A 72089-nucleotide genomic window follows, 5' to 3' on the forward strand; every position below is an offset into this window, starting at 1 on the left:
GTGAGGATTAATTACACACCATCATTTCTTCTATTCATTTTGACAGTGCCAACTGTTAACTGTCATGTGTCTATACCCCACTCCCACGCACAAGGCAGTGGGGTACTACTCAGTTTATGTTCTAGGATTTTTTCCCAAGTGTTTAGGCTCTTTGGTGTCTAATAACCTTTCCTCATAATGAATACCTTTGAGGATTTATTACACATCAAAGAGTCTAAACACCTCAAAAATTCCTAAAATATAAACTGAGTACCTAGTGGCTTGTGGGTTGCAGGGTCGTTAGAACATAGGATGCCACTATTTCCCCACCCCCACCTGCAAAGCAATGAGGTCAAAATGAACAGAAGAAATGAAGGTGTGTAATGAAGACACCAAAGAATCTAAATACTTCAAAAATACCTAAAAAATAAACTGAGTATCCCAGTGTGTGTGTGTGGGTGTAGTTGACACATGGCAGTTGACACTATCCAATGATATTCAAAATGAACAGAATAAACAAAGGCATATATTGAATCCTCATAGGGATTCATTATGAGGAAAGGTTATTAGACACCAAAGAATCTAAACATTTCAATATTCCTAAAAATTAAAATGAGTACCCCACTGCCTTGCAGGTGTGTGGGGGTGGGTGGGTGGGTGAGTGTAATTGGCACATGGCAGTTGACAGTTGGCACTGTCCAGTAACAGTTAAAAATGAACAGAAGAAATGAAGGTGTGCAATGAATCCTCATAGGATAATCCTCATAGGATAATCCTCATTGGATTCATTGCATAAGAATCCAAAGACTTCAAAAATAATGGCTGCACATTTTGCTCCATAACTCCACTTCTACAAGGGCTAGAGTTTAGCTTTAAAAAAATGAAATCTGGGGATCTGTGTTAGGGTTAGGATATGGCAACCCAAATCCTCATTGTTTCCTATGGCAGAAATGTTCAAAATCAGTAAAAACACAATAAAATCATTAAAAGTCAACCAAGGGTCGTACTGCCTTGAAATTTGGGTGGTAGGTGTCACCCATGGAAATGTACCCAGCATCCAAATTTAGTGCCCCTAGGACCTTGTTAAGTGTTCTGAATTGATCTGAATCTGAATCAAATCAAAGCAAATACAAATTAAATATGGGGTGATTTGGAGGGGGTAGTTTTTGATACAAAACAAATCAGGGGTGATTTGTTTTGGTAACAAATCAAATAAAAATAAATAAATTTGTGCACATCTCTAATATGTGCTTTATTGATTACAGAAAAGCCTTCGATTGCATCGACCATGTCTAGTTGTGGAATATCTTTAGGAAAACCTATACACAGGGTAGGAAGCTACAGTCCAGACAGAACATCGTGAAACAGACTGGTTCCAGATTGGCCAAGACAAGGCTGTATACATTCTCCTTCTTTATTCAATTGATATGCTGAGCATATATTGCAAGAAGCTGGATTGGAAGAAGATGAACATTGGTTTAAAGTTGGAGGAAGAGACATCAGTAACCTGCGCTCCGCTGATGACACCACTCTGATAGCTGAGAATGCAGATGATGAATAATGAAGGTAATGAAGGTCAAGGAGCACAGTGAAAAAATGGGACTACAATTAGACTAAACTAATGACAGTGGGTACAGCAACCAGCCTCAGAATTGGCAATGAAGACATTGAAGTGGTGGATAGCTTCTGCTTCTTAGGATCGACCATCAACAGTAAAGGATCCAGCAGTCAAGATATATGCTGCAGACTAGCACTTGGTAGGGTTGCAATGAAGGCCTTGGAAAGGATTTTTAGATGCAGTGGCATTTCTATACCTACAAAGATTAGAATTGTTCAGACAATGGTTTTTCCCAAGACACTCTATGGATGCGAAAGCTGGACTTTGAAGCCGCAGGTTATAAGAAACATTGATGCTTTTGAACTTTGGTGCTGGAGAAGACTTTTGAAGATACCATGGACAGCCAGAAAAACAAACAAATGGATCCTAGAACAAATCAATCCAGAATTTTCACTCAAAGCACAAATGACCAGGCTCAAACTATCATACTTCAGACATATTCTGTGAAGACCCAGCTCCCTTGAGAAGTCTATAATGCTGTGGAAAATTGAAGGGAAGAGAAGAAGAGGATGACCGGCAACAAGGTGGATGGATTCAATTACAACAGCAGTGAATGCACCACTGAGAGACCTAGAAGGCCAAGTTGGAGACAGATCATCCTGAAGAGAATCTATTTATGTGGTTGCTAAGAGTCGACACCAGCTTGATGGCACTTAATCAATCAATCAGTCAATGACCTGCCTAGCACCATGTCAAACATGGAGAGTTGAAAACATAATTGTTAGGTTTAATTGACCTAAAACCTCATGTCAATAGCCCTTGAAGGATGCGAAGTTCCAAGGGGCATTGCCTTTTTCTACTGGCATGCCATGGAGCGCTGTGTCAGGACAACTAAGGAAAAGGTCTTCCACCTTTTGCATGCATTGTAATTCTTTTTCTTGGAGAAATGTTCCACAGCACACTTGGGCTAAATTCACCCCCGAAGCAACAAAAGCTTTGCTCCTGATTACTGTGTAAGCAAATGGGAACTTTTTTCCATGGCAAACAGCAGATGTGTGGAAGAGAGGCAGAAGATGGAGATTGGAGGCAATATGGGGAAGGTGATTATACCATCCCTCTCCTATGCCATAGTCTCAATCAGTGGGGACCCAATTGGGCTGCTATTAAGTGGGGGGAAGAACACGCTTGCTCCCATCACATACTTAGAGAAACATAGAGTTTGGCCATCAGAATATCTCCAAATTCTAATTGATTTTGAAGACAATGAAGGTCTTAATTATAAATTATGATAAATCAGTGGCCTGTATGCAGGGGCATAGTGTGCACGAGTACAAAAAAACCCATGCTAAGCTGCCTCCAGGGCCGCCTCCCTGCCCCCTTCTCCTCCCTGCCCCCTTCTCCTCCCTGCCCCCCACTCACCTCATTGCAGTGGGAACTGGCAGCCTCTCCTCTATGGCTGTCATGCTGAGCACTCAAATGTCTACCACACATGCACAGAGACCAGCAGAGCAGCATCTTCCTCTTTTATGTATCCTAAATGAATTATTGTAGGATCATCAGCTAAACCACATCCTGGCTTTTTTATGATTATGACTACTACTATTACTATGATGACAACTACGACAATGACTATTTCTACAATGATGAGTAATTATATACCAATTTCCAATCAAAGTTCTCAAAGAAGTTTACATAGAAAGATACTGCATATAATATAGATGGTTCCCTTTCCCCAAAGGGCTCACAATAAAAAAAGAAACACAAAGTAGAGACACCAGCAAAAGCCACTGTACTGGTCCTGGATAGGGCCAGTTTCTTCCCCCTTGCTAAATATAAGAGAATAACCACTTTAAAAGGTGCCTCTTTGCTTGGTTAGCAGGGAAACTGATTAGCAATACATTTCCCCAATAATTGCTAATCCATGTGCATAACCAAAAGATATGTAATATATCTGCTGCTGTAGGCCATCCTCTCCAATTATAATCCAGGCGATGGTAAATACATTCCTTATGGGTAGGTGTCAAGTACCTCATTAAAAGGCTTTCTAAAGGGAATACTAATAATTCATTTAATGTTGTTTCCCCATTCCCATAACCATTCCTCCTCTGCTCTTGGTTTTGGCAATACCCTTTCCCATTTAGAGATATAATTAGATCTAATTGAATGCAAATTTGAAAATGGATGTTACCAGCATGCTACCATCCCTTTACTTGAATTGGCAGTAAGCAAATATTCTGAATGTGTTCTTCCTCAAAACATACCATGCTTATACTATATGTCAGAATAATATGATACTCCTCATCTGAACACATTTTTCAAACATTGGTCTTTCCCCCTGCATAGCACTTACAGTTTACAGGTAAAACAAAATTGCGCTATCTATCAAAAAATGAGGGGGGGGAATACAAATTCCTGTAATAAACAAGATTATATGTTTATATGACATATAATCCTTCTGCCAGAAGCACTGCAAGAGAGGGAGAGACCACCTACTTCCCGGACAGACCCCAGGGTAAGAGGCTGGTGTTGGCCGTCTATTGCTGCTGCTATTGAGTGCCTGCCTGCAGGAGAAGGAGAGGATGAGACCACCTGCCAGGTCCTGCTTGACCTGTGGGACTGTGGCCTCTGGCTGTGGCTGCTTTGCGGCGAGTCTGTGCAGGATTGGGGCCAGAAGTGACTCAGCAGTCCCTGCCTTACCATCTGACCAGAGTGGCTATCTCTGGCCCTATAAATGGATGTTGCTGGTGGTGGCAGGCCCACCACCAGTCGGGCGACACCAAAGGGGAAGTGGTGGTTGAGTAGGTAGATATATAACACTTTAGCTTCTGTTTTAAGTATTCATTGGGTGCAACATGTTTAATGTGTCTAGGGCTGTCTGGAGATGGGGAGACAGGGGGTGTATCCACTAAGTATGGGGCAGCAATTCCGGTGGTGGTGGGGAACAGCAGAAGTTACATTGGCAGGTCAGTGAACCATTACAGGAGAAGGGAAATTGGAAATAAAACAGCTGTTTCCCCTTCCAGCTGTCCTGCAAGCTCTTTGACCTTGGGGGGCAGTGCCAAGCATCCTTGGAACCTTGCCTTGCTCCTTTGTAATGCCAGGTCGGTCCAGAACAAATCAGAAACCACCCATGATCTGATTATGGATGAAGGCGCCAACCTGGTATGTATTACAGAGACCTGGCTGGCGGGGGGCTGGTCTGGTCTCAGTTTCTTCCTCCAGGGTACCCTGTTGAGGAGTGGGTGAGGGACCATGAGTGGGGAGGGAGAGTGGCTGTGTCTATAAGAATAACATCTCCCTTACCAGTGTCCCTGTTGAAGTGTTTAACCATATCGAATGTGTGTACTTAGATTTGGGGACCAGGGATAGATTGGGACTTCTGTTGGTGTACTGATTGCCCTGCTGCCCAACAAAATCCCTTACTGAGCTCACAGACTTGGTTGTGGAACTTGCATTGGAGTCTCCCATACTTTTGGTGCTGGGGGACTTCAATGTTCATTTTGGGACCAATTTGTCCAGGGCCACTCAGGAGTTCATACTGGCCATGACAACTATGGGCCTATCCCAACTGGTCTCTGGACCAATGCACATTGCAGGTCACACACTTGATTTGGTCTTTTACTCTGATCAGGGTGGTGTTCCATGGGTAGGAATTCCTGTGACACCTCCACAGGGGTGAGGGATCCATTAGAATGGTCCACTCAAAGAGGTTATTGGATCCAGTAGGATTCCAAGAAGCCTTGGAGGGATTTAATGTTGGCTCTACCAGTGATCCTGTTGATGTCATGGTGGAGAACTGGAACAACAAGTTCATCAGGGCAGTAGACATGCTTGCTCCTATGCATCCCCTCTGACCCACTTCATAATTGTCCTCCTGGAATACAGAAGATCTACAGGGGCAGAAGCAGGGACTGGAGCACAAGTGGAGAATGACTTGACTGAAATCCAACAGTTTATAACATAGAGCACATTTAAAGATCTATGCTCAGGCAATATGTGCAGCAAAGAAGTGGTTCTTTTCTGCCCATATTGCATCTGCGAGCTCATATCCAGTGGACCAGTTTGGTCTTAGGCTTGGTGTTGGAGTCCCCCAGGATTGTGGTGGTGCTGGACTTCAATGTTCATTTTGGGACCAATCTGTCTGGTGTGGCTCAAGAGTTCATAATGGCCATGACAACTATGGGCCTATCCCAAGTGGTCTCAGGACAGACACACATTGCTGGTCACACCTTGATTTGGTCTTTCACTCTGATCAGGTTGGTGTTCCATGGGTGGGGACTCCTCTGATTTCCCCATTGTCATGGACAGACCACCATCTGATGGACTCACAATCACTTCCCACCTTCACAGGGGTGAGGGGTGTATTAGGATGTTCTTTCCAAGAAGGTTATTGGATCCAATAGGATTTCAAGAAGCCTTGGAAGGATTTAGTGTTGGCTCTGCAAGCAGTTCTGTTGATGCCCTGGTGGGGAACTGGAACAGCAAACTCACCAGGGCAATAGACATGATCACTCCTAAGCGTCCTCTCCAACCCGCTTCAGTCTGGTACCATCAATTGCAGGAAGGCTTGTTGTAGAAGGCCTGGTAGAGATTATAAGTGCTTCTCTGAAGGAAGGCAGGATGCCTTCTTGTCTTAAGGAGGCAATTATTAGACCACTTCTGAAGAAGCCTACCTTGGATCCCTCAGAGTTGAGCAACTACAGGCCTATTTCCAACCTTCTGTGGTTGGGCAAGGTAATTGAGAGGGTGGTGGCCTCCCAGCTCCAGACAGTCTTGAAGGAAATCGATTATCGAGACCCATTTCAAACTAGCTTTCGGGTGGGCTATGGGATGGAGACTGCCTTGGTGAGTTTGCCTTGGAGATCATCGATTCAGCCTAATGGATGATCTCCAACTGGGAACTGACAGAGGAAGTGTGACTCTGTTGGTTTTTTGGATATCTCAGCAGCTTTTGATACTATCAACCATAGTATCCTTCTGAAATGTCTGAATCGAGTGAGATTGGCACTGCTTTGCAGTGGTTCTGCTCCTACCTCTTGGGCGGGTTCCAGTTGGTGTCTTTTGGAGACTGTTGTTCTTCAAAATCTGAACTTTTTAATGGTGTCACTGAGGGCTCCATATTGACTCTGATGTTGTTTAACATCTACATGAAACCGCTGGGAGAGATCATCAGGAGATTTGGTGCAGGCTGCTATCAGTACGCTGATGACACCCAAATCTATTTCTCCATGTCAACATCATTGGGAGAGGGCAAAGCCTCCCTAAATGCCTGCCTGGAGGCGGTGATATGCTGGATGAGGGATAACAAACTGAGACTGAATCCAGATAAGATTGAGGTACTCTCTGTGTGGGGTAAAAACTCAGGAGATGATTTTGATCTGCCTGTTCTGGATGGGGTCACACTTCCCCTGAAGGAACAGGTACACAGTCTGGGGGTGCTTCTGGATTCACACCTCTCCCTGGTGTCCCAGGTTGAGGCAGTGGCCAGAGGTGTCTTTTATCGGTTTTGGCTGATACACCAGCTGCATCAATTTCTTGAGATAAATGACCTCAGAACAGTGGTACCTGTGCTGGTAACCGCCAGACTGGATTAGTGTAATGCGCTCAATGTTGGGCTGTGTTTGTATGTAGTCTGGAAACTACAGCTGGTCCAGAATGCAGCAGAGACCATGTTTCTCCCATATTGAAAGAGCTGCACTGGCTGCCAATAAGTTTCCGGGCGAAATACAAGCTGCTGGTTATAACCCATAAATCACTAAATAGCTTCTGTCTTGAGTATTTAAAAGAACATTTTCTTCGTCATGAACCCCATTGCCCATTGACATAATCAGGAGAGGAACATCAGCAGTTGCCACCGGCTCATCTGGTGTCTACTTGGGGATGGGTCTTCTCCACTGCTGCCCCAAAGCTCTTTGCTAAAATAAGAGCCTCCTCATCTCTGACAACTTTTTAAAAGTCTTTAAAGATGCATCTGTTCACCCAGGCTTTTAATTAAATGTTGTTTTAATAGTTTTAACACGGTTTCAAAATATTGTTTTAAAATTTAAAATTGTTGTAATGTTTTAACTTTTTCTATTATTTAATTTGTTTTAACAAACGTTTTAACTTTTCTGTTGTCATTTATTTTGTTTTGTTTTAAACTGCCCAGAGATGTACGTTTGGGGCAGTATAAAAATATGATTGATAAATGAATGAATGAATCATGGGGACCAATTCTTCTCATTTGTAAATAATTACAAATACAAGACATATGTCATTTTAATTGGATATTATATGTTAGTCTTATAAGAGTTTTAAATGAATGTGTATATTGTATAGATTCTTTTACTTGAGATTATGATGATCTTGTCCACCTTGTTAAAAGTCATAACTAGGAATGTGCACTGTTTGGTTTAAGTTCGAACCAGATTCAAACCTGGTAGGTTCAGTTTTGGTTTTGCGCACACACACACACCAGTTTGGTTCAAATTCGAACAGATTCTAAAAGGTTCTACATAGTATATAATGGGGACACAAGGTAAATGTAAAGTGTGCCTCAAGTCTATTTCTACTCCTGGCACCCACAGAGCCCTGTAGTTTTCTTTGGTAGAATACAAGAGGGGTTTACCATTGCCTCCTCCTGTGAAGTATGAGATGATGCCTTTCAGCATCTTCCTATATTGCTGCTGCCTGATATAGTACCAGCAGGGATTTGAACTGGCAACCTTCTGCTTGTTAGTCAAGCATTTCCCCACTGTACCACTTAAAGTGACAATGGAGACACAAACTGGCCCATTATCCCCTATGCACAGCACCCAGGGGCACAAAACTGGGGTGGGTGATAGCCACTCAGAGGTGCCAATGACCACCTGAACCCCAAAGCAATCAGACACTCCCATGATGTTTTTTTAATGATTTGTGGTGGAGGTTTTTTTGAGGATTTCCCCAATTTTAGCATTTCTCCCACAGGGAATAATGGGGATTTGAGGCAGCCCCATTCCCCCCATCTAGGGGGAGCCTGGGCACCCCCAAGAGGGCTTGGGGTTACAGCAAGTCCGACACATGGTTTGAATTCAAAACTGTTTGCGCATCCCTAGTCACAACCTTAGTCACACAGTTGGATGATTAATCCACCAGTCAGCATGGCATCAATGATATGCTCATTGTTGATAGAGAACATGTAGATCTCTCGATTCTGTTCCTCATAGATCTTCTCATGCTCATTGCGAAGGAGGATGCCATTGTACTCAATTATCATTGTGTGCTTCTCAATCCTTGGCAGTGTAGAGTCTGAGTCCTTGGATGCAGGAACATGTTCTCTACACATTGTTCTTCCATTTTGTCTTGAGGCAGCAACATTGCAAGGGAGGTCATCCAAAATTGCCCCCTCCCCCCACACACACAACCATTACTACTCTGCAGGGCAGAAGTACCAACAATCCTCATGGGACACTCATGCTAGGATGTTAGCTGGTATACAATAAGGTTGTTCACACAGTCGGCTGGGAAGGGCGGGGGGGAGCATACTTGCCTTCCCATCACATGATCCTCACTGTTCCTGGTCCTGACGCACTGCTCACCCACACGGCCGACACATGAGCACTCCCAGAGCAGTGAGAAGAATGGGGAAAACCCATCTGCATCCTTTGGGAACCCACAATGCACCCTGCAAGGAGCACAGTGCATTGGAGGATTCCTCACGGCTGGGCCCTGAGGAATCCCCCTTCTGCTGGCAGCCCAAGCTTTCATGTGACCAGTTGGGAGGTAAGAGGGCCTGCACACATCCTTATACCTTTTCACCCAAGTACAACACTTGGGCTACCTGACGGAGGAGCATCATGATCAGTCCCGATTCCAGTGGTTCTCACAACCAGCCCTACCTGGGCTAGCTGGTTGTGAGACCTACCCGGATAGGGCTGGTTGTGAGAACAACCTCATAATATATCTATCACCTTGAGTAGTTGGGTTTTTCCAGAAACTAACTCATGATTTCTGGCATTCACCTCCTGAAACTAAAAAAGGCACTTATTCTATCATGCAGCATAACCTGTTCTATATAGGAGGAGGTTAATAATAATTACACACAAAACAAATAATGAAGCTGGGCATTCAAACTAGCTACCCATTCAGATTATGTAATATGCCAAGATATATATCTGGCAAAGGTAAATGCTTTCAGTACTGGTGTTGTCTAGGAAAGCATCAATCAAAATCCTGCTCTCTTCTGCATGCGGCAAGAGGACGCTGGATGGTAATATATTCATTTTCTCTACATATGGGTTCCTTTTAATTACATCAGTTTCTCTGGAGGCATAATAAATCAGCAGTCTATGAGTCTTCCCTCCACCCTTTATAGCTTTGTTTAAAATATGCTTATTTCCAATACTACTAGTGAAGGAATTCTATATTTATAATAAATATAAATATGTAATATTTATAATATAATCAATAAATAATATTTATTTATTATTTCTCTGTGTAAACTGCCCTGAACCATTTTTGGAAGGGCAGTATAGAATTCGAATGAATGAATAAATAAATATTTTAAATTTGTACTTTCCTGATGTGTATTTTTCTTGAAGGAAACAATGTTGAATAGATGGGAAGGGAAGGGAAGAGAAGCAGCAGAAGGAGGCAAAGGAGAGAAGAAAATATGATATCTCCAGAAGTTCAGAAATTGTTTGTGAAGCAGGGCTTGAAGGAAGAGGGATTGGGGGCCAAGAGTTCACAAGTAAAAGTTAGCCTAAAACGTCCATGTAACCAACCTACTCTTCCTCTGTTTAGTGTTCCTGTGTACATGGGAACCCTCCATATATTTTCTTGCTTCTTCTGAGCAATTATGAGAGTGAGAACCTTCTCAGCTGAGAAAACTCAGCTCTCAGATGCTATTCAGCTGCTGTATTGTAAAGTTCAAAATGGTTTGCAGATTCTAGGCTTAATCAGTGTGGCCCAAGGTACTGGGAAAAGTTAAAATGGCACCCCAGTTTTCCTCTACGGAGATCTTTCAGCTATGCCATAATGTTTAAAAATGCATGATGCTGTCATTCAGAATCCACCCAAATCCAGATGCTGATTGTGCATGTTTGAAGGCAGCAATGTGTAGATAGCACTGTCAGGTATGAAAACCCTCTATACACACAACTCCATTGTTTTCCATGACATTTTTCCAGATGAGGAGCTTGTGTTTCTGGAAAGGAACACATTGGGACTTTGTGGTTTGTGAGGGTGAAGTTCACTAGCTAAATTATTCAGTGGAAGTCCCACTGAAATAGATAGAAAAGAGTCAGTAATGAAAATGACTATTTTGCCCTGTTAATTATTAGTGACTTACTTGTCCAATTAAGTTCTATAGAAGAGCACATTTGGACCTTGTGGTTCATGAGGGTTCAGTTCACTAGCTACCTGCTGACTTAAATAATCAGTGGAAGTCTCATTGAAATTAATAGAAGAAATTGCTAATGACTAACTTGCCCTATGAACCTGCAAGCTAATCTATATAACAATGCTCACCTTTTTCAGGCTGTGAAAGGAGTTCTTTAGGGCTAAATATAATGTGTTCCCTTCTGCACTCGTGCAATGTAGGTACTCTAAAGTGCCATTAGTGGAGAGAACTTGCCAATGTGGGTCAGAAGAGATAGAAACAATCCAATATGTAATAAATTAATTTGAAGGTAATAAATCTGAAGGTCTTAAATGAGTACTTGGGAGTCGCCTTAAGTATGTGTATTGCATCTCCAGCTCAATTTATACCAATATGTTAAACTGGTATCAATTTATACCAATATGTTTTGTTATATTGCACCTCTTATGGCTCCTGTATGAGGTATTTCTCCCCTCTTTTGCAGAGGCATCAAACCGAAGCGGTTTTATACCAAGCTATTGCTTATATAAATCAATCCGCAACTTGTATGGTAGCTAAGTTTTGTGTAGCAGTCGTGAAAACATGACAATAATTAAACAATGGAGCACATTTGAAGATCTATGCTCTGGCAATACAAGCAATTTTTTTCAGCCCCTATTCTTTAAGAGAATGTCTTCTTTGCTATGAACCACACCACCCATTGAGATCATCAGGAGAGGTTCATCTGCAGTTGCCACTGGCTCATCTGGTAGCTACTCGGGGGCGAGCCTTCTCCTTTGCTACCCCAAGGCTTTGGGACATGCTCCCTGCTAAAATAAGAGACTCCCCATCTCTGACCACTTTTTAAAAGGCAGTCAAGATGCATTTGTTTACCATGGCTTTTACTGTTTTAATAGTTTGGTGATTTTTAATAGCGTTAACATTGTTTTAAACTTTAAATTGTTGCATTGCTTTAAACTTTTTACTTGTTGTTTCTATTGTTTTATTGTAAACTGCCCAAAAAGTTGCATTTTGGGTGGTATACAAATATGTTAAATAAATAAATAAATAAATAAATTGATACAGTGATAATTAGGGATGTGCACACCAGTTTGAAGGTGGCAGGGTCTGTCTTTAAGAACGGTGGAGGGTGCACTTACTCCCCCCCTGCCTTCGAGCCTCCCCACCCTGGTTCCATGCACATCCCTAGTGATGATCCAGCTGGTTGTAATATTTTTCTTTTATTGTTGTTAAATATTGTATTTGATCTTTGGACGAAATAAAATTTGATTGATAAATTGTCCTATTAATTTCAATGGGACTCCTTTGAGTAATTTAATCAGGGCATTAGTCACTGTATATACATTCCCTTTTTTCCCCCATTTAACAGAAATAAAATGTGGAGGATCATTGCAATAGCATGCCTGATACAAGCAACTGCAACCTCAGAAGTATTCACCAGGAGAAAAAGAGATGTGAATCCAGAATGTCATATGAACGTTGTAAGCTACCTAGTCTACAATGTTTGGAAATAATTGAAAAGGGCTGTGATGCCAATTTGAGATGCTATTAACTGGGATTCAAATTGAGATGTTCATCAGTTTGGGCACTGACGAGGAGCAGCAACAGGGGTAGGAGGAGGTACAAATCAGGGGAGATGGTGAACATGCAGTGGAGGAAGTGCAAAACTTCAGTTTCATGTGATAACAAAAAACATGGAGGACAAGAAGTGAGGGGCAGTGCTTGATCATCATGTCCTCCCCTCAGTCCCTAATATCATGGATCTCCAACATCAGTGGTGGTTCTGGTGATCAATTCTGGAAGGACCAGCGCTTCTCTTTTCTCTCCTCCAGTTGGACTGTTGAGAGAAGCTTCCTTTAAAAAGCAAGAACAAAACCTAGACAAGAACTTTTTGTATTTGCTTCATAGAGGTACTGATTCTTTCAGGGTTTTAAAAACCCTTTTGCTTTGTACACCAATTTGAGTGCATTTTTGTTGAACAAAGGTAGATATACACTTTTAGTAATGTAGTAATAAAATTCTTCTTTCTTCCAGCTAGTATAAAAAAATTCTCACATTCCTGAACATTATTTTCTTTCAGAGTCAGCTGATTAGCTACTGCGGATATCCCAATGAAAAGTATGAAGTTTTGACAGCTGATGGTTATTATCTGACAATCAACAGAATTCCTAGTGGGGCGGGAAATCATGTTGTCAAAGGTATTTGATTATTTGCAGGGTTTTTTTTTAAAAAAAGGAATCTAACTTCCAGCCCAAATGGAAAGTGAAACATAACAACAACAAAAACAAACAAAGGCATGACAAGGTAGCAGGGATGATACACTGGAACATCTGCAAAAAATAAAAGCTAACTGTAGCCAAAAATTGGTGGGACCATAAAATTGAAAAAGTTGTAGAAAATGGGGATGCAAACATATTATGGGACTTTTGACTACAAACAGACAAACATCTGCCACACAATACACCAGATATAACTGTAGTTGAGAAGAAAGAAAAACAAGTTAAAATAATCGACATAGCAATACCAGGTGATAGCAGAATAGAAGAAAAAGAAACAGAAAAAATAACAAAATACAAAGATTTACAAATTGAAATTGAAAGGCTGTGGCAGAAGAAGACAATCCCAGTAGTAATTGGCACCCTGGGTGCAATTCCAAAACACCTTGAAGAGCACCTCAACACCATAGGGGCCACAGAAATCACCATCAGCCAATTACAAAAAGCAACTTTACTGGGAACAGCCTATATTTTGCAATGATACCTATAATAATAACAACAACATTGATTAAAAAATTCAACCATCCCAGGTCCTTGGGAAGGACTCAATGTCTGGATAAAACAAAACAGTCAATAACACCTGTCTGACTGTGTAATCAAGAAATAATAATAATAATAATAAACAAAAATAACATAAAAGTGAAACTTCAACACCTACACCAGTACAGGCATCAGAAATCCTAAGTCCTTAATCAGCACCTTGAAATAAGCCCTGAAGCCAATAGGTCAAAAGTATAATATGATCACCTGAACAATTGACTGGTTCACCATCCAGTCTCTCTACATTCCAGCCTACCTGCTGTCCATTCTCAATCCTTTCAATAAGAAATTATATTACATACATACATACATAAGCCTTTATTACGGTCAGAGACGAGCATAAAAATTAGATTAGATTAAGGAATCTAGACTAGGTTCCTAAACCCCTAATGGCATCATTGGATATCATTCTAGTTGAGATATAGTATAATGGTTTTTCATCATGAAGAATGATTGGTTTTAAATTGTTTTTATGGTGATTTGTCTTTGTCCTCTTTGGTCTATTTCTTAATAAAAATTCTTATTTGTTTAAAAAAGAGATACAGTATAATATTTTCCTATTTGATATTGCAATCTATTCCTATTTTATTGCAATATTTGAAGTACATGCAGATATGGGGGTATCAAGAGATATGTGTTTGCTGCTGTAGTCTGATGAGATGATCACCTTATAGAGGTATGTATTGTTTTGATATCATTTCTGGCATTTTGTACTGGGAATTTGCTCTTTTATGACTTTGTGCTAGCAGACACTTGGTTTTAATCAAATAAATATCTGGTTGGTTGCAGTACAATATGTAGAAAGTATTGAGGTGAACACCACAAGGGATTAATTAAGAATGGCTTTTTTTCCTAGCATGCAACAGAAGCTCTAGTTTTGGTTTGTTTTGTTTTTTTAAAAAACACAGGTGGAAAGCCAGCTGTGCTTCTCATTCATGGGCTACTTGCAGAAGCTAGAAGCTGGATTATAAATATGCCCCGAAACAGCCTTGGCTTCGTATTAGCGGATGCTGGTTATGACGTTTGGCTAGGAAACTGTAGAGGAACAACATGGTCCAAGAAACACCAGACTTTGTTGGACAACCAAGACGAATTTTGGGATTTCAGGTACTTTAAGTGGAATTCTAACTCCATGAGACGGAGTGAGAGTTGAAAATGTCATCCTGCACTTAAATTGCAGAGATTTGTTTGATTGTTTAACATATTTTTATACCTCCCAAAACGTACATCTCTGGGTGTGTTACAACACAAAACCCAGAAAAGTTAAAACATTAATTAAAACAGATAAATGACAACAGAGAAATTAAAACATTACAACAATTTAAAATCTTAACACAATATTTTAAAACAAAGTTAAAACTATTAAAATGGTATTTAATTAAAAGCCTGGGTGAACAAATGTGTCTTTAAAGATTTTTTAAAAATGGTCAGAGATGGGGAGGCTCTTATTTCAGCAGGAGGCACATTCCGAAGTGTCAGGGCAGCAGCTGAGAAGGCCCGTCCCCGAGTAGTCACCAGACAAGCCGGTGGCAACTGCAGATGGACCTCTCCTGATGATCTCAATAGGCAGTGGGGTTCATGACAAAAAAGATGTTCTCTTAAATACCCAGGGCCCAAGCCATCAGGGCTTTATAGGTTATAACCAGCACCTTGTATTTTGCACAGAAACTTACTGGCAGCCAGTGTAGCACTTTCAATACAGCAGTAATATGGTCTCTCTGAGATGAGTCAGAGACCAACCTGGCTGCTGCATTCTGAACTAGCTGTAGTTTCCGGACTACATACAAATGCAGCCCAACATAGAGCACATTACAGTAATCCAGTCTAGAGGTTGCCAGCATATGTACCACTGTTCTGAGTTCTTTTATCTCAAGAAACGGATGCTAGTGGCATATCAGCCAAAGCTGATAGAAGGCACTTTTGGCCACTGCCTCAACCTGGGACACCATGGAGAGGCTCGGATCCAGCAGCACCCCCAAACTGTTCACCTGTTCCTTCAAGGAAAGTAAGACCCCATCCAGAACAGGCAGATCAAACTCATCTCCTGAGTTTCGACCCTGCACAATAAATATCTCCATCTTATCTGGATTCAGTCTCACCTTGTTATCTCTCACCCAGCCTATCACCACCTCCAGGCAGGCGTAGTTCTGTATAGATATGGAATGGTGATTACACTAGAAAGGCAGATGTCTCTATGCATTCATCTGCTTGTGGTGTAGTATTTAATGGTGAATGCAGATTATTGATCCTCCTAATGATATTGAAGAAAAAAATGCATGAATGGTGGGGGTGCTGTTTCCAATGGAAATAGTGCAAAACAGGGGCCCGTGCACTGTTGTAAGGTTTTTTTTCCAACAGCCCATCTCCACAACAGTCCCATAGCTGCCTTTTACACAGCCCTGACAACTTGCTGACATTGACGTTGTGCTGCACAGAATATTGGCTGATTTGGAGGGGGGAATGTTGAGGAAATGTGGAGTAGTGAATTTAGAGGAGGAAAAAGGCATATGTGATGTGTGCCTTCTACTGTTCTAAGGAAAAATACCCTTCCTCTCTTCAGTGAACACACGCAGTACTGTGCACACTAGGGGTGTGTGAGCAGGCCCGGTTTGAGCCCAGGTCAACTCGACGGGTCCAGGGTCAATGCAGACCGGCCTCAGCCAGTCCGGGTTTGAACTGAACTGGGCCTGGTTCAAACTGAGCCAGCTCAGAGCTCTACTGATAAAGAGGAGAAAAGGGACAGGGGGCTTGCTTAAGGGTAGAGTGGGTAGGAGGGGAGTAAGTAATTATTTACTTACCAGTAGCGCCAGTAGCAATGGTTTCCCCACAACATCGCTGACCTCCCCCAGAGTGGGCGGTGCTGGTGGCAGCCCAATTTGGGCCTTCTTCAGCCTGGTTAAGACCTCAGCACATGTGTGGAGGACATTTGTGTAACCTCCGTGCATGTGCAGAGGACATTAAAAAGGCCTCTGTGTGTGCGCACAGACCCAAAGCAGGCCACAGCCAGACCAGGCTGTCATTTGGGAGGCTGGCTGGAGTGGTTGGAGGAGCCACTGCCACCGCTGATGTCTCCACAGCTGCCTACACCGTTTCTGCTGTCCCTGCTGCCTCGAAGATAAAGTCAGAAATTCCCCTTTCTCTCATCTCCCCATCTTAGATTAGGGAATCCTCTTTTACTTGTAAAGGGGAATTCCTGCCAGATTCCCCTTTAAAAGTATGCTGCAGAACTGGTTCTTAGAAATAAGCCCGGTCCATTTTGGACTTGGACCATACAAATCAGGATGGTTCAATATTGAGCCTGGCTTAAATCAAGCCAGCTTGCACATCCCTACCTGTGACTTGTAAATGTTTGAAACAGTATGAAAGAAGAGATGAACAAAACTGGTAGATGATAGGGGTGATGATGGAGGAGGAGGTCTAACAAAGGGGAATCAGAGGAGAGAAAGTATGGTCAGAGAGGGAATACCTTTACTGGCTGTCTCTACCCCAATGCCCCTGGTGGTCAATAGGGTTGCTGGTGCTAAAAGTCAATGTCATGCAGGAGTTACATCTTCAACAATGCAGACACATTATGATTCCACATTTTGATATATGTATCAAAACAGGTTTGTGCATACTAGGGATGTGCACGCAACCGGCTGGCCTGGTTCAGTTTGAGTCCAGAGTGGACTTGAACCTGCCTGGACCAGTTCGGTCCAGCATCCCTTTGAACCCGCCCCCCCCCCCGCCGGTTCGGTCCAGTCTGGGGGAAATTTGCAAATTTTAATTTTATTTTTATTTTTACCTTTAGCCCCCTTTGAGGGCTTCCTCTAGGCCACATGGGGGCAGCATCTACAAAGGTTTCCCCTCCCCCCACCGGCCTCGGTCATCACCACCGCGGCCTGTTCGGGCCTCCGTATGTTGGCGTGGCAGCCATTTTGTCCACCATCACGCATGCGCATATGACCTCTGCAAGGCCCGCCTTGCAGAGGCCATTTGCACATGCACGGCAGTGGACAAAATGGCTACCACGCCAACATACAGAGGTACAAATGGGCCAAAAAAAGCATTTGAATGGGCCACGGTGGTGATGGCTGAGGCCGGTGGGGGGAGGGGAAACCTTTGTGGAATGCCCCATCATAGCCTAGAGGAAGCTGCCCAAAGGGCCTAAAAGGGGGGGGGAAGAAAAAATAATAATTCGTGAATGCCCCTGAACCATCAGGTGGGTTCGGTCCGGGGTCTGACTGAACAGGGTGGGGTTCGGTTTGACCCCAGAACAGTTGAACTGAACCTTTTCGACATAGAACCAAACCTCCTTCAAACTGTTCACACATCCCTAGTGCATACAGATTATCCTCCCAGATTATTGCACAGTGGAGGCAAAACAACATGTTCCTCAACACCAACCCTACATAAAGGTAAAGTTACAGTTATAAATATCTACCTGTATAATACAAGAAGGTGTGACCTGTAGTTGACCAGGCAAAGTCACTTTGCATAGATTACACTTGTAGCAAAGTTCAAGTCATTAAATATATGTAACAGAATTTTTTGTTAATGTACTTGCTAAAGGGAAGCAGCCAGGTTAATCTCTGGGATAACACAAAGGGGCCATATAACACCCATTCTGAAAGAATTTTATTCACTGCCAATATGTTTCAGAGTGGAATACAAAGTGCTGGTCATTAACTATAAAGCCCTGAGCAGCTTAGGTCCAGGGACTGCCTTCTTTGAACTCTACCCCCTATTAAGATCATCTGGGGAGGTCCAGTTACAGTTGCCACTGGCTCAACTGGGGGCGACTAGGGGCTAGGCCTTCTCTGTGGCTGCCCCATGGCTTTGGAATGCACTCCTGTCAAAATAAGAGCTTCTCCATCTCTGATTGCTATTAAAAAGTCCCTTAAGACACATCGGTTTTCTCAGGCTTTTGATTAAAATTAATTTTAAACTGTTTAATTGTTTTTATCCTGTGAAATTATTTTGTCTCACTCTGTGAATTGTTTTTAATTGTTTTATTCTGTGAAAGTCTTTTAATTTTTTGTTTTCATTTTTACATTGTAATTTGAATTGTGTACACTGCCTAAAGATGTATCAATCAATCATCTTTATTATGGTCCAAGACCAGCATAAGATAGTACAGTATGATTCAAAATAACAAAATCAAATTATGGAACCATAAAACTATAAAATCACTACTCTAATAGTATAAAGCTATTTTATAATACTATAAAGCTTCTATCCTTATAAAAAAGGGTAGCTATGATATTATTAAGCAACTGTATTAAAAATTGACATATAAAATGTGAAATATATAAAATGCAAAAAGCGGTAGCTAAAATGTGGTATATAAAATAAGGCATCCAAATGGGAACACTAAAAATGATAAATTAGCCAGTGTTTAAAAACTATGTAGAGCTCGTACAAGGGAATGGCCTGGCAGTCACAACCCGGCAGATCCTACAAGCTGCTGTGCAGAACTTTGCAATATGCGTGAAGGCCAGGTCTTCATCCAAAAGCAGCAACTGGGTATAGACATGGTTTGGACGGCCAGGGTACTTGCAAAGTAGCAGAAATATAAGGTTGTCCTTAATGTCTCTGTACAAGGTACAAAAGAGGAGTACATGTTATATGGTTTCTACCTCCCCAGCATAACAGGGACAAAGTCTCTCTGCAATTGGGATCTTTCTCTATTTGCCTTCCAATGCAACTGAGGGAAGGGCATGACAATGGGTGAGGGTATAAGCCCTTCTTTGGCTTGGGATTTCAGGCTGTGACAGGTACCCAGCAGAGTATCTGAGCTTTTCCAAGGACAGGAAAGATGGAACCCTGTGTAGGTCAGCCTGGTGCTCAGTGTCCATTATCCTCTGTTTGATGACTGTTTTTGCCTGGTCACGGTCCATAGCAAGTGGGGGGGGGGCGTAAAGCTCAGAAGTGACAATTTAGTCCACACATCCCTTTTCCAGGAAGATTGAAAATAATCCTGTAGGGTCAGAGGGGCCAAGCCCTGAGAGTTGAGGGATAATTTAAGCTAGAGGTTAAGAGCCACACTCTGGCCTCAACCTTTATCATACCAGTTTCCAAGCATAGTGCAGCAAATGAGACATAGCAAGGCACTCGGAGGGCTGCTCTTAGAAATTTGGGCTGCACCAGCTCCAAGGGGGCAAGATTGGAGAGGCCCCCTGATTGGGCACCATAGAGGAGTTGTGGCAACATCTTGGCCTCAAATAATTTGAGCGCCTAGAATTGTATATAAAAGGAGAGGGGTGTGTGTGTGTGTGTGTGTGTGTGTGTGTGTGTGTGTGTGTGAACAGTTTGAAATTTGTAGGATTTCAATGTCAAACATTCATTTTATTGTATAATAACCATATATGGTAAATTTAAATTATGGTAAATTTAAATTATAATAAATTTGAATCTGAGGAAGATCATCTGTTTTTCTTAGGCATGATCTTGTTTTTGCATTATTGATCTGAGTTCTGAGAGTTAAAAAAATCTTTTGGGAACAATAACAGTTAAAAATAATGATCATATTCAGAATTTCTTTTTAGAATATATTTTAAAAATCTTTCCCTTAGCATATTCTCATGTAAAAAGTAACACATTCAGCTAATTTAAGTGGCAGGATTGTTCATGTAAAACGTGGCATCTGTAAGTAATCAGGATGTATGATATTCAGCATTTCTTCCAAACAGTACAATAATTATTTAATTTTCCCCCAAGCATATGCTGGTGTAACAAATAGTACATTCAGCCAATGGCAGGATTGTGTATGCAAAATTTGATATCTAGAGGTCATCAGGAAGTTTGACTTTATTTCTTCACAATTTGTTAATAGAAAACATTTAGAATGCAATGCAGAAAGAGCTAAGCACACTTATATCCCATTAATTTCAGAGAGAGAGAGAGAGACAGACATACTTAACTCTCTCATTTAATTGAAAGGAATTTTCAAAATGTCTTTTAAAAATTGGATTGTTTCTAATTTATTTATTTTTCCTAGATACATTTCCACTTGTGCCTCTTTCTGATAAAACATACTCTGCAACAACAAAAATTCCCCAACAATCTGCAACAATAAATCCTAGTATGATGTTATATCATGTGATAGCATTGTTTCTAGCTATAAGCTACCTACATTTCATAAGGGCAGACATTTACAGAATGAACCACTCAATTTGCCTCTGTTTGTTGCTTATTGTATTAATCTTCTCACAGAGAACTGGAATAATCAAAATGCCCAATATTTAGTAAGCCCTCTCCTTTAGTAAATGACTTTCCTATCTTTCAGCAAACTGTCATTTATTGACTGTTTAGTGGAAATTTCAGACAAAACCAGTCAGTAGGAGCTCTGAGCAAATAGTCTGGAAAACAATAGGCATGAGTTTCACTAATAGCGCAATAATCTTTTAATGACACATTTCCACATTTCCCTAGTTTCCATGAAATAGCCATGTATGACCTTCCAGCAATGATAAACTTTATCCTGAAGAAAACTGGACAGAAACAATTGTATTACGTTGGCCATTCTCAAGGCACTACTGTTGGTAAGCTACGTGGAATATCATCCTTCTTCCAATGTTTTTCCAACAACTGGTTCACTCCCATGGTGGCTCACCAGGTCAGGCCCCCAGCTCCACCACAAGCCACTCATCTCCTTGCTGTGCTGTTCAGACCAAACATTGCCCTGCCTATAGCATAGGTTTAGGCATCAGCATTGCCATGCACACAATCCCTTTGTGTCTCCCTGTATGACTAGCTAAGCTGCATATGGTGCTTTTTCAGGAAAAGGAAATTGAAGATGGGCAGTACATGGGTGGGGAGAGAGGGAGAGGGGATGCTAGTTGCCCCATGTGCTGGATCCCAAGATTGGTCACAGCAGTTCTGGACCCACTGCTCAGACCCAGCACTGCACCCAGGAAGTCCAATGTTAAAGGTCATTTTATGGTTCTTCAGTAGCAAGAGGGACAGAGTTCTTCTTTTTTTTAACTTTATTTTTATTAGCTTTCTGTATACCAATGTGACTTCCAGTTCATCTTTCAACATAGTTATACTAAAACATCCATATTTGCTCTCATGTAAATATTTTCTTCATATTTATATATCTAGTTATTATGTCCTGTGTTTTTCTTCCGAGGAGCTCAGAGGAGTACATGCTTATTTTTATCCTCACAACAACTCTGTGAGGTAGGTAAGGCTGAGACACACATGACTGGCCCAGAGTCACCCAGTGAGTTTCATGGTTGAATGGGAATTGAAACTCGGGTCTTGTCAGTTGTAGTCCAACACTCTAACCACTACACTAGCTGGCTCTCCCCTAATGTGAGGAGTATGTGAGAGTTAATGGGGTGCTGATCAAATATCCATGGAACACAGGGAAACATCAGAAATATAGTTCTGAGAGATTATTTTTATTTCTAAGCCCTCCATTGAAAACACTTAATTTAAAGGTAATTAAGGAGCAATTGCTTTGAAGGTGGTGATTTTCTGTTGTGGAAAGGAGTACACATTTTCTAAACACTTAAATGTCCCAGAACAGAAGGTGAGGTGAAGTGTGAGTTTTGGAGCATGAGCAACCAACCCACAGAACACACTTGCAAATTAATAGGCCTCTGCAGGGCACAAATGTCATAATTCCAACCTAAGCCAACACATGTGACAATGGTGCTGCTGATATGGCCCCTCTGAAGCATCAGATTATATTGGGCCATAGAACGTTTGAAATTTGACCCAATATCTGGTTGGGGATGTTGGAAGTCAGACTCCCCCACCACACACACATATTGACCTGCCTTGACCTCTCCTCTACTCCTCCCCCTCGTTTAGCTGAGTCCAAGTGGGGCCAGGAGAGAGATTGTATCAGGCTTCCATTTTGAAAAGTCAGGTCCCTGTAATTTTTACCTAAGTCTCAGGGTGCTGCTATGAGGTGTGCAGTTCTTTCCCCCCTAACCTCACTGCTATGACATAACATAACATAAACCTTCCATTTGCAGCAGCAGCTGGGCCTCTTGACTCCCTAGAAAGAAAGCAGTCCTTTTAGGTGCCAGACAATCAAAAATGCCTTTTGAAAACTGAAGCCTCAGTTGGAAGAGGACCTGATGCAACCTGTCTCCTGGTTCCAGATGCAATGCATGGTTCTCGGTGTTTTTTTTAGGGTAGAAGAGATGGAGCCTGGCAGGTTTTTATTAATTCAGTGGTGAAGATCCAACACAAAACCTGTTTTTTCACATATACAGTGAATATTTATATACCACTTTTCAACAAAAGTTCCCAAAGCAAGATAGATAGATAGATAGATAGATAGATGCTCCCTGTCCTCAAAGGGCTCACAATCTAAAAAAGAAACATGATAGACACCAGCAACAGCCCACTGGAGGGATGCTGTGCCACTTGGTAGATAGGGCCACTTGCTCTCCCCCTGTTAAATTAAGAGGATAACCACTTTAAAAAGGAGTCAATTTGCTCAGTTAGCAGGAGACCTGTTAAACAGTTAGGGGACCTGCTATGCAGGGGGCCAGTTAGCAGGGGACCTGCTAACTGAGGCAACCTGCCAAGCATTTCCCCCCGCACTAAATCATTATGCATTAGGTTGGCCAACAATCTGAATTTGAATATCCTCAGTGGCTTTTTTAGTACTGATTATCCTGCTGAACCAACATTTTTGAAAGCCTGCAAGATCAGTCTTATTGATTATGTGATTGTCTCGCAAAATTTTATACAGTTAGATTCTTTTCAAGTTTCGCATTAGCCAGATAGTGATCATTTTCTGTTCACGTTATATTTTTCTCTGCCACTTTCAAATATCTCATCTGTTGCACAGCATTCATCGGGCACTCATTGAGATCATGGTTGCTGGAAAATAAAATGGAATGCACGTATTGATAAGGGAATCTAGGATCTTCTTTCTTCTGAACATCTAGTGGCTCTTTGTGCTCAGATTACTGCACAGGAATTTAACCAGGGCTGTCCCCTTGACATCTACGAGACAATAGTCCATGAGCTCCAGGAACTATTGTCCTGTAATAACACTCCTGCACTGAGACATTCTCGTCGTATATCTAAACTCTGGTATGATAGAGAATGTACTGGGCTTAGGAAGGCTCTCGTTGAACTGTTCAAGCTTTCTAAGAGGTCCAATCATCCGTTGGGTTCCAAGAACTGTCAAAGATGAAGCACTCATAAAAACATCTGAGTAAGATGAAAAAGAGGGAGAATATAAGAGCTTCTTGGGATGCTTTGATGCAGGCAATTAAATCAAAGAACTCCTCTCTTTTTTGGAGGATAGTTGGGGATTATTCCTCTTTCTCTCCATCTGTTCAGGACAATTATATATCCCCAAAAGCTTGGGAAGAACATTTTAGATGTCTTTTTAGTGACGATTCAGCAACAAATAATTTTGCTCTGTTAGTGGGGAGATGCTGATCTGGTCACCAGTTTGGGTCTCACAGGTGATGGATTTAATTAAACAACTTAAGTGAGGAAAAGCACCAGGTCCAAATGCTGTTTCCCCAGAAATTATTAAGAATAACGCAGAGTGGTGGGCCCCTATCTTAGCATCCTTATTTACTGCTATTGATGCTACCTGGATAATTTGCCGTGATTGGGGCCTTACCATCGTTATTCCTATCTTTTAAAAAGGAAATAAAGCCAACCCTGCAAATAATCACCCCATAAGCCTTCTAAGTGTTGTTAGCAAGATGTATGCAAGACACCTCTATTGGAAATTGAAGGATTGGCTGAAGGGCAAGGGTGAATTGGCTGATGAGCAGGCTGATTTCAGGAAGGATCATTCTATGATTGATTATTGCCATTTTCTGCTATTTCTTTATCAAGAAATACATATCTCAGAGACCGGATTAACTATATGTGACCTTTATCTATCTTAAGTAGGGGGTGTGCATAGTGTTTTGGATACAAAATGTTTTGTTCCCAAAACAGGCCATTTTGGCTGTTTTGTAGCCAAAACTAAACACCCGATTCTCAAAACAGAAAATGTTATAGCCGAAATACCCCTGTTTCAGATACAAAACGTTTTGTTGTTTCAGCTAAATTTTGCAATCTTGAAAAGTCTTTCTCCTTCAGTCCCCATTTTGAGTTTTGACTTCTGTTTGAATTTCCAGCCCTTCCAGCCTGCAGATTGGCCAGTGAAAGCATTGGCTGATCTGCTGGCAATTGCCTCCGTATTCCTTTTAAGGAAATTTAAGGGTAAGCTTTACCCTCATGGGCCAGTGGGGCAGTGTGCATTTACCCTCATGGGCCAGTGGGGCAGTATGCACACTGCGTGGGGCAGTGCACATTTCATTGTTGTTGTTTCACACTGTTGTGTGTAGATCAATTGCATTTCTGGGAGTGATGTGGATGTGCATGACCTTTGGAAATCTGCCTGGTTCTTTGCAAAGCTCTGCTGTTGGTGTTGATGTTTGATGATGATATTATTTGGGGTGGATTCGGGGCAGAAAGGGGGTTTTGGGGGCAGAAGAGTAGGTCAGGGGGTAGTGCCCCAATGGGTGCCTGCTGCCACCCAGATTCCAAAGGAATTGAGGAAAGGGCTGATTTCTTAGAAATTGTTGAAGTCTACGCATCTTACTCAACTTAGTTTTTCTCCATAGGGAATAATGGAGGTTTCATCAGACCCATAACTCCACCTGGGGGGCACTGGGGTGGCCGGGAGTGAGTGGCGGTGTAGTGCACATAGGGTGCCAACCACTATTCTGTTCTGTTATTTCTGAGGTGTTCTGAGTGTAGATTCTCTGGTAGCATATGAGCTTTTCAACAACAAACCAAGGCTCCACTCTCATATGCTACCAGAGAATCTACACTCAAAACTTCTCAAAAACAACAAAACCCAGTACCCCATGGGTTAGCAATCGATGGGGGTGGTTGGCACCCTCTGTGCTCTACGCCACCACTCACTCTGGGCCACCCCGGTGCCCCCCAAGTGCAGTTATGGGGCTGCTGCAACCTCCATAATTAGGGATGTGCACAAAACTGGTTTGCCCGGTTTGGTTCAAATTTCAACCAGGTTCAAACCAGGAGGGGGTGGTTCAGTTTTGGTTTTGCTCGAACCTCCCCCTGGTTTGGTTCAAATATGAACCATTTTGAACCAATATGGACTGGTTTGGACATCCAAACATGGGTAGCATGGTAGCTGGCATCCAGGGGTACCAGCCACCCAAACCCCAAAGCACTCAGACACTCGTACGATTTTGTATGAATTTTTGAAATTTATTTATATTTTTCTTATAGGGTTAAATGGAACTCGAACCAGCCCATTATTCCCTATTGTGTACCACCCAAGGGTACCAATAACCACACAAACCCTGAAGCAATCGGACACCCCTATGATTTTTTATGAATATTTAAAATATTTTCAATTATTTTTCTCATAGGGTGTAATGGGACCTGAACCAGCCCATATCCCCTATTGTGGAGCACCTAGGGGCACAAAAGTGGGGTGGGTTGTAGACACCCAGGGGTTTCTACCACCCACAAAGTTTCAAGGCAATCAGACGCTCCTCTGATTATTGGTGAATTTTAAAATTATTTTGGAATTCCCCCAGGGAATAATGAGGATTGCAGCAAATGTATAGCTTCACGTCAGGGGGAAAGGGGTGTCCTACAGCAAAGTGTGGTGGGTGGTAGTTCCCAAGGGGGGCAAGGAAGCTATCAGAATTATTTGAAAGGAATTGGGCAAAAGGCTGATTTTTAAGTGATTTTTGAAGTTTACGCGACTTTAAGGTTTTCCTCCATAAAGAAGCATGGAGGTGTCAGCAAATGTATAGCTTCACGTCGGGGGCAAAGGGGTGTCCTAGAGCGGAGTGTGGTGGGTGGTAGTGCCCAAGGGGGGGCAGGAAGCTACCAGAATTATTTCAAAGGAATTGGGCAAAGGGCTGATTTGGGGGTGGTTGGAACCCTTGCTCTGGGCCACCCCAGTACTCCCCAAGTGCAGTTATGGGGCTGCTGAAACCTCCATTCTTCCCTATGGAGAAAAAATTTAAAGCCACTTGTGGGGTGCTGGGGTGGCCCAGAGTGAGTGGTGGTGTAGTGAATAGAGGGTGCTAACCACCCCCATAGGTTGCTCTGACCCATAGGGTACTGGGTTTTGTTGTTTCTAAAGTGTTCTGAGTGTAGATTCTTTGGTAGCATATAAGATTTTCAATGACAAACCATGAATCCACTCTCATTGCTAACCTTAAAGACACATAAACTTCAAAAATCACTTAAAAATCAGCCCTAAGCCACAAAATGCACAACCATAATCTTAAGGCTGCTTTTGATTCTATTTCTCGAGGAAAGCTCTGGACCAAACTTTACAACTCATTGATAGATTGGTGCATTATTTTTCTGATTCAAGCTATGTATACTGACACTTCGCTTAGAGTCTGCCTTAGCCCTCAAGGCTCTCTGTCAGCCTCTGTTCCAATCCCGAGGGGTGTGAAACAAGCGTGTATTTTAGCACCCTTGCTTTTCAGTTTTTACATAAATGGGATTGTTTCTAGATTGGATAACCCAAAGTACCTACCTCCAAAATTGGCAAACAAGCATATTCCTAAACCGCCCAGAGACAAAAGTTTGGGGCGGTGTACAAATTTGATAGATAGATAGATAGATAGATAGATAGATAGATAGATAGATAGATAGATAGATAGATAGTCCTATCTTTTTATATCCTGACGATGCAGTTTTATTATCAGGGTCACCAATAGGGCTTTAAGTTTTTTCGCAGAGTTCTGTTTGGAGGATAAGTTAGAAATCAACTATGGCAAAACTAAGGTAATGGTCTTTGCTAAAAGACCTAAGAACTTTACTTGGTCCATTAATGGTAACGTCATCGAACAGGTATCTGTATTTAGATATTTAGGAGTTGGCATGCATGCTAGGGGTAGCAGGAAAGCACACGGGGATATGGTTGTTTGTAACGCACATAAAAGCACTGCTGGCCTTTTGAAATTTCATTTCACCCAGGGAGGCAAATTTATTCCAGCCTCAGTTAAGTTATCTGAGGCCAAGTCTTTGGCCCAGATTCCCTATGAAGACCAATTAGATCCTCATCCTAATATCACTACTTTAGAGAGAATACAGTCAAAATTCCTGAGGGCTATTTTCCATGACCCACGCAGTGTTTCTAATGTGCCTTTATGCTTAGAGGCCAGCTTGGTGAGTGTTTCTGCTAAATTTTGGCTAGCTATGCTAATTTATTAGCTTGAGCTTTCCCTTTCCCCAGTTGGTCTTGGGCCCCTGATACTAGTTGATGACTTCCATTCCTTTTGGAATTCAGTCCAAGCTCTCTTTGCTAGGATTTTCATCCATGCAGCTTCTATCTATGGGGCTGGAGAGGGCCAAGGGAATACTTAAACAGCAGATACGATGTTGAGCATCAAGTGGACTTAGCCACAGCCCCCTTATTCCCTTTAAATGAGCATGTTAGCTGCCTTGTAACCCCTGTGGCCTATCTCTTCCACCTGCAGCTCCCTCACCACTGTAGAGTGTTTTCTTAGGCACGATTTAATGCCCTGCCTTCTGCTTGAGGGTAGATATAAAAAACCTGCATACCATCTATGCCTCTGTCCTTGTGATGCTAATCAGGTAGAAGCATTAGAGCATGTGATTCTTTGGTGTGAACTAAATAATAATGTCAGGTCGACCTTTCTTACACCTTTGATGAGCGTGCTATGGGGAGTCTGCTTCTTACCATATGGGTGAATTTCTGTTATCTGAATTAAATCCTTATATTACTCACCAGGTTGCTAAATTCTGTGTAGCAGCATTAAAATTAAGGTGGGCCACAGACAAAATATTTGTTAATTGCTAAATCCAAATAAGTATAACTGTAAGTTTGTTTTTATCTTTCCTTTTTAAATCCTTTTAAAATTACATATACTGTACTGCAATGTATTAGTCAATGTTTTATGCTTGTTTAAGACTGCAGTTAGGTAAATGGACTGCAATTAGGTAAATTGTTAAATAGACTTTCCTTACATTTGTAGAGCAGCTTTAAAAGCCTGTTATGTTTACTTCTTTCTCAGGTTTCATAGCATTTTCAGTCATGCCAGAGTTGTCTCAAAAAATCAAAATGTTTGTTGCCTTGGCTCCTGTGGTTTCCATCAAGCACGTGTCAGTCCCTATGTTGAAATTATTATCTTCACTTCCTGAACATACAGCAAAGGTATGGACCCATCACTCTATATTTTATAAGTGGTAGAAACATAGAAAGGTAAGACTACAAATGTTGTGAGCTGCTCCGAGCAGTAATGTACTGGTGGGGGTGGGGGAGGTATAAAAGTTTTAAATAAATAAATACAAGGAATGCAGCAATTCTTCCAAAATGCTGTAACTCTAATTTCCAAATCTTACAATTACAAGTCTTTATGTATCACTTTTAACTAAAGTTCTCAAAGCAAATTACTTAGAAAAATGAATAATAAATAAGATGCTTTCCTGTACCAAAAGGGTCCACAATATAAAAAGAAACCTAAGGTAGACACCAGCAAGAAACACTGGACTCGCAGTGTTTCTCAACGTGTGGATCCCCAGATGTTATTGGACTTCAACTCCCATAATCCCCAGCCCCAATGGCCTTTGATTGGGAATTATGGGAGTTGAAGTCCAATTACATCTGGGGACCCACACGTTGAGAAACACTGGAGGGATGCTGTGCTGGGGTGGATAGGGACAGTAGCTCTCTCCCTGCAAAATGGAAGAGAATCATCACTTTAAAATGTTCCTCTTTGCTCGCTTAGTAGATTATCATATCAGTATTCCTCAAAATGTTGATTCACTCTGTATTTGTAGAATGGAGTATGTCATTTTGTGCATACTGTTTTCAAATGTTAAAAAAAAACCCATTTACTTAATGCTATGTAACTGCATGACAAAATAATGATCAAAGAAGGCAGATTAATAGCAACGAATCAACAGTAATACAATTCATGTTAATGACATGTTGATGTCTATGCTTACAGACATAAAAATATTAGTAATTCACTGCACAAACACTTGCACAAGCTATTCAGATGGGGGGAAATTGAAATCTAACGTATTACTCAAGATTGATCAAGTGTAGATATCTGTCAGTACTCACTGCTCTCAATGGGATTTGCCATCCAATGTACATTTTAATGCACATTTCCACTCACAGCTATGAAATCAGCTTTAAACACTGAGTCTAGTACTCTTTATTCCAGTTTTGCCTCAAGGTCAATTTGTGTATGAAGCACTTAGACTGTATATAAAGAGAGTCTCTTTGCAAACGAATTTAAAAAATAATCTATCAGAAACTCCTCTGTGTTTAGGAAAAGAAAAGAGTGCCTGCACTTTTTAATAGGCATTGATAAATGAAGCCTTGATAAATAATCAGGTCTAAAGTACAAGGATCATAAATTTTAGAACAGAGACGGACCTTGAAGGTCTTCTAATAGTCCAACCCTCTGCTCAGTGAAGGAAACTACTACAGCATCTCTGACCAGCCACTGTTTAAAAACCTCCTGTGAAGAAGAGCGAACCATGGTAAACCGCCCAGAGAACTTGTGTTTTGGGCGTTATAGAAATGTATTAAATAAATAGTAAAATGGTGGAAGCCAGACTGTTCCACTGTCAAACAGTTCTTACAGTTAGGAAAGTCTTTCTAATTCCTAGGATAAATCTTCTTCCCATTGGTTCTAGTTCTGTCCTCAGGAGCAACAGAGAACAAACTTGTTGTGTCTTCTCTATGACAGGCCTTCAAATATTCAAATAAATCTTCTTCCCACTGGTTCTAGTTCTGTCCTCAGGAGCAACAGAGAATGAACCTGTTGTTTCTTCTCTATGACAAATATTAAAAAGTGGCTACCATATTCCCCCTTAGTCTTCTCTTCTCCAAGTGAAACATATCCAAGTCCTCATAAGACTTGGTTTCTAAACCCCATCTTTGTTGCCTTCCTCCAAATCCTTTTCAGTATATCAGTGTCCTTCGTGGACAAGATCTGACCTGACCTGATCTCGAAACAGCCCACCACTCCCTTGACCTATGTCTTGTTTTGCACATATCCATAAATCCCCTTTTTATTGGGTTTTTTAAAAATCCCTTGAAAACCTTCAGAGCCTAGGTATAGTGGTTAGAGTGTTGGACTAGGACCTGAGAGACCTGAGTTCGAATCCCCACTCAGCCAAGAAACTCACTGGATGACTCTGGGCCTGTCACACATCTCTCAGCTTAACCTACCTCACAGGGTTCTTGAGAGGATAAACATAACCATGAACACCACTCTGGGCTCAGAGGAAGAGTAGGATATAAATGAGAACATAAATAAATTAAATAAACCTTCCTGACACTATCCATACAGGTTCAGGTCACTTTACTTTTCCTTGGTTATGTGCCCTTTCTTCCTTTTCCTATATATGCCATTTTTGCTTCTCAGCTGTTTGTTTATCATTTGCTTGCTTGTTTATTTATTTATTTATTGAATTTATATGCCACCTAATATAAAAATCTCAAGGCAGTGTACAGAATTAAAACATAAAATATAATATAAAACATTAAAATTCATTAAAAGGTAAGATAAAAACACATTAAAATTTAAAAGTTTAGTCTCAGTTGAAGACCTGGGAAAATAGGTATGTCTTCAGGGTTCTCCTAAAAACAATCAGAGAAGGAGATGCTCCTCCTTTAGATGTCTCTGTGCACCTACAATGGTTCCTTCAGGTGTCTCATTTTTCTTTCGTACAGAATTGTTTCTGAATGTACTTTTTTCTGATCTTATTAAAATCAGCTTTCCTGAAGTCCAGGTTGCAATCTGGCCTGATATTTTTCACCCCCTTGATATCATGAATGCCAAGATGGTATGGTCACTTTTCCCCTGGGTTGCCCGCACTTTCACTTCATCAACCAATTCTTCCCTGCTGGTAAAGAATAAGTCCAGGCCAGCCAATCCCTTATTCTTTCTTCCACCTTCTGAGAGAGGAAGTTGTCAGCAAGAGAGGTCAATAACTTATTGGTCTTCCTTGAGAAATTTCAGTGTACAAAGGCATGTCTCAAGCCCTTGAACCTTCTCTTCCAGCAGGGCTACTAGCTAGAACCTGCAGCAACTGTGGTCCAAGTTCTCATGGGTAGGAAAATAGCATATTCCCTATAGGTCACCACAAAACTTTCCTCACTTCCCATGTTGGTTGGTTTGCCTTAGAACCATTGTTGTTGTTGGTTCTTATATATCTGCAGCATTTCAGTGAGTGTGTCAATTCTTTTTATAAAAAAGCCAAGAGTTACAGAGCACACATGCTATGTAGGAGTGTGCATGGAACCGGCTGGCCCGGTGCGAACTGTGCTCAAACCTGACTGGACCAGTTCAGTCTGGCCCCCCTTCAAACCCCTTTCTGATACCACCTCCTTTGAACCCCCACTTTCTGGCCCATTTGGGCCTCCGTATACTGTTGTGGCGGCCATTTTCTCCATCGTTGCACATGCGCAAATGGCCTCTTTGAGGCTTGGCATGGCCCAGGGCCTTGCAGAGGCCATTTGCACATGCGCGGCGGTGTAGAAAATGGCCGCCGTGCTGGTATATGGAGGCCAAAACAGGCCAGAATGTGCGGTTGAATGGGCCACTTTGGTGTGGCATGGGAGGGGGAACTTTCATGTGCCCCCACCCCCACGGGCTTTAGGAAGCCCCCCAAAGGGGCCAGAGTGGAAATTTAAAAAAAAAAATTGCAAACCTACCGAACCTTCGGGGGTGTGTGTGTTTTTGTCCGAGGTCAGACTGAACTGGGGGGTTTCGGTTTGACCACAAACAGTCAAACCGAATCATTTCAACCTCGAACAGATTTGGGGTCAAACTTGTTCACACACCCCTAATGCTTTGCTCCTAGGTAAACAGGCACTTACATATTTCCTGCTATCACAGATTTTTGGGTGCTGTTTATTAGGGCTGTGTGAAGTTTCAGGACAGTGTGTGTAATTATTTTTATTTATATGATTTATATACCACCCTTCCAAAAATGGCTCAGATTGGTTTACATCAAAATAAAAACAAACAATTACAATCAAAACTAAATCAATTAAACAATTAAAATCATCTAAATATTAAAGTCATTTTAAAACCAACATTAAAATTTTTAAAACCATAAATCTAATTAAAAGCCTGGACAAATAAATTTATTTATTTATTTATTTAGGTTTATATACCACCCTTCCTAAAATGGCTCAGGGCAGTTTACATCAAAATAAAACAATTAAAATCAATTAATTTTTTTAAAAAAACTATAAAAACAGCACAAAACTAATTAATAATTAAAACATTTAAACAGTTAAAAACCCTGGAGAACCAGGCTGAACATTTACAGCAGTTAAAAACAATTTACAACAAATTAAAAACCCTGGAAGGCTAGGCCAAACAGATAGGTTTTAAGGGCTCTCCTGAAGGCCAGTAATTAATTCAGGTTATGGATTTCTACTAGGGATGTGCAAAAAATTTCGGGCACAGAACAATCTGTGCCCAAAACGAACAATTTCGGGTGATTCGGGGCCGAACCGAATCACCCCCAATGCCCCCCGAATATTTTCGGGCACGAGCCGAATCACCCGAATTTCGGGCACAAAAAATTCGGGTGATTCGGTTCATGGTTGATTTTTGGCGATTTTTTAAAGTTTTAGTGACTTTGGGGCAGTTCGGGGGCATAGCATGGGATTTGGGCAAAAGGAGTGGGGTGGGGTGGTAGTGCCTAATGGGTGCAGGCTACCACCCCAATTTCAGGGGGATTGGGCAAAGGGCTGATTTTTGGTAAATTTCTAAAAATTTCATTTCTTTGGGGCAGATTGGGGCAGATTGGGGCAGAAAGTGGGGGCTGGGGCAGAATAGTGGGGTGGGGTGGTAGTGCCTCAAAAAACTTCTGAGGTGTGAATTCTCATTCTATCATAGCAAATGAGATTTTTTTCAATTAAACAACTCTCATGACCCCACTTTCACTTTTTCACACTTTCCTTTACTATGAATAATATGAGGAAGTAATCAATTTAGCACACTTCACCTTATGAAGACAAACCTCATACAAATAAATTCACCATAATTCACCCCTCTGCCCAATCACTCTTAAATTGGGGATGGGTGGTAGCCTCCAGCCATCAGGCACTATCTACCAGCCCACCCCACTCCTTTGGGGCAGATCCACTTTCTGCCCCCAATCTGCCCCAAAGACACCCAAACTTCAAAAATTCTCAAAAAATCAGCCCTCTGCCCAATCCCCCTGAAATTGGTGTGGTAGCCTCCACCCATGAGGCACTACCACCCCACCCCACGATTTTGGGGCAGATCCACTTTCTGCCCCCAAACTGCCCCAAAGTCACCAAAACTTCAAAAATTCTCAAAAAATCACCCCTTTGTCCAAACCCCCTGAAATTGGGGTGGTAGCCTGCACCCATTAGGCACTACCACCCCACCCCACTATTCTTCCCCAGCCCCCACTTTCTGCCCCAATCTGCCCCAATCTGCCCCAAAGACATGAAATTTTCAGAAATTTACCAAAAATCAGCCCTTTGCCCAATCCCCCTGAAATTGGGGTGGTAGCCTGCACCCATTAGGCACTACCACCCCACCCCACTCCTTTTGCCCAAATCCCATGCTATGCCCCCGAACTGCCCCAAAGTCATTAAAACTTTAAAAAATCGCCAAAAATCAACCATGAACCGAATCACCCGAATTTTTTGTGCCCGAAATTCGGGTGATTCGGCTCGTGCCCAAAAAAATTCGGGGGGCATCGGGGGTGATTCGGTTCGGCCCCGAATCACCCGAAATTGTTCATTTTGGGCACAGATCGTTCTGTGCCCGAAATTTTTTGCACATCCCTACTGTCTGAATAGAGTGCTGTGTTTTGCAGATATAATGTTTTGACTTAGCCCCTTTAATGATGGAGGATGGTTACCAATCCAATCCATATGGAAGCAAACCCTGCTGAGAAAATGAACATCACTTGGGCTGTTCCCCACCCCCATCCCCCACAACTACTTTCCCTGGGTTATGAGCAGGCCAAGACATTTCTTAAACAGCACATAGTGGACACATAGCACCAGACAGGGCACCAAACCTCCCTTTCATTGAAAGCCTAAAGTACATAGTGGCACCTGCTGCATATCTGAAGCGGCTAGAGACCCCTAACCACAGAAGAAAACTTCATCCTAGCTTGCTGCAGCACCCTCCCTTTGACTCTGTAAGATGGAAGATACAAGAGGATCTCCTTCCCAGAACACCTTCTTCCCTGTGACACTGGGCAAGTTGAAACTACCAAGCATGTCCTCCTACACGGCCTTTTCTATAGAGACATCCACAGTAGTCTCATTCTCCCATCACTTAAAATTTTGACAGGCCACACAAGCCAGTTCTACATCTCCCTATGACTCTCTGACTGCAAGCATTTCATAACACACAATGTTGCTAAGTTCTGTGTATCAGCATTCAAAATTTGCCGGGATCCAACCAATAGCAAGAATTAACCAGGCCTGACACTACTCATGCCTGCACTACCACCCCTGCTACTCATTTATACAGCTTTCATTTCATCAAATTTTCATCGATTTTAATTTTATCAATTTTTAACTCCAGTCTGAAGTATTTTACAACTTCTCATAGATTTTAGTTTTATGTTCACAGTCTATAACCTCATGATTTCTATGCATTTATTTTATCATATTTTAATTAACATCACAACACCCCATATATTTTAGTTCATAGATTTTAGCTTTAATCTTACAGTTACTCACAGGCATAGATTCTTTTTAATGCTACTCAGATTGTTAGATGAAAATGTTTAAATAAAACTACAAATGTTTTATCTAATGCTCATCAAAGACCCACATAAATTGACTGACTGAATGACCGACTGACCGACCAAGTGAGTGATTGGTTGATATCAAGTTTAAATAAGACATAGGAGGGTTTCTAAGCTACACACAGCTATACCCACAAGTAGGTTTTACAATTTTGGTGTAACTAATACCTGTTATATTTTCACAGGATATATTTGGCAACAAAAGCTATAGTTTGTTTAATAAGTCTACAAGGAACTTTTTCATCAAATTATGCAGCTCTGGATTCATGAACAAATTATGTGCTTCTACCGTATACTTTGCATTTGGATTGAATATGAAAAATCTAAATGTGGTACGTGGATCTTTGTGCAAAGTTGGTATTTAATGCTTTACTATAAATTCAGTTGGTATTAGTGGTGGGTGAAGTTTGATAAAGCTTAATTTTCAAGATTAAAAAGTGCTTTTCCAAGGAATGCAGACATTTCCTTGACTAAGTCCCTGACTAACCTTAATGGTGGTTGCAAATTAGTTTCTTTCTATTTCTCTTTTCAATTCTCATATGCTGCTTTTGACAGCTTCTTTCTTCTTTACTAAATAATCTCATTCAGTCAGGGTCATAATATGATGTCATGGTGCCACATAACCAATCAGATTGTACTATAAGAGTCCAAGCAAAGACCTTCCACTATTCTCATTCTGAATGGTGGATGAGAAATGCATAAATTGTCAAGGCAACCATATGATAATCAATGCAAATCAATAAAAATCATTCTAAGTCCTGCTGCATATATCTTTAGAACAACCAAGGGACCAATATGCACATAAGTAACCCTTAGAGTTCCAGATGAAGCAGAGGAAAACTTCTGGGAGGGTTGTAACTTGAGGCATTTTGGGCAATTCTTTCCATTTTTGAGCAAAAATGCCGATTGCAATGCTTGAAAATGATATCGTGATTCTGCCCCACATATTAAGTGAAATTTAAGCTGGAAGACAGGCATTGGATCCTGCAAAACAATAAAAAGGATGTCATCAATTCCTCCAAAGGCAGAAACAACATTCACATTTGATCTTAACAGCATTGCCTCTCTCCAAAGAGTTTGTGCTCTGAGTGGATCTTGTTTTCAGACATCTGCTTGATGATTACAGAAATGAGCAAAAGAAAACATTGTTTTTAAAAATAAAAATAAAACCCCTGCTCCAACCATATTAAGCATTTCTTAAATACTTGTATTCTGTACATATAAATGCACTGAATCATTATGCTTTGATTTAACATGTAATCCCAGACATATTTCTTGCCTTGCCCTTTTTAAAAATTCTGCTCAATCTTTCCTTACAGAGCCGAATAGATGTGCTTATATCCATCTTTCCAGATACAACATCAATTAAAACCCTTATTCACTGGAAACAGGTACAGCTACATACATTTGAAACCAACCATAAAAGTCAAGATAGCTATAATACAGGCATATCTATATTACAGTTTTACAGTACAAACGTATATTTGTTATGTTCAACTTTAACCATTATAGCTTCCAACTAGGGATGTGAAAAGAGGTTCACTGTAGAACCGTTTGATTCAACATTTCGGGGTTGAACCGAACCCCTCCCTGTTCAGTCTGACCATGGACTGAAACCTGTCCCCCCATCTATTCAGGGGGTTCACAAGTCAATTTAAAAAACATTTAGTACTTACCCCCACAGGGAGGCTACTCCAAGGCTGCTGTGGAGGTTCCCCCTCCCCCATGGGCCTTCCTTGTGCCAATCATCGCCCAGTTTCGATGTTATTTGGCCATGTCTGGGTATTTCCCCGATCATGGAGGTCATTTTGGAGGCCACTGCACATGCTCAATGGGCGTCTATGTGGCCAGGCCATGCAGAGGCCCATTGCACTTGTGCGTTGGCCTCCAAAAATGGCTGCTGTGAGGGGAAAAGGCCCAGGAAAGACTGAAGAATGCCTGAACTGGGCGGTTTTTGGCATGAGGGAGGCCTGAGGGAGCAGGGAGAACCTCTGCAGATCCCCCTTGGCCTTGGAGAAACACACCCCCCCATAGGGAGTAAGTACTAAAAATATTTTAAATTGACATGCAACCCCCCCAAACCGAACCAAACCCGGGGGGGTTGATGAGGAGCAAAACTGAACTGATCCGGTTCTGTTTGGGTCTGGTTCAGACGCAAACCAAACCTGTTCAGCTGGTTTTGTGCACACCCCTACTTCCAACACAAATCTCAAGGATTGAAGCTTGATGACGTGCTGAGAACTAGAATATTCCAAAACCTCCAAGAAGAAGGAATAACTGTTCAGCCAATTTAAATCTGTAGTAGAGATGGATGAACTTTCCTCTGCTTACCATAAATTAACTTGGGAAAGATGTCATTATTCATTCCAAATAGCAGCCCTCCTTGCCAGCTGCAAACCTTTCTCAAACACACCCTCATCTACCCACCACTCATGGGTCCAGTGGCTGTGAGAACAGCAGTGGCAATGTGTTGGGGGGTTGATGAGGAGCAAAACTGAACTGATCCGGTTCTGTTTGGGTCTGGTTCAGACGCAAACCAAACCTGTTCAGCTGGTTTTGTGCACACCCCTACTTCCAACACAAATCTCAAGGATTGAAGCTTGATGACGTGCTGAGAACTAGAATATTCCAAAACCTCCAAGAAGAAGGAATAACTGTTCAGCCAGTTTAAATCTGTAGTAGAGATGGATGAACTTTCCTCTGCTTACCATAAATTAACTTGTGAAAGATGTCATTATTCATTCCAAATAGCAGTCCTCCTTGCCAGCTGCAAACCTTTCTCAAACACACCCTCATCTACCCACCACTCATGGGTCCAGTGGTTGTGAGAACAGCAGTGGCAATGTGTGGGGAGTAGAGAGGAGAGAAGGTTTTTCCTTCCTGGTTAATTGTTCTAGTGTGCTGCAGAACAGCACATTTGGATGAAAGTTCTGGCATGGTGTGGTGATAATGTTTTATATCACATTTCTGTGGTAATACTAAAATTGAAAGTCTTCATGATGAACGGAAATGTGTTTCATATTATGTCTAACAGTATGTTTTTCCAAATCATTTGATAGACCAGAGAATCAGGATTCAGATATTTTGACTACAGGAGTGAGAATCAGGTCAAATATAACCAGGTAAACCATTTCTGCATGAGGATCTGATAATTTAAAATAAATAGAAAGCAGGCCTCCCAACATAGAATGTATTATACTGAATGTAGCCTAACTGAAATCAGACTACATTAATCCCTTAAACTTATTATTTTTGTTGCAGAAACAGGATGTATGTCAAATACCCAGCAGGCCACAATACATGGCTGTTGAGCAGGGGGGTGAAGGCTAGTAAACTGGCAAGCAGCAATTCATGACTAGTGTCATGAATCATGCTTAGCTTGTTGAGCCACAGATTGGTTGGGCTAAACAAGGAGTGGGGAGAAGCTAGACTCTGGCACCCAAGTGGACTACTGAACACTTCTTGTTAAACAGCTTTGGGACTTATGGTTTTTGGGATTCTCTTGCAAAGCATAGCATAGGCAAAGCATTCTTCCCTCTATTAGCCACTATTGCTACTGACAAATGCTGCACTGATGATTATGAATGGACACTTCTTTTGTGTCTGTTGAGCTAGGAGGAGGGATGCTTGGCTCCTGGACAGATCTGTGGACAGGTAGCTCCAGAGGAATAGGTGGATCCAAGGATAGGAAAAACCCAAAGTGAATGTCTGCATTCAGACAGTGGAGAGTACAGAAACAAGCAAGAGTAGCAGAGTCAAGATCACTTAATGCACATTAAGTATGCTTTAATTCTGAAGACATCCCAAATAGGCTCTCTTGTGTTGTATGCTTAAAATATGTTGCTGTATTGCAGGGCTTCGGGCGGGGGGGTGGGGGGGGGCTAAAACCAATAGACCCCACAAGCTTGAAATAAGCCCATACCTGTATGGTAAGATGCTATTACTGGTGTGTATGTACGTGTTTAAATAAGATTCACTTTCATGATTTCTTTTTAGTCCTGTCCTCCTCCATATAAAATAGAAGACATGACTGTGCCGGTTGTAGCTTGGTCTGGTGCAAAAGACGTTTTTGCAAGTCCAGAAGATACAAAGAACTTACTTCCTCGTATTTCAAACCTAGTTTATCATCATTGTGTGCCAGGTTGGGACCACTTCGATTTTATTGGGAATCTAAATGTTACTCGACTCATATACTACAAAATAATAGAATTCATGGGAAAGTCTCCATAAAGCAATATGGCAGATTTATTTTCAATGTATTGGCGCCTGCTCCTTCTGAATAAATTAAGTTAGGCTGAGGTGGATAGTAAATTACCTCATGCATTCCTGGGGGTTTTTTTGGTTTTATTTTATTTTATTTTATTTTTTTGCTTGTTTGTTTTTTGAATTTCTGAAATTGACAATATTTCAGAAATGGCTAACTTTTGCTAGATCATAACGTGATAATATACCAACTGCTAATTAAATTGTATTATTTCTGTTGCTGTTACATTTCTGAAAGATCTTCATGTTACTGTATCATGAAGAGAAGATCACTCTGGGCACTAAGTGAGGGCCAGAGCAGCAGTGGAAGCCAAGGTTAACACAGTGTACAAATAGGGCAGAACAACCAGCTCCTCCCTGCTTAGCTCCTCATACAGCACCATCTTGGGTGTCTTCCCTCCCTCCATCCCTCCCTCTTTCCTCCCAGGAAACAGAATGGATTACCATGTTGGAGGCTTGGTGGGATTTTTTGTTGCTTCTAAACAAAGGTTTAGAAGGTTTATTTTTGTCTACTCCATTCAGAGTAGTTTGGTAATGACTAGGGGTGTGCGTAGACTGTTTCTTGTGGTTCAGTACAAATTCGGACTGGACCATGTGTTCATGAACCAGTTCATTCGAGCCGATTGGCATGCATAGAGGTCAAGTGAGTGCTGCTGGAGCCGTGCCACCACCATGTGGGCTGCGGGGGGGGGCATGTTGCCCGTAAGCAACTTATCCTTTAGTTCTAAAGGTTCCTCTTGCTGTCCCCCCACTGGTGCCACCCTCACTTCTGCGGTGGTTAAAGGCATACTTGTCAAGCCCTCTTTGTAAAGGATTTCCCTATAAGGGGGAATCTAGTAAGGATTACCCTTTACATAGCAGCACAAACCGCCAAACTGATCCAAAGTGAACCAGGCTTGATTCGGTTCAAGCACAGACCAGGCCCCTTCCCTAAAGGCTGGTCAAGTCTACAATCAAGCTGCTCAAACCACCCCAGTTCTTTGCAGACCAGTTTGCATCGCACCCCTGGTAATGACAGGTAGGCTGGGCAAGGAGAGAGCAATAGGAATCTCTTATCACCATTGTGCATAATTTGAGTAAGGGGGGCAGTGCTAACAGTAATAACTCAGTGGCTTGGAAGCATGAGGACTCCTCCCTGTTTTGGTGACACCACCATCTCCAATGCCGAGCAGTTTGGGGAGGGGAGGCCTCTAAAATTCCCCCCAACTTTTAAAGAGGCTGACAATAAGAGTTAGGGATTCAGATTGCCCAGATGTACTGCTCTGAGGTAGGGTGTGATGGCCTATAGCAGGTGTGGGGAAGGCATTTTAGTTTCTGACCTCCTGCCTGAGTTACAGCCCACATTGCATGGAAGTGGTGTTGACCTGCTGCAGTTTTTTTCATTTGCATTTGTTTAATAAAGTTGTAGCCCTTAACCCACATTTATTTTGTCTGAGTTCTTATTGCCTTGTGTTTCATCTGTGTGGGAGCAAGGAATGGAAAAAGCAAAGGTAAAATAAGGGCCATATGCACATGATAACTCTCACAATCTATAATACAGCTCCCTTTACACTTTCATGTGTCTGACATTTTGAATTGGGCTGGATGACATCATCATAAACTCTGCCTTTGAGGTGTTCCTATGTGCCCCTACAGCTGTAGCAAACTTGATCCAAATCAGTTCCCACTTGCACCTCAAAAGTTTACACATCTGCCATCTGACTTGGGGTGGATGACATCATCACAAACTACATCATTGAGGTATCCCTATGTGTCCCTACAGCTGAAGCAAATTTGGTTCAAATTGGTTAGGTGGTTTTCTTGTGCCCCAAACATCCAGGTGTCTGCCATATTGAATTGGGGTGGACGACATCATCACAGCCTATGCTATTGAAGTTTCCCTTTGTGTCACTCACTACAACTGCATCAAATCAGTTAGGCAGTCAAGAAGTTATCCCACTTGTGCCTCAAACACTTATTTGTCTGCCAGCTTGAATCAGGGTGGATGACATCACTGCAAACTATGCCTTTGAGCCATCCCTTTGTATTCCTTCAGCTGTATTAAATTTGGCTCAAATAGATTGGGGGTTCACAAGTTAGCCCACTTGCTCCTTAAATGTTTATGCATCCACCATCTTGACTTGGTGTGGTTACCTCCTCACAAACTACACCACTGAGGTGCCCCTATGTGTCACTCATTACAAATGTACCAAATTTCATTCATATCAGTTAGACAGTCCACATGTTCACCTACTTGTGCCTCAAACATTCAAACATCTGCCATCTTGAATTGGGGTGGATGACATATTACAAAGTACACCACTGAGGTGTGTGTTTGTTTGTTTAAAATATTTATACCCTGCCCTTCCAGTACACTACTGCTCAGAGCGGCTCACAAAGTTAATAAAACAGATACAATGCAAAATAAGGCTAATAAAATTAAGCAAATTAAGTTAGACAAGTTAAAAGACCAGGCTAAAATCACAATGAAAATTACATTTATTTTTTTTACATTTTCTAATTAAAAGTTTTTTACAAAACTTAAAATTAAGAACTATAAAAACTAAAGAACCTACCAGATATAAGCAGCAGCTGATACATTAACAAGCCTTTTTAAAAATATGTGTTTTTAATGTGTGTTTTTTTAAACAACACTGAGGGAGGGAGCATGGCAAAACTCTTCAGGGAGGGCGTTTCAAAGCTGAGGGGCCCAACCAGAAGGGCCATGTCTCTAGTCCCCACCAACTAGATCTCTGTTAGTGACGGAACCATGAGCAGGGCATGAGAGGCCGAGCAGAGGGCCCTGGTAGGTCCACATGGGTGAATGAGGTCCAACAGGGCCCAAGTCATGGAGAGCTTTAAAGGTCAAGACCAGCACCTTGAATCTAGCCTGGAAATGAACAGGTAATCAATGAAGCTGCCACAGGATGGGTATGATACTTATGAAGCAACTTGCGCCACGAGCATCCTTGCAGCAGCATTCAGAAGGGAAGAGGGAAGATCTTGGGCTGGCAGTGACTGTGTTTCTGCTTCTGCCCTACCTTTCTTCAGGTGTGTTCCATCTGTGGGGCTGACTCTGCTGCTTTAAAGCTCAGGCTGGGCCAGGGCCTGAAGAAGGGAAGAGGGAAGATCTTGGGCTGGCAGTGACTGTGTTTCTGCTTCTGCCCTACCTTTCTTCAGGTGTGTTCCATCTGTGGGGCTGACTCTGCTGCTTTAAAGCTCAGGCTGGGCCAGGGCCTGAAGAAGGGAAGAGGGAAGATCTTGGGCTGGCAGTGACTGTGTTTCTGCTTCTGCCCTACCTTTCTTCAGGTGTGTTCCATCTGTGGGGCTGACTCTGCTGCTTTAAAGCTCAGGCTGGGCCAGGGGCGTGAGCCTCTTGGCGTGAGCCGAAGGGCGAGAGCACAAGGGCTCTCATCCTTGTGGCTCTCAGCCGTGGGGTGAGCTGCCTGGGGCCCTGAAGATCTTTTCCTTCTGCCCTGAAGAACTGTCTTCCCACAATCAAGAAGCTGGCAGGAGATCACGCAAGTCTGGTCTTGGTTTTTTATTAAGCCAAGAAGCCGTGGTGGTTTATTCTGGGGAGATGTGCCTGGGGGAGCGAAAAAGTGGGTCTGGAGTGGGGGCGGCAATATCACGGGTAGCGGGCAGAGGGAGGTATGGCGGTGGGAGTTCGGCAGGCCGTTACAGGGGAAATCGGTCCAGGCAATTGAGGCCTGTTCCTTTTTCCGGCCCTTCTCCCAACCCTCTGACCCTAGGGAGCTCTGGGAACACTCCTTCGAGGATTAGGGTGCTGCTGCTGAATGCCAGGTCAGTTAACACAAAAACATCTCTTATCCACGATCTGATTGTGGATGAGCATGCTGACCTGGTATGCGTGACGGAGACCTGGTTGGATCCGCTGGGCGGGGTTGGTCTCTCCCAGCTCTGTCCTCCAGGTTTCCAGATCGTGCAGCAGCCCCGCCTCGAGGGTCGGGGAGGAGGCGTTGCAGTCATCTTTCGTGAGACTCTTCCCGTTTCCAGGTGCCCGGTCAGGCAATCTCAGAATTTTGAGTGTTTGTCCTTGAGGGTGGGCCTCCGAGATAGGCTGGGGATTCTGCTGGTGTACCGACCACCCCGCTGCACCTCAGTCTCCCTACCTGAGCTGGCGGGGGTGGTCTCGGAGGTGGCTTTGGGTTCCCCCAGGCTTATTGTTTTGGGGGATTTCAATGTCCACGCTGAGGCTCCCCTAGTGGGTGCGGCTCAGGATTTCATGGCCTCCATGGCAACCATGGGCCTGTCTCAATTGGTATCGGGCCCTACCCATGTGGCGGGACACACTCTGGATCTGGTTTTTGCCGACCGGGAAATAAATGATCTGGAGGTGGGGGAATTTGAGACCACTCCCTTGTCATGGACAGATCATCACCTGGTGGGGTTTAGTTTGACTGCTCCGTCTACCCTCTGCAGGGGTGGTGGGCCGATTAAGATGGTCTGCCCCCGGAGGCTTATGGATCCGCTTGGATTTCAGACGGCCCTCGGGGAGTTTCCAGTGTCCAGAGCTGGTGACCCTGTCGAGGCCTTGGTTGATCTCTGGAATGGAGAGATGGCCCGGGCTGTTGACACGGTTGCCCCCAAGCGCCCTCTCCGGCTTGGTGGAGCCCGTTCTGCTCCTTAGTTTTCCTCAGAGCTTAGGGCGATGAAGCAACTCGGGCGACGGCTGGAGCGACGCTGGAGGAAGAGTCGTCACGAATCCGACCGAACACGGGCTAGAGCCCATTTTAGGGACTATGCCGTGGCGGTGGGGGCGGCGAAGAAATGCTTTTTCTCCGCCTCCATTGCGTCTGCTCAGTGCAGACAAACAGAGCTGTTTCGTGTGGTGAAAACCTTGCTCCACACATCCCCCCAGACAATGGGGGAGGAGCCATCTACAGCTCTTTGTGATCGGTTTGCCTGTCGCTTTGCAGATAAAGTCGCTTGCATCCGTGCTGACCTGGACTCCAGAGTTTTGGCAGTTCTGGCAGACGTGCCTTTGGTACCATCTGGTCCCGTTGTGTTGGATTCTTTTCGGTTGGTGCGGCCTGAGGATGTGGACAAGATCCTGTGCAGTGTGCGGGCGACTTCGTGCGCTCTTGACCCTTGCCCTTCATGGCTAATAAAAGCTGCCAGGGAGGGGACAGGTAGATGGCTGGAGGTGATCGTTAATGCTTCATTAAGGGAGGGCAGGATGCCATCGTGCCTTAAGGAGGCGGTGGTAAGATCTCTATTAAAAAAGCCCTCCCTTGATCCCTCCAACCCAGACAACTATAGACCTGTGTCTAACCTCCCCTTTTTGGGCAAGGTGATGGAGCGTGTGGTGGCGTCCCAGCTGCAGAGGGTCTTGGATGATACGGATTATCTGGACCCTTTTCAATCTGGCTTCCGCCCCGGGTATGGGACTGAGACTGCCTTGGTCGCCCTAGTGGATGACCTACGCCGGGAACTAGACAGGGGGAGTGCGTCCCTGTTGGTTCTGCTGGACCTCTCGGCGGCGTTCGATACCATCGACCATGGTATCCTTCTGGGCCGCCTCTCGAGTATGGGAATCGGAGGCACTGCGTTGCAGTGGTTTCGGTCCTTTCTTGAGGGGAGGGTTCAGAAGGTGGTGCTGGGGGACTACTGCTCGGCCCCGTGGCCGTTGGCCTGTGGGGTCCCGCGGGGATCGGTCTTGTCCCCCATGCTGTTTAACATCTACATGAAGCCGCTGGGAGAGGTCATCCGGAGATTTGGACTGAGTTGTCAGCAATATGCGGATGACACTCAGCTCTATCTCTCCTTGTCATCTGATCCTAGGGAGGCGGTGGATGTCCTGAATCGGGGGCTGGAGGCCGTGATGGGTTGGATGTGGGCTAACAAACTGAAATTGAATCCGGATAAGACGGAGGTACTGTTGGTCAGTAGGAGAGCCAATCGGGATGAGGAGATTTTACCGGTTCTGGATGGGGTTGCACTCCCCTTGAAGGAGCAAGTACGCAGCTTGGGGGTACTACTGGACCCGGCTCTGCTTTTGGAAGCTCAGGTGGAGGCGGTGGCCAGGGGTGCCTTTGCACGGCTTCGGCTGGTGCGCCAGCTGCGTCCCTTTCTCGAGAAGGCAGATCTGGCCACGGTTACCCACGCCTTAGTCACGTCGCGGCTGGATTACTGTAACGCGCTCTACGTGGGGCTGCCCTTGAAGAATATCCGGAAACTGCAGCTAGTGCAAAACGCGGCAGCTAGGGTTTTATCCGGAGCTGCCCGTTGGGAACATATCACCCCCATTTTGAAAGAGCTGCACTGGCTGCCGGTTCGTTTCTGGGTCCAATTCAAGGTGCTGGTTTTGACCTTTAAAGCCCTAAACGGTTTGGGCCCGGGGTATCTGAGGGACCGCCTGCTCCCAATGGTTGCTGCCCACTTGACAAGGACATCTGAGGGGGCCCTGCTCCAGGTGCCAACAATGAGGGAGGCCCGGCTGTCGTGCACTCGGGACAGGGCCTTCTCTGTTGCTGCCCCCAGACTCTGGAATGCTCTCCCAGTGGCCATTCGTTCCTCGGACTCCATCACGGCTTTTAGAAAGCTTTTAAAGACTTGGCTTTTTACCCAGGCTTTTACATGATCGTTTTCTACTGCAGCTTCTTTGTGTTTTTATTTGTTGTATTGTTTTTATGCCTGTTTTTATGTTTTTATATTTTTAACATGATATTTTTATTGTCTTTTTATTGTATGTTTTTAACTTTTGTAAACCGCCTTGGGGTTATCTTTTTAACGAAAGGCGGTATATAAATGCAAAAATAAATAAATAAAATAAAATTCTGGACCAGCTGAAGCTTCCAAACTCTCTTCAAGGGTAGCCCTACATAGAGTGCATTGCAATAGTCCAATCTGGATGTTACCAAAGGATGAGTGGCTGAGGTCAGGTCCGTCTTACCAAGTATATATATCTCAATGGTATTTTCATGCCATTTCAAAACAAAGAAAGCTTTTATTAATCAGAAGAAGAAACCCATGATATTTCACAGGTATTAAATCTACCCTAACAATTATTTTGATACAACAGGGCCTTTTCAAGCTGAAAGGTGTCATTATGTGGGGCAGGCATTGGGAACTGATTATATACAGTGTTTCACATCTTCATAGTGCAACTCCCCAACCATCATGAGCCTCCTGGTGTTGAAGCAAGCCTGGACCCCCATCCCTCACTAAAAGCAGCTCCATTGTCCTGCACCTTTAAAGAACTGATAGTTAACAGGCCCCTGAAGGTGTCTACAATGGCCTCCTCAGAACCATCTTTCCCCCCCCCCTGTGTTGGTTGAGCAGGAAGTAAGCTGTGCTTGTTTCTTTCTCAGTCAACAGGCCTAGTGCCTGCACACTGCACCATACTGCCAAGAATATCCCCTAATGGCATGAGGGAGCTCTCATACAGCATGGTTTCAGGAATACGTAGGGAAGCAGGGCAGTCAGAAATCCCTCAGACTTCTTTCTGCGTTTACACTAGCATGGTAGTGATAGCAAAGGAAAGATGAGGAATTGTTTCAGCATCATGCAATTATAAGCCATTATATAATCAAACCATCTGTCCAGCCTGCTTGACTATAGTTTAACATCAACAACATGACAAGAGACACCACGCTTCCAATTTCAGTGCAGACCTGTTGAAAAGTGGCTGAGATACTGCAGTTTAAATATCAACTCCTAAAATGAGGGGTTTTGTTGTTTGCTATGCTTTTTAGCCATAAGATAACATTTATTATAATTTTTTAACATCCCTTTACATGTTTTTAAAACTCAGGTATATGTTGAAGCATATTCCTTCGTTGTTCTGTAAAAAAAAAAAGAGAAAAAAGATCCAGTATTTCCTGAGTGATTAGCCTCTGAACTCCTGATAAAAACAGGGTAATTGCAGGCATTTAATGTTGATTTTGCCTGCTGAAGGTTCTGAAGCTAAAGTTAGGTGGGGCAAGTTCTGGAGAGTGGCTTCCTGGTTCCAAACATAGCTGCTTGATAAGGAGTGAGTGAGTAGTTGGCACTTTTCTGCCCCTTCCCTTTTACGGGCTTGTAATTTCTCCCTCCATGGAGGTAGTGGCAATGGAGGTGCTGCTTGCAAGATGGCAAGGGGCTTGCAAGGGCATGCAAGGTGGAGTGAGGTGGCAAATGGGAAGGAAAGCAACATGGTGGTAAGATGGCAAGGGCCTTACAAGTGCATACCTGATGGTGCCAAACAGAGTCGTAACATAGGGGGGCAGGGGGGCAGGGGGGGCACGTGCCCCTGGCACCATCTTTGCGGGTCACATGGGGGCGCTGCCATGACCCCCGCTGATCCCAAAATTATTATTTTTTAAATTTTTAATAAACATTTCTCCGGATCAGCAGAACAGTCAAGGGAGCGCGTCGGCACACCCTACCCCACGAGCGGTCCCTTCCGCGCGGCGCTCGCGCCCCCCCCATTGCTTTGCTGGCCTGGCTTGGCGGCGCCGGGCGCCTAGCTTAATGCTCACAGACTCGGCCAGCGTGCCGAGTCGCGCTGCGCATGCATGCGTCCGTCCTCCCAGCTTGGCTCGCCTTCTGCACGTGGCGCAGAGAGCGTTGCTGGGGCTGCAGGCACAGGCAGGAGAACGGCGCATGGACAACAAGAATTATAGAAAGGATTCAGCGGGTGGAACCAGACCTCGAGTCGGGCGTCATCATTATTAATTAAAGCGTGCACTCAGTCGACAAGGTGTGTGAACTTCTCTTCTCTGTATCATGTCTTGCCTTAATTAATCTTATTCTTATCAATCCCCACCCGTTCTGCCACTTCCTTCCTTCCTGCCTGCATCTCATTCTCAGCCTTGTCTACATCAGTGTTTCTCAATCGCCAGGTCCGGACCGCTGCCTGAGTGCCGGTCAGTGCCTTCCATTCACCTGCCCCCCAGCAACGCTTTCTCTCCCCGCCGGGCTCCCTCCCTCCCCGCCATTTTTGCCCACCACCCACTTCCTCTACCCGCTCCACCCACAAACCCAGGTAGCGCACCCACGTGTCCCGAAAAAGGTCCACCGCAGGGGCTGGTCAATAGCTGACCCTATGGCCAGCTGGGCTCAGCAGCGCTGATGCAAGCTGCTGGCTGAGAGCAGGCGGTGTCCCAGTCCGGCATGGTGAGGCTCCAGCGTGGGCACCGGCAGCGGGGTCCTCTCTGTGGCACATGGCCAACAGCCAATGCAGCCCGCCAAGTGACTCGAGCCACCTTCCCACTGGCTACCTGCCCAGCAGGAGAGCGGGGAGAGCCGGAGAGGGGCCAGCCAAGCCGAGCGCCCTCCTCCGCCTCCGAGCCTCCTCACCAGCCACTCTCCCCCAATGCCAATTGCCTGGCTCTGCAGCAACCTGGCAGGCAGGAAAAGCTTCCCCTCCTGGTGATCACCGTTCCCCTGGTGATGCTTGCTATGCCGCTTATTCCCACCACCACCCATACCCACTGGGGGCTAGATTTCTGCCCATGCAATTGTGGAAATGGACGTTGGACCCAACCCGCGTCCCCCCCCCCAATTACCTGATGTCCCTTGAAATCTTTTCCCCTGAGTTACAGTACTGTGTGCGTACTGTGTGGGTTACCAGGCAAACCCTTGTGTGTGAAACTTTGGACCTCCAGAACTGCCAGAGAACGGGGACCCCTGGAACAATGGGGAACGGACTGGGGCAGAAGGCAGGGGGAAGCAGCGGGGAGAGAAAACTCTGGGAAGGAAAGTGAAGGAGCTTTGAGGAATTCTCATCAATTATTCTTGTAAACGGCAGTGATAGAGTGAAGAGTACTTCAAATGAATGCCTGACAATGCAAATGACATTGATGTGAATGACCTCAGCAGACCAGCACCCCTAGTGTGAAACCCACTTTCTGTGTAATACAAAGAGGAGGGATGCTTGAAAAACTACACTTGTAAGTCTTTGCATGGTGTTGGCATTCCCATGTGGCACCTATGGCTTTTCACATGTAGCACCTATGGCTAGAAGCCAGTGCATGTGCAGTGGATACCATGCCAGAGAGGTCCTTAGGATCACAGCCTAAGAAATCCCATACTACAATTTTTTAAAAGGCCCTTTCAGTAGGAGTAAACCCCCCTGTTTAAATGACAATGCATTTTATTGTTATGTATTTTGTACAGATTTTATTGTATTTATTCTATTAGCATTTTTAATTCAATTCAATTTATTTTATTTTAATTTAAATTAATCTTGGCCTGCCAGAACTTCAGAAGTTAAATTTTGATTAAATTCATTTTAATTAATTTCACTTTGATTTAATTTATTGATATTAAGTGTTACTTTAATAATCAGCAATGTAGCGGTCCTTGAAACTCCACACAAAGAATTTAGCGGTCCTTGACTCCAAAAAGGTTGAGAAACACTGGTCTACATGATCTACGAGCAGCCCACCCCTTGGTGAAACTTGCGGCCGCCCCCCTCGTTCAATCTCGCTGCTTCCCCCTCCAGTTGAAACCTTTTCTGGTGTAAATAGCGCGTGGTTTTGGAAAAGGGGAGTCTTTAACAGCGGGAGAATAAGGAGTCTTTAGCACTATCACCCTAGTCCCTCGAATTACTCTGGAGTCCTTGGTTTTCATTTTGTTAAAATACAGTCATTCACAAGGGAAAATCAGGAACAGAACCAGGGCATGAGGGAGGGGCATCATAATCATAATCATCATCATTGCATCATAATTCTGATGTCTGAGATACAAGCCAACTTCACAGGGTTGTTGTGAGGAAAAACCTAAGTATGTAGTGCACCACTCTGGGCTACTTGGAGGGAGAGGGATATAGAGTGTAAAAATAAATAAATTGAAATACAAAAAATAAATACTATTTTCTCTCAAAAAACAATAATAGCACCTCTGCTGAGCTGACTGGAAGAACTGCAGGCACAACCAACCAGCGCTTAGTAGCAAGCCTTCTAATGTAAGTGACTATAAATGTTTGCTTTAAGTCAAATGCAATATGACATTGAGCAGTGTAATTTATTGTAAATGAATTAATTTGAACACTTCAATCATGTCTTTCTCTAGTACTATTAATTGACTTGCATCATCCACAATTTCAGTATACTGGATGATGTTCTATTTAATATTGCTTGACTTCATGTGCTGAGCAATTTGATGTTAAGTGGTGTAGTTTATTGTAAATGAATTAATTTGAACACTTCAATCATGTCTTTCTCTAGTACTATTGATTGACTTGCATCATCCACAATTTAACAAACCTTTTAACAAATATTTTAGGATGATGTTCTTTTTAATATTGCTTGACTTTATGTGCTGAGCTTTATTGATGGGGGGAGGACTTTAAAATCTTGTCTCTGGGCCCACTACAAACTTGCTACGCATCGCCCAGACTTCAATACAGAAACAGTTGGGGGGGGGGGCGGGGTGCTGGCTCTCAAGAATTCCAGTATACTGGAAAGCATTATTGTGTAACCAGGGGTGTCAAATGCAGACATAGGTGTGCATAGGGCATAGGGCTCCTTGGAGGAAGAGTGGGATGTTGACATAATGAACAAATTCCCTTAGAGATTCAAACATCATCATGCCATCGAAGAAGGCAAGTGGAGCTGCAGGACGGAAGAGGTGGAGGCTGGAGGCAGAGGAAGCCCAGAGGCCGAGCAGGTTCCTCGAGTCATTCTTTACAAGGCCCGGGACAAGTAGCTCCACACCACCTCCCACAGAGTCGCCAGCACAAGTGGAGGAGGAAGTCCAGCCAGATGAAGGTGGATCAAGTGCACATCCGCCACAAGTGGAGGAGGAAGTCCAGCCAGATGAAGGTGGATCAAGTGCACATCCGCCACAAGTGAAGGAGGAAGTCCAGCCAGATGAGGAAGCTGCCACAGAGAGTGTGGACGTGACAGGAGGGGAAGCCGGTGGTGATGTCGAGTCTACTGATGAGAGTGAGACTGAACCCAAGGAGGAGGAGGACACTATGTGCAGTGAACCGGATGCTGACCAAGAGCCTCTAACTGTTAGGCCGGAAGTGATTGAGTGGCATGACATCAGACTTCTGCAGTTTGACAAGGATACCGGAAGACCGATTATCCCTGACACGCTGAGAACAGAAATGATAAAGCTGGGTGCAAAGTATTTCCAGAACTCTGAGAGGCCTTTCCTACCAACTAAAAACCGTGCGATGAACAAGACTTGGTTCAGGAAGAGATTGGGAAGTGGCCATGGTGAGGAGGTGACTCGCCCATGGCTGCTCTATTCCTCTTCTAAGAGGTCGGCATTTTGCTTCTGCTGTCTTCTCTTTTCCCGATCAGAGCATCAGTCAACATTGGAGCAGGAAAGTGGATTCAACCACTGGAAAAAACCTGAAAGGATTCCTGTTCATGAGAATGCCAAGAATCATCGGGAGTGCTTCACACAGTGGATAGTAATGCAAAGAAATATAGCTGGAAACAGAGGACTCATTGATGTGGAACTTCACTCACAGATTGAGAAGGAGAAGCAGAGGTGGCGCAAAATCTTGTCAAGAATCCTTACCTGCATCAAACACCTTGCAACTCAGAACCTGGCTTTGCGAGGACATAGGGAGTCACTTCAGCTAGACAAGGATGACACCAATGTAGGAAATTTCCTTGGCTTTGTAAAAGCAATGGCTACTCATGACCCAGTCATGAGAGAACACCTGGCCCATGTGGAAAGTCTTCCTGGATCCACCTCTTAACTCTCACCGGCAGTCCAGAATGAATTCATCCACCTGATGGCATCCACTGTTCGCAAGAGTCTACTGAGAGGCATTTGCAAAGCAAAATACTATGGCCTCATGTTCGACTCGACTCCTGACCTGGCACACCGTGAGCAGATGTCACAAGTAGTTCGATATGTAGAAATTGATTATGAGAGGAATACAGTCCGTGTGAGAGAGTCCTTCCTTGGTTTTATCCAGGTAAGCCGGAAGGATGCTGAGAGCTTGACTAAAGACATTTTGGAAAAGTTAGAGAAGGACGGAATGGAGCTGCAAGATTGTCGGTCACAGTGCTATGACAATGCTGCTGTGATGGCTGGACACAGAAGTGGTGTTGCCCAACGGATACGTGAGAAAAACAACCTGGCAGTGTTTGTGAATTGCGACAATCATTTACTCAACTTGGTGGGTGTACATTCAGCCAAAGAGGATGTGAAGATGGAGACATTTTTTGGAACCATTGATTCCATCTACGTGTTTTTTTCTCGCTCAACACAGCGCTGGCAAAGACTCAGAGATGCCGTGCCTGTGTCTGTTAAGTCACAGTCTGAAACCAGGTGGAGTTCAAAAACGGAAGCAGTGAAGCCAGTCAACAACCACCTGGAGGAGATACTTCAAGTTCTTCAGGACATGACAGATGATGAAGATGAGAACATTGAAAGCAGAAGTGATGCAGAGTTGCTGCGCAGCCACTTGTTGACTTATGGTTTTCTGACTCTACTAGGTTTTTGGAATAAGATCCTCACTTGAATTGACAGTGTTCAAAAGAGGCTGCAGGATCCTAAAATGAACTTCCACTATGCTGCTGTGCATTTGAAAGCCCTCCAGGATCATTTTGATGGTGAGAGAGAAGTGCTGGTCAGTGAGGCACTCGACGTAGGACGTCTCTGTGAAGAATGGGATGTCGACTTTGAAAGACGTCCGAGACGGAAAAAACGAATGCCTGGTGAGAAATCAAGAGACGCTGGGTTAACAGCTAGGGAGGAGATGGAAAGAGTCATGAAGGGAACACTCGACCGTCTTAACAGAGAACTGGGCGAAAGTTTCACTCGCCTGCATGACACTGATGCCAAGTTTGGGTTCCTTCTCAATATCGAGGGACTGTGCTACAGTGCTGACACAGAGAACCTAAAGAAGAACTGTGAAAATTTCTGCAAAATGTACAGCACTGATGTTGATGTGGAGCTATATGACGAGATTTTGGACTGCAGAATGTTGCTAGCAGCACGGACCGACATGAGAGTAGCAAGACAGGAACAGCTTCTCGAATTTATAGTTGAATTTGGATATGACGCCACCTTCCCCAACTTGCGCATTGCTATACAGATCATGCTGACCACTGCAGTTTCCGTTGCCAGCTGTGAAAGATCATTCAGCAAGTTAAAGCTGATACTTTCCTGTCTGAGAGCTTCCATGGGTCAGGACAGACTCTGTGATCTTGCTCTGCTGAGCAGAGAGAGAGAGGAAACAGACACAACTAACTTTGATGGCATCATAGACCAATTTGCATCTATGAAAGCAAGGAGGGCCAAGTTATGATTTTAGGTTATATATTTTTGGTTATTTATTGCATTTTTGGTTATTTATCACATTTTTGGTTATTTATCACATTTTGAAATTTTTGGTAATTTTTGTAATTTTTTAAATTTTTTAAATAAAAGTTTTCTGAAACATGTGTGTCAGTCAGATGTATGTTGGGGGGGCGGCAGGGGGGGCGGTGGGGGGGGGGCGGCGGTGGGGGCGCAATTTCAGTGCTTGCCCTGGGCGCCGTTTTCCCTAGTTGCGCCTCTGGTGCCAAACTGTCTTTGAACATGAACTTCCAACATCAGAGCTATAATGTCTATGAATATGTTGGATCCACTTAGCCATTATGGGTAACAGCTACTGTTAAACTTCCTTTTCCCACAGTGCCCAATCAGAGTTTGTTTTTCAAAAACCCTGCAGATACATGAATTCAGAAACCTTTTTTTTTAGATAGAGACGTGTGAGCCGGATGGCTGGGCAGTTCGGCTCAAATCTGGACTATTCTATGATAGCAAATGAGAGTGAGTGGATTCATGGTGTCTCATTGAAAATCTCATTTGCTATCATAGAATCCACACCTCAGAAAGAACAGAACCCTGTACGCCATGGGTTAGCAACCCATGGGGGTGGTTGGCACCCTATGTGCCATACACAACCACTCACTCTGGGCCACCCCAGCACCCCCCAAGTGCACTTATGGGGCTGCTGAAAGCTCCATTATAACTTATTATGAGGAAAAACCTTAAAGACGCGTAAATTTCAACTATTCACCAAAAATCAGCCCTCTGCCCAAATCCTTTGAAAAAATTCAGGTAGCTTCCTTGCCCCTACCTGGCACTACCACCAACCCCACACTGCTCTAGGCCACCCCTTTGCCCCCTATGTGAAGCTATACATTTGCTGACACCTCCATGCTTCTTTATGGAGAAAAACCTTAAAGACGCATAAACTTCAAAAATCACTTAAAAATCATCCCTTTGCCCAATTCCTTTCAAATAATTCTGATAGCTTCCATGCCCACCCTAGGGACAACCACCCACCACACTCCACTCTACGACACCCCTTTCTCCCCGACGTGAAGCTATACATTTGCTGCAATACTAATTATTTTCTATGAGGAATTCAAAAAGACTTTAACAATTCACCAATAATCAGAGGAGTGTCCAATTTCCTTGGGGTTTTTTGGGTGGTAGGCACCCCTGTCTGTCTACCACCCACCCTGCTTTTGTGCCCCTAGGTGCTCCACAATAGGGGATATGGACTGGTTCAGGTCCCATTATACTCTATGAGAAAAATAATTAAAAATATTTCAAATAGTCATTAAAAATCGTAGGATTGTCCTATTGCTTCCAGGTTTGGGTGGTTGCTGGCACCCATTGGTGCTACACAATAAGGTATAATGGCCTGGTTCGAGTCCCATTATACCCTATGAGAAAAAAAATTATTTTCAAAAATTCATAAAAAAAATACGAGTGTCCGATTGCTTTGGGGTTTGGGTGACAGGTACCCCTCGGTGCCAGATACCATCCTACCAATTTTTGGGTGTCTGAACCTGTCAGAACAGGTTCAAATTCAAACCGAACCAGGGGGTGGTTCGAACAAAACTGAAAACGAATCACCCCCTCCTGGTTCGAACCCGGTTTGAATCCAAACCAAACTGGGCGAACCAGTTTTGTGCACATCCCTAAAGAGCAGCTCTCCTCCCATTACTTTCTGTGGAGGACAGGACACTGCCACCACACATGGAGGAACTATTACTGGTCCCACCAGCCCCGTGATAGCTATTCTTTACTGCTGCCCCCAAGTAGCCTTTTCTTTTATTTGGCTGGGTCTACTAAAACAGCTCTTACAACTTTGCAGTAATATAAAACAACACACAACTCAGTAGAGTGGAAAGGCTTATAGGCGTGGGGTGAAGACAATCAAACAACAGCTTTTAATTTTTAAATGCAACAAGAAAGTTTTACTTTGGGAAAATGTTAGACTATTTAAAACATTAGCTATTTGGTTTCTGTGTACAGTGAAAGCTTGGGGGAGGACAGTTACCATTAGAGTATAAAAGGAAGAAATAAAAGCGTAGAGGGAAATGCATCCAATTAAACTAGCTAAAACTGGTCCCTAGCTCAGACTCTTTCTTCCATTTAAAAGTGGCATTATGTTCTACTAGTAACTTGACTAATTGGATCTGCCTGTGAAATCAAGGACTGGGTCTCATGATCCGTGAGACCCGGTTTTGGGAAGTGAGCAGGAAGAGCGGGCTAAGCCCGCTCTCCCCGCTCACGAGCGGGCAGGGAGCCCTGGGTGGCCAGGTCGGCTGCCCACATGATGGCCGGGGGTGGGGGAAGCGGGGGCCACGAGGTCGCCACAAGCCCCAGTATGCCCTGCACAAGCGTGCAGGGCATACTGGGGAGACCCCCGAGCCAGGAGGTGGATTTTCGCCTTCTGGCCAGGGATCTATTCATGTGTAGGTGCAGCGCGAAGGCACACCGTGGCTACTTAGAATCATAAAAAGCAGGTTTGCAGGAGCGCTCGCTCCGCAAACCTGCTTTTTAGCAGGGGTTCCAGAGTGGGTTTGCCACTCCAGAACCACCAGGCTCGGCTGCAAGCCCGGTAGTTCTGACGATCAGCAAAAATCGGGCTAGCGGAGGCTAGCCCGATTTTTCTGATCGTCAGAATCATCCCCAAGTATATTCCCAAAGTTGGTGCATGGTTCTTTTCACCCATATACACAGGGCAATCATAAGTATCAGGATAACTTGGGCCACCAAAAGGAATATGACTGGATGTAAAAGCAGATTTCCCAGCTCTGTACCAGTTGGACTCCAGCCCAACAATGTGTCAAAGAAGGAATGTTGTGCCACCTCCTTTATTTTCTTTCCCTCCATTCTTACCTCCTTGACTACATGGTCTAGAACCTGAGCTGAATTGTTAAACTGACATGCATTGTACAAAAACTGATGTTCCAAATCATGGATTTCAGCCACCCATTCTAGAATTTTAAGTTCATCTTCCAAATGAAAACTAGTCAGATTAAAAGTACCATGCATCCAATCAGGGTTCTGAGTCATTGACATTAGGAAGTAGCAAATGTACTTCCCCCAAATAGTCCTTCATCCAAGGAGAACAAAAACAAGGATTACCCTTTTTTTCTGATGACATGCACCACCCTCCCATTCGGCATACCTGAAAACATGGTGTTTACGGACAGAAGCATGTTTCATTGAACTGATACAATTTACTATCCATGTTCTGGAACACTTTAAAGATTAAAAACTGGGGTTCAGGGAAAGATTTGGGCAGATATGAACAAAGAAACCAATCAGCAATCGGAAATTGTAATTTTGAAAATGGATATTGCAGTTTTGCACCTGGAGCACATGTGTTAAGTTTGATCAGCCATAAATTACAACAGGCAACATATGAAATCTCTCACTATTCTGAGGCAAACATAGATACAAAACTGTGTACACAGTAGGTTTCCCCCAGAACCTTATAGTGGGAAACATAAACTGTTAAAATCATCCCTGCAGGATCCCAATGAGACAAAGTAATTTGTGCAACATGTAAGAGATGTGTGTGTACATCTGAACAATTTAAGCATGATAGCTTATTCAGAATGCAATTTGTGAACCATGACATCCTCTATCAGACTTGTGCCAATAGTGACCATGTTGTCCTGAAGTTGTGTACACTGAATGGCTGTGGACATGTTATATATGTCATCCTTAATAGCAGTCATGGCCTTGTAAATCACATCTTGTTCAGTTTGAACTCAATGTGGAAGAAGTTGGACCAGCTCCTTATCCCCCATAGAAATTTGGGTCATGATATTAGTCCATTGGTGACCTTTCTTATGTGTGACTCTGTAAAAGACAATTTGTTAGCAATGACTTCCAATGACATACCACTTGACCGAGTTCCCACAGCACCAACATACACACACCCCAAAATAGTTCCAAGGTCCCTCTTCCGAATTCTGTCAAACCTTGAAAAAGCATCTGGTGAGCCATGTTGTTGTGGGAGAGAGAAGTGTGGTTATGGTTGATGGTCAGCAAGGGTTGGACACTGTGCTACAGTCCATTTTACATTCCAGAGATTCCAAGCAGCCCAATCAAATGTCCAAAAATGGACATTATTGTGGGAAATACCAATAAACATTAATGGCAGGCCGGTGAAGTTATATCTTTGTTCTGATGGTTGATATTGCAAGGCGAGAGAGGCAGGAATATAAAGTTGTCTCCCAGAGAAATGCGGGCGAGAGAAGCGTCAATGGCAGGTTATGGAGCTGAGAAGAAGCAGCCGGTTATTGGCAAGAAGGCAGCAAGAGACTGACTAAATTTATAGCAGCTGCCGGGGGGTGGGTGGGTGAGTGGGTGGAGCAGTGACTGTGTGCACCTCACTGTTGGCTATACATTCTGCAGTTTGTGCCCAGAGCAGATTACTGGAGACAACACATCTAACCAGCCTTCATGACTCTAGTCTGCTGGGTTGTGATTCTAGAACTCATAGATATCTGATACTGTTTTTTCCAGTCTAATGGACCCCCTGATCCTTTGGTAGCATGAGTCTACCTCGGAGGCTGCTAGAAATTCGTCCATTATATGCATGTCTTGTCCTTTTAAGTATAATTCCAAGAAAAAGGGCAAATGGTCACTATCCAAATGGGCCTCAACCGAGAGGGAGGCCACATTATTCAGTAAATCATGTGACACCATAACATAATCTATATAGCTAGCCCCACACCTAGACCAATAGGTAAATTTGGCAGGGTGATCACTCTATATTGCTCCATTTAGTATGTGAAGATCTAATATACACACAATTTGCATCAAATGGTTAGCTCCACCATTTAACGTTAATGTCTTTAAAGGCTTGTGTTAATAAAGGACTTCCTCCCTCATACATAGGAGGAACAGCATTAAAACGTGCATATAACATCTCATTATTAGGACCAAGTCTATCATTGAAGTCACCTGCCACTGCGACTGAGGCATGAGGGAAGGTTCGCAGCATATACTCTTTTAATACACTCTTCTAATGCTAGCCATTTTTTCCTGGGCCTTTGATTGTAGGGTAATTGGGGGGAGATATATGTTTATAGACAGAATATTATTATGACTAAGGTTGAACATGCTGAGGCAATTTGTCCACATGGATCTAGCCTGTAGTTTTGTGGCAATAAGATTAACCAATCCACCCTTAAGTCTACTCCTTCCCCTCCCCTCAACCACCTCCAATGTGAATGAGATGAAACCTTCAGTCAATATTGTCCCACACATCCATGTCTCTTGTGACATAACATGATTGAATAGTCCTAAGTAATCATTAAAAGAGGGATCTGTAATTCTGGAAGCCCACCCGGAAATGTTCTGAGAAATAAACTTGAGTGAGCCATATTGTGCTGAATGTCAATCAATAAGAAACGTTTATAGGCCTTCATGGCCTATAAATCTGGGGTGGTTCCCTCCAAGTCAGGTTGTAAGAGATCCCGAGGAATCAAGGAAAATTACTTGCTTATAGAAGCAAAGAATTCTCAGCAGAAGGCGACTGCTGAGAATCCAGAGGGCTAAGTACTGCCGGATCCAGAGCACCATTGTGGGCACACATTGAAGACTGTTGACAGTCAGTTGAGTTCTCCTACAAGGAAGTTGAGTTTAGTAGGCCAATCCAATCATGGCTTGTTGAAATAAACATTGTCTGTATGTGTTGTAGGTGTAATGGGCTTTGTGAGGCCCATCTCATCTTCAGCAGCATCACGGGAACAAAAGATTGACTGCAAGTTAACAAAATTATTTTACATTTTGAAGAAGATGGCATCCATTCAATAGGGACGTGTGAAATGATTTGTACCCGAAACGATTTGTGTTTGAAATTTCCAGATTTGTGGACAGAACGAATCACCCAATGGCCAATCTGAAATGTTTTGGAGCTGAAACAAATCGCCCTTGTTTCGGCTCCGAAAGATTTGTAGTTTCGGCCCCTCCATTTTGTGATTGATCAAAGTGCTTCTTCTTCCACCTCCATTTTGAGTTTGATGTCAGTTTGAATTTCCCGCCTTTCAGCCTGCCACATTGACTTGAACTGCAATGTTTTGATCTACGGAAGATGCCCATATTTGGCTCTTCAGGAGCCAAATTAACCCCCCATCGGCTAGGGAGGTGGAGGAAGGGGCAAGGGTGGGGGGAAATTTTGAAGGGGTTTGCACATTTCTACTACCTCATGTGGGAGAAGAGAAAGCTCAGTAAGGCAGCTAAGCAGGGTTACGGTGTGCCCATCGCTTGTGTTGTGCACACTTTGAACCTGGTGGTGCAGGATACACTTGGGCTCAAGGAGGTATCGAAGTCCAAGGTGTACGTGCAGGCTAGGGCAGGTGGTTTAGGTCAGGCCCTAATTCCTGCTGCTTTCATGGCCACTCTTGTGGAGCAGTGCTGCAAGATTGCTGGCCACTTCCACCATAGAGAAAAGGCAAGATGCCTGCTCAAGGCCAGGCAGATTGAGCAGGGCCTGACTGAACACCTGATACCCCAGGATGTTCCTACCTGGTGGAACTCCACCTTTCTCTTGCTCCAGCGCATGCATGAGCAAGAGGGAGCCCTCCACAGCCTGGCAAGGCATGGTAGCTTGGATGTGTGCACGCTGGTCCATGCAGACTGGCAGCTCATTTCCGAGCTGCTCTCAGTACTCGAACCATTCTATTCTGCAATGAACAGCTTGTGTACTGAGGCAACCATGCTGAGCTAGGCTTTGCCTGCTGCTCTTCTTCTCAAGAAGGCCATGGGTGATTTCCAATCCACTCTGGCCACTGGGGACGCAATTGCCCTGGCAGGTCGGTGGAGGACTGAGGTAGTGGAGCTGCTCAAGACCCCCTTGGTGCATCTGCATGGCATGTCCTGGCACACATCTGCGACCAAAGGATGAAGGGCAGCACTGTGCCCCCTGGCCAGCTGCCCAGGTGGAGGGACCTTCTGGTTGAACATGTCAGGCATGAAGAGCGAAGGAGGCTAGGTCAGGTGATGGTGATGCAGACGACCAGGAGGAGGGGGCTGTGGCCTGGCAATGTGCATTCCACCCCCAGCAGCACATCCACCATCTTGCAGGACTTGGCAACCATTGCTGTCTGGTTCCTCTCATGCCCGCCAACCAGTGTCTCAAGCAATAGCAATAGCACTTACATTTATATACCGCTCTATAGCCGAAGCTCTCTAAGCGGTTTACAATGATTTAGCATATTGCCCCCAACATTCTGGGTACTCATTTTACCGACCTCGGAAGGATGGAAGGCTGAGTCAACCTTGAGCCCCTGGTCAGGATCAAACTTGTAACCTTCTGGTTACAGGGCGGCAGTTTTACCACTGCGCCACCAGGGGCTCTCGAGAGGTTGTTCTCCATGCCAGGGGACATGGTGACCTCTCTGCGCTCATGTCTGGATGCTTAGTTGGTCGAGCAGCTGGTCTTCTTGAAGGCCAACCTCCCCCTGATGGGTTACCCTGAGCTGGCCATGGAGGGCGAGTGACCTCTTGCACCACCACCCCCCACCGCAGTGCCTCCCACACCACGGCAGCTCATCCCTTCTCAACCAAGATGTGTCACAGAAAAAATTGCCATGCTTTTTCATTGACTATTTTGAATTGATGCTGAAATGAAAATGATGAATGTCAATATGATAATGATGTGATGCTGATGCTGGTGGTGACATGATCATAGTGAGTTGCTGTTGTTCATGCATTTCTCTTTCCAAATCTGGCTTGGCTTTCACTTGTCTAGTTAATAATGTTTGTTGTCTGAAACTTTGCTTTGCTTGCTTTTTCCCACCCATGGAAGGACTGTGACTGAAGCAGCAACACACACACATGCACCCCCCTTCCCACCCACCCCAAAAAGTCACCACCAGGGTTAAGCTTGCTGCTGGTGCTGCCCTCACAAATATCTGTCTCATGTAGACTTAGAGAGCACACACAGCATTCTGAGGTGATGGCCAGGTATAATATTGTTTGTTTTTGTTTCCCCAGCTTCCTACATAATCTCAAGTAGTCTATCACATCGCAATTCAAAATGCCTTGGATGGTTTGTTATTGTGCCGTTTTGCGGGGCCCGGCACTGGGCAAAGGACAGGTTGTGTGAAATGGACTTGTTTGCAATGAAGGAAGAAGAGTGGGTCATATTGTGAGTTTGAGCATCATCAGTGTTTTTATTCAAAGATTGCTTGCATCTACAATAGGTTGTGCACTGCTCATACCACAGGTTCTGATCCGTTGCAGAAATGTAAAAAAGATGTGCCAAACAGGGTTGCACGTTTTGTATTTTTTCTGTTTCTATTTGTACAAAATCTGAATCAACCCCATTTTGTATTTTGTCCAAAATTAAGCCTTCCAAATCACCTCAGTTTTGTTTTGTATCCAAATTAATCTGAATCCAAATTCATTCAGATTTAAAAATGGGTCACATGGTCAAAATGGTGGGTGGAGGTTATAGTGCCCAATGCGTGGAAGCTACCACAAAAATTTCAAAGGAATTGGGCAAACTGCTGATTTTTTTGTGAATTTCTGAAGTTTGCGCATCTTTCAGATTTTCCCCATAGGGTATGATGGAGGTTTCAGGAAAAGTATAGCATCACATGGGGGGGGGTGGCCCAGAGTGGAGTGTGGTCGGTGGTAGTGCCCAGTTGGTACAAAAGCTACCACAATTTTTTCAGAGGAATTTGGCAAGGGCTGATTTTTAAAGAATTAATGAAGTTACGCGTCTAGAGGTGTTTTGAGAGTAGATTTTCTAGTAGCATATAAGAGTGGATCCATGGTTTTTCATTAAAAATCTCATTTGCTACCAGAGAATCTTAACTCAACACCTCAGAAACAACAAAGCCCAGTACCCAAATGGGTTAGCAATCCAGGGGGGTGGTTGGCACCCTCTGTGCACTACACAACCACTCACTGTATGTAGTACACTGCTCTGGGCTCCTTGGAGGAAGAGCAGGATATAAAATGTAAAAAAAATAAAAATAAAAATAAAACTGCCTTGGTACTATGGAACAGCTTCAAATGTTCATTTAACTGAAGTGGAGTGAGCCATAGCCCAAACAAATCAGCCTACTGTTCAGAATTGTTGAGATTTATCATCACTGCATTTAAGAAAGTGCAAAACCATAGATCATGGTTACAAGAAAGAGAGAAGCAAATAAGATTCCTGGGGATGTCAATAGACTGACATGGGTATTCCCCCACCCCCTCCTTTTGTCTCCTGTAGTCTCATGTGGATGACCTGTCCCTGCAATGGCAAAAGTTGTGAACCACTGGCTTAGACATCATGTCCCACCAAATTACATTGTGGCCTAAATTACATTAGACTGCTCAACTTGGGCAACAAAACTTACACACCACTATAACTGTATTGTAGTGATTGCAGAGATTGTATAAGTCTGGTCCTGGTTTTAAATTAAGCCAAGAAGCTGTGGTGGGTTAGTCTGGGGAGATGTGTCTGGGAGAGCGAAAAAGCGGGTCTGGAGTGTGGGCAGCAATATCACGGGTAGCGGGCAGAGGGAGGTATGGCGGTGGGAGTTGGGCTGGCTGTTACAGGGGAAATCGGTCCAGGCAATTGAGGCCTGTTCCTTTTTCCAGCCCTTCTCCCAACCCTCTGACCCTAGGGAGCTCTGAGAACACTCCTTCGAGGATTAGGGTGCTGCTGCTGAATGCCAGGTCAGTTAACACAAAAACATCTCTCACCCACGATTTGATTGTGGATGAGTGTGCTGACCTGGTATGTGTGACGGAGACCTGGTTGGATTCGCTGGGCGGGGTTGGTCTCTCTCAGCTTTGTCCTCCAGGTTTCCAGATCGTGCAGCAGCCCTGCCTCAAGGGTCGGGGAGGAGGCACTGCAGTCAACTTTCGAGAGACCCTCCCCGTTTCCAGGTGCCCGGTCAGGCAATCTCAGAATTTCGAGTGTTTGTCCTTGAGGGTGGGCCTCCGAGATAGGCTGGGGATTCTGCTGGTGTACCAACCACCCCGCTGCACCTCAGTCTCCCTACCTGAGCTGGCGGGGGTGGTCTCGGAGGTGGCTTTGGGTTCCCCCAGGCTTATTGTTTTGGGGAATTTCAATGTCCACGCTGAGGCCCCCCTAGTGGGTGCAGCTCAGGATTTCATGGCCTCCATGGCAACCATGGGCGTGTCTCAATTGGTATCGGGCCCTACCCATATGGCGGGACACACTCTGGATCTGGTTTTTGCCGACCGGGAAATAAATGATCTGGAGGTGGGGGAATTTGAGATCACTCCCTTGTCATGGACAGATCATCACCTGGTGGGGTTTAGTTTGACTGCTCCGTCTGCCCTCTGCAGGGGTGGTGGGCCGATTAAGATGGTCCGCCCCCGGAGGCTTATGGATCCGCTTGGATTTCAGACAGCCCTCGGGGAGTTTCCAGTGTCCAGAGCTGGTGACCCTGTCGAGGCCCTGGTTGATCTCTGGAATGGAGAGATGGCCCGGGCTGTTGACACGGTTGCCCCCAAGCGCCCCCTCCGGCTTGGTGGAGCCCGTTCTGCTCCTTGGTTTTCCTCAGAGCTTAGGGCGATGAAGCAACTCGGACGACAGCTAGAACGACGCTGGAGGAAGAGTCGTCACGAATCCGATCGAACACGGGCTAGAGCCCATTTTAGGGACTATGCCGTGGTGGTGGGGGCGGGGAAGAAATGTTTTTTCTCCGCCTCCATTGCGTCTGCTCAGTGCAGGCAAACAGAGCTGTTTAGTGTGGTGAAAACTTTGCTCCACACATCCCCCCGGACAATGGGGGAGGAGTCATCTACGGCTCTTTGTGATCGGTTTGCCTGTCGCTTTGCAGATAAAGTCACTTGCATCCGTGCTGACCTGGACTCCAGAGTTTTGGCAGTTCCGGCAGACGTGCCTTTAGTACCATCTGGTCCCGTTGTGTTGGATTCTTTTCGGTTGGTGCGGCCTGAGGATGTGGACAAGATCCTGGGCAGTGTGTGGGCGACTTCGTGTGCTCTTGACCCTTGCCCTTCATGGCTAATAAAAGCTGCCAGGGAGGGGACAGGTAGATGGCTGGAGGTGATCGTTAATGCTACGTTGAGGGAGGGCAGGATGCCATCGTGCCTCAAGGAGGCGGGGGTAAGACCTCTATTTAAAAAGCCCTCCCTTGATCCCTCCAACCTGGACAACTATAGACCTGTATCTAACCTTCCCTTTCTGGGCAAGGTGATGGAGCATGTGGTGGCGTCCCAGCTGCAGAGGGTCTTGGATGATACGGATTATCTGGACCCTTTTCAATCTGGCTTCCGCCCCGGGTATGGGACTGAGACTGCCTTGGTTGCTCTAGTGGATGACCTACGCCGGGAACTAGACAGGGGGAGTGCGTCCCTGTTGGTTCTGCTGGACCTCTCAACGGCATTCGATACCATCGACCATGGTATCCTTCTGGGCCGCCTCTCGAGTATGGGGATTGGAGGCACTGCGTTGCAGTGGTTCCAGTCCTTCCTTGAGGGGAGGGTCCAGAAGGTGGTGCTGGGGGACTACTGCTCAGCTCTGTGGCCGTTGGCCTGTGGGGTCCCGCAGGGTTCGGTCTTGTCCCCCATGCTGTTTAACACCCCATGCTGTTTAACACCATGAAGCCGCTGGGAGAGGTCATCCGGGGTTTTGGACTGAGTTGTCAGCAATATGCGGATGACACTCAGCTCTATCTCTCCTTGTCATCTGTTCCTAGGGAGGCGGTGGATGTCCTGAATCGGGGGCTGGAGGCCGTGATGGGTTGGATGTGGGCTAATAAACTGAAATTGAAACCGGATAAGACGGAGGTACTGTTGGTCAGTAGGAGAGCCGATCGGGATGAGGAGATTTTACCGGTTCTGGATGGGGTTGCACTCCCCTTGAAGGAGCAAGTACGCAGCTGGGGGGTACTACTGGACCCGGTTCTGCTTTTGGAGGCTCAGGTGGAGGCGGTGGCCAGGGGTGCCTTTGCATGACTTCGGCTGGTGCGCCAGCTGCATCCCTTTCTTGAGAAGGCAGATCTGGCCACGGTTACCCACGCCTTAGTCACGTCGCGTCTGGATTACTGTAACGCACTCTACGTGGGGCTGCCCTTGAAGAATATCCGGAAACTGCAGCTAGTGCAAAATGCGGGAGCGAGGGTTTTATCCGGAGCTGCCTGCTGGGAACATATCACCCCCATTTTGAAAGAGCTGCACTGGCTGCCGGTTTGTTTCCGGGTCCAATTCAAGGTGCTGGTTTTGACCTTTAAAGCCCTAAACGGTTTGGGCCCGGGGTATTTGAGGGACCGCCTGCTCCCAATGGTTGCTGCCCACTTGACTAGGACATCTGGGGGGGCCCTGCTCCGGGTGCCGACAATGAGGGAGGCCCGGCTGTCGTGCACTCGGGACAGGGCCTTCTCTGTTGCTGCTCCTAGACTCTGGAATGCTCTCCCGGTGGCCATTCATTCCTCGGACTCCATCACAGCTTTTAGAAAGCTTTTAAAGACTTGGCTTTTTACCCAGGCTTTTACATAATCGTTTTTTACTGCTGTTCTTGTGTGTTTTTTATCTGCTGTCTTGTTTTTTATGTATGTTTTTAGCTTGATGTTTTTACTGCTTTTATTGTATGTTTTAATTTTTGTAAACCACCTTGGGGTTTTCTTTTAATGAAAGGCGGTATAAAAATGTAAAAATAAATAAAAATAAAATAAAAACTCATAAAAATCAGAAGAAAAACAAAATAGCTCTTCAAAAGACCCCTGAACAAGTCAAGACATTCTTTCTAAACCTTTGGGAAGAAAAACCTATTTCATTTCAGAACTTTCCTAACCTGCTTCTTGAAAAGCTTCTCCACACCATTTATACCATGGCTTTTAGCAAGAGCTTTGGAATTGCATTGAGCTCCCAAAGATATTTGCGTATTTCTGTCTCAAAATGCTGTCTTCCAAATCCCTTTGCAAGGTCAATTTGCATTTCAGTCACATGAATACAACACATACTTAACTAAACCATTCATGCTCAACAGCTTTTTGCATATCTTATCTTCTGCTAATCACTCAGTGCCTCAGCTGGAGTAGAGAGAGTCAGATAAGTCAATTTCAATTGCAATGCTTTCCCAAAGAACAAAGCATTCTGTCCGAAACACAGTCATTTTGATTTGGAAACAAAAATCTTTGTTTTTTTAATTCTTGATTTTGTTTTGGTTACAAAACCTCCAAAATTGCCATTTTTGAGCACAAAACATTTTGTACCCAAATCAAAATGCACAAGCCTAGTGCCCCAAAACTATGTGTCATTGTTGTAGTCAATCATCACTATTCTAATTTGGGGGGGTGGGGCAAGCCAAGCTTCTCTGCTCCACTGGCAGAATGTTCCTTACTGAACTTGCTGCTTGTGCCACAGATGTTGCTGTGTGTGCCTGTTGCTTGTGGATGAAAAATGCTTGGGGGAGAGAGGGAAGGGCAACAGTGTTGGGCCCTAGGGCCTAGTCTGCTGCATCTCTTTGTGATCATGCTTGCTTTGGAAACCACCTGGTTCTTTGCAAAGCTCTACAGTTGCTTGCTGTTGATGTTTGCTGCTGTTATGTACTTTAGGCAGATTCGGGGCAGAAAGGGGGCTTCAGAGGCAGAAGAGTGGGTTGAGTGGTAGACACCCATGGGAGGGTGCCAAATACCACCCAAACCCCAAAGCAATCAGACACTCCTGCGATTATTTGTGAATTTTTGAATTTATTTTTTTAAATTATTCCTCCCATAGGGAATAATGGGGATTTGAGGGTGCCCCCTCTCCTTTTGGGGGGTGTCAGGGCACCACAAAGTGTGTCTGGGGGCACAGAAGGTATGGCCTCAACTCCCCCCAGGCACCCTGGTGGATCGGAATTATTATTCTTTATGAATTATTAAAGAATTGTTTTTTGCCTACATTAGAAAGCATTAAGTGACCTTTCACCTACTGTCCAGGGGCATAACTACTATTAGGCAAGGGGAGGTGGCTGCCTGGGGGCCCCCATGCCTTGAGGGGCCCCCCAGAGGCAAGTCACATGACTATATATTGTGAAGTGTGTGTGTGTGTAACAGCGAGGGGCCCAATTTAAAATTTTGTCTCTGGGCCCACTCCAGCCTTGTTACGCCCCTGCTACTGTCCCAGAAAAGGCTCACCCAATGCTTTTCCTATGTAGCCCAAATTTATTTATTTGTTTGTTTGTTTGTTTGTTTGTTTGATACATTTCTATACCACCCAAAATGCAAGTTCTCTGGGTGGTTTACAAAACAATAACAGCCAGTAAAAGATTAAAACATTTCAACAATAAAAATTAAAAAGTTAAAACTATTAAAACACAATTAAAACAGTATCTAATTAAAAGCCTGGGTAAACAAATGCATCTTGACAGACCTTTTGAAAGTTGTAAGAGGTGGGGAGGCTCTTATTTCTGCAGGAAGTATGTTCCAAAGCCTTGGGGCAGCAATGGAGAAGGCCAGTCCCTGAATAGCTACTAGCAGATGATCTTAATGGGCAGTATGGTTTATAGCAAAGAAGTAGTTTTCCTAAATACTCAGGGCCCAAGCTGTTTAGGGCTTTATAGATTATAACCAAAACCTTGTACTCTGCCCGGAAACTTACCAGCAGCCAGTGTAGATGTTTTAAGAGGAGTGATATGGTCTCTCCGAGATGACCCAGAGACCAATCTGGCCGCCACATTCAGGACCAACTGCAGTTTCCGGACTACATAAAAAGGCAGCCCCACATAGAGAGCATTGTGGTAGTCAAGTCTGGAGGTGAGCAGCAGATGTACTACTGTTCTGAGGTCACCTGTCTCAAGAAATAGATGCAGCTGGTGTATCAGCCAAAGCTGATAAAAGGCACCTCTGGCCACTGCCTCAACCTGGGACACCAGGGAGAGTTTTGTGTCCAGAAACACCCCCAGATTGCATACCTGTTCCATTTGGGGGAAGTGTTACCCCATCCAGAACAGGCAGATCAAAATAATCTCCCAAGTTCCGACCCTGCACAATAAGTACCTCCGTCTTATCTGGATTCAGTCTCAGGTTGTTACCTCTCATCCAGCCCATCACTGCCTCCAGGCAGGCAATTAGAGATGTTATGCCTTCTCCTGATTATGCTGACATGTAGAAATAGATTTGGGTGTCATCAGCATACTGGGTGTCAACAGCATACTGATGACACCCTGCACCAAATCTCCAGATGATCTCTCCCAGCGGTTTTATGTATATGTTAAACAACATCAGAGACAATATGGAGCCCTGAGGGACATCATACCAAAGTCAGTTTTTGAGGAACAACAGTCCCAGAGAGAAACCATCTGGAATCTGCCCAAGAGGTAAGAGTGGAACCACTGCAAAGCAGTGCCTTCCACCCCCAACCCCCTCAGATGCTCCAGAAGGATACTATGGTTGATAGTATCGAAAGCCGCTGAGAGGTCCAAAAGGACCAACAGAGTCACACTTCCTCTGTCAGTTCCCAAATACAGATCATCCATCAGGCCAACCAAGGCAGTCTCCACCCCATAGCCCACCCAAAAGCCGGTCTGAAATGGGTCTAGATAATCAGTTTCACTGCCTGAAGTTGGGAGCCCACCACCCTCTCAATTACCTTGCCTAGCCACGGAAGGTTGTTGACAGGCCTATAGTTACTCAATGCTGAGGAATCCAGGGCAGGCTTCTTCAGAAGTGGCCTAATAATTGCCTCCTTAAGACAAGGAGGCATCGTGCCCTCCCTCAGAGATCTGCTCTCTACCAGGCCTTTGACAACAACCTCCCTGCCAGAAAGTATTAGCCACGTCAGGCAAGGGTCAAAAGAACAGATGGTAGGCTGCATTGCTCCAAGCAGCTTGTCCACATCCTCACTAGGAATGTGCAAACCGGTTTGAATTCAAACTTGTTTGAATTCAAACCTATTAGGTTTGCTGGTTTGAATTTGAACCGAACCAGCCTGCAGGTTCGAATTCGTACTAAACTGGGGGTGGTTTGTTTTGAACCGGTTTGAACCGGTTTGAACTGGTTTGAACCTCCAAAAGTGGGTGGGGTTATAGCTGGCACCCATGGGTACCTACCACCCAAAGCCCAAAGAAATTGGACACTCCAAGGATTTTTTAATGAGTATTTGAATGGGTATTTTAATTATGAGTATTTGAATTGTTTTTCTCATAGGGTATAATGGGACCCAAACCAGCTCATTATCCCCTATTGTGGAGCACCTCGTGGCACAAAAGTGCGGTGGGTGACAGGCACACAGGGGTGCTCTGAGTGTAGATTCTTTAGTAGCAAATGAGAGTGGATTCATGGTTTGTCATTGAAAATCTCATATGCTACCAGAGAATCTACACTCAGAACACCTCAGAAACAAGAAAACTCAGTATCCCATGGATTAGCAACCCATGGGGGTGGTTGGCACCCTCTGTGCACTACACCACCACTCACTCTGGGCCATCCCAGCACCCCCCAAATGCAGTTATGGGGCTGCTGACACCTCCATGCTCCTTTATGGAGAAAAACCTTAAAGATGCATAAACTTCAAAAATCACTTAAAAATCAGCCCTTTGCCCAATTCCTTTCAAATAATTCTGATAGCTTCCTTGCCCCCCTTGGGAACTACCACCCACCACTCTCCACTCTAGGCCACTCCTTTCCCCCCGATGTGAATCTATACAATTGCTTCAATCCTCATTGTTCCCTATGAGGAATTCAAAAATACTTTTAAAATTCACCAATAATCGGAGGAGTGTCTGATTGCCTTGGGGTTTTGTAAGTGGTAGGCACCCCACTTTTGTGCCCCTAGGTGCTCCACAATAGGGGATAATGGGATGGTTCAGGTCCCATTATACCATATGAGAAAAATAATTTAAAACATTTCAAATATTCATAAAAAATCATAGGAGTGTCCGATTGCTTCGGGGTTTGGATGGTTGTTGGCACCAATGGGAACAATAGGAAATAATAGTCAGGTTCGAGTCCCATTATACCCTATGAGAAAAAATAAAAATAATTTTCAAAAATTCATTATAAATCGTACGAGTGTCCAATTGGTTTGGGTTTTAGGTGGTAGGTACCCATGGGTGCCAGCTACCATCTCACCCACTTTTGGAGGTTTGAACCCATTCAAATTTGAACTGAACCAGGGGGGTTTCTAGCAAAACTAAAACCAAACTTCATCCTCCTGGTTCGAACCCTGTTCAAATTTGAACTGAACCAGGCAAACCAGTTTTGTGCACATCCCTAATCCTCACAAGTCACAAACTTAATTCTTTAAAAAATCCTAAATAAACAACAATGATTCCTATCAACTTTGGCGTGCCTGGGTGGAGTTAAGGCCATACCTGCCATGCCCCCAGACCCACTTTGGGGTGCCCTGATACCCCCCAAAGGGGTGGGATGGGGCAACCTCAATTCCCCATTATTCCCTATGGGGAAGACCTTAAAGACACGTAACTTCAAAAAATCACCAAAAACCAGCCCTTTGCCCAATTCCTCTGAAAAAAAAAGTGGCAGCTTCCTTGCCCCTAGTGGGCACTACCGCCCATTACATGCCACCCTGGGCCACCCCTTCCCCCCGATGTGAAAGGGAAAACCTTAAAGATGTGTGAACTTCAAAAAATCACCAAAAACCAGCCCTTTGCCCAATTCCTCTGAAATTTGGGTGGTAGCCTCAACCAATTAGGCACTACCACCCCATTCTTTTGGCCCCGGGACCCATTTTTTAATCTGAATCAATTCAGATTCAGATTTGGATTAATTCAAGTACAAATTACATCAGAGGTGATTATGATGGGTCAGATTCAGACCCAAAACAAATCAGGGGTGTTTCAATTTGGATCTGAATCAAAACAGAAAAATTCTGAAATGCACACCCCTACCATTCAATAGCAAGAATATCAGCACTCTGAGGATGACAGCAAAGTAATTGGCTTAATGAATATTTAACCTCCTTCCAAGTAGACCCGTGTCTCCATACATTATATTTGTTTGTAATTATCTGAAGTGCAATCTGGTATCAATTAATTTCCCAGAGTTATTCCCTTTGCCTAGAGCGTTTCTGCTCACAGAAATCTTTGTGATAGAACTAGTTGTACTAGTTAGGTGCTTTTGTACAAGGGCATCAACAGAAGTCATAATACAGTCAACCTTCTGGCTCACTAAGTTTAGATTTTGGAAAATTGTATAAGTTGATCTTTGATAAGATCTACAGATATTTT

General features: G+C 44.1%; 1 protein-coding gene across 1 annotated transcript; it reads left to right on the forward strand.

Moving 5' to 3' along the window:
• The first annotated feature begins 12253 nt into the window (after window positions 1-12253).
• Window positions 12254-39688, forward strand: LOC128350572 (putative lysosomal acid lipase/cholesteryl ester hydrolase). Its single transcript, XM_053308974.1, has 9 exons — window positions 12254-12358; window positions 12958-13075; window positions 14602-14800; window positions 21107-21216; window positions 28696-28835; window positions 35644-35790; window positions 36778-36849; window positions 38518-38580; window positions 39455-39688. Exons 1-9 carry the CDS (start codon window positions 12254-12256, stop codon window positions 39686-39688), a joined length of 1188 nt encoding a protein of 395 aa, XP_053164949.1.
• The last annotated feature ends 32401 nt before the right edge of the window (window positions 39689-72089 follow it).

The sequence above is a fragment of the Hemicordylus capensis genome, chromosome 3, assembly GCF_027244095.1.
Source record: "Hemicordylus capensis ecotype Gifberg chromosome 3, rHemCap1.1.pri, whole genome shotgun sequence".
Taxonomy (NCBI): Eukaryota; Metazoa; Chordata; class Lepidosauria; order Squamata; family Cordylidae; genus Hemicordylus; species Hemicordylus capensis.

Coding starts and splice junctions, on each gene's coding strand:
- LOC128350572 (XM_053308974.1), top strand. CDS start 12,254: ATGTGGAGGATCATTGCAATAGCATGCCTGATACAAGCAACTGCAACC. Junction 21,217..28,695: donor TTCTCAAGGCACTACTGTTG/GTAAGCTACGTG, acceptor CTTCTTTCTCAG/GTTTCATAGCATTTTCAGTC. Junction 38,581..39,454: donor ATCAGGTCAAATATAACCAG/GTAAACCATTTC, acceptor ATTTCTTTTTAG/TCCTGTCCTCCTCCATATAA.